At 42.1% G+C, this 72089-nt stretch overlaps 4 protein-coding genes and 1 long non-coding RNA gene across 6 annotated transcripts in view; 1 reads left to right on the top strand and 4 right to left on the bottom strand.

Annotated features, from left to right (window-relative positions):
* LOC4352230 (iron-sulfur assembly protein IscA-like 1, mitochondrial) overlaps window positions 1-1905 on the bottom strand; it is a 2953-nt gene extending 1048 nt beyond the window's left edge. Inside the window, exons 1-2 of the mRNA NM_001423509.1 lie at window positions 1729-1905; window positions 1024-1269 (exon numbers count right to left, since the gene is read on the bottom strand). Of these exons, the coding sequence (NP_001410438.1) occupies window positions 1024-1213 (190 nt within the window). The 5' untranslated portion in view covers window positions 1214-1269; window positions 1729-1905. The remainder of the gene's footprint in view (window positions 1-1023; window positions 1270-1728) is intronic.
* A 6486-nt stretch (window positions 1906-8391) lies between these two features.
* LOC136354837 (uncharacterized) lies at window positions 8392-9975 on the bottom strand. Its single transcript, XR_010738681.1, has 2 exons — window positions 9545-9975; window positions 8392-8644 (listed from the first exon to the last, which is right to left on the bottom strand). It is a non-coding gene; the product is annotated as an uncharacterized lncRNA (long non-coding RNA).
* A 3435-nt stretch (window positions 9976-13410) lies between these two features.
* LOC4352231 (lysine histidine transporter-like 8) lies at window positions 13411-17560 on the bottom strand. Its single transcript, XM_015763396.3, has 5 exons — window positions 16877-17560; window positions 15392-15525; window positions 14408-14835; window positions 14174-14305; window positions 13411-14070 (listed from the first exon to the last, which is right to left on the bottom strand). Exons 1-5 carry the CDS (start codon window positions 17218-17220, stop codon window positions 13582-13584), a joined length of 1527 nt encoding a protein of 508 aa, XP_015618882.1. The 5' UTR covers window positions 17221-17560; the 3' UTR covers window positions 13411-13581.
* Window positions 17561-36354: 18794 nt separating this feature from the next.
* Window positions 36355-39303, top strand: LOC4352232 (prefoldin subunit 2). 2 transcript variants are annotated; one of them, XM_015762629.3, is made up of 2 exons: window positions 36355-36676; window positions 38629-39303. In XM_015762629.3, exon 2 carries the CDS (start codon window positions 38673-38675, stop codon window positions 39114-39116), a length of 444 nt encoding a protein of 147 aa, XP_015618115.1. In that variant the 5' UTR covers window positions 36355-36676; window positions 38629-38672; the 3' UTR covers window positions 39117-39303. The 2 variants fall into 2 exon arrangements, with proteins under 2 accessions (XP_015618115.1, XP_015618117.1); XM_015762631.3 differs by having other exon boundaries at window positions 36355-36504.
* A 2010-nt stretch (window positions 39304-41313) lies between these two features.
* LOC4352233 (disease resistance protein RGA5-like) lies at window positions 41314-50064 on the bottom strand. Its single transcript, XM_066306212.1, has 4 exons — window positions 49177-50064; window positions 42621-44625; window positions 41886-42485; window positions 41314-41740 (listed from the first exon to the last, which is right to left on the bottom strand). Exons 1-3 carry the CDS (start codon window positions 49980-49982, stop codon window positions 42450-42452), a joined length of 2847 nt encoding a protein of 948 aa, XP_066162309.1. The 5' UTR covers window positions 49983-50064; the 3' UTR covers window positions 41314-41740; window positions 41886-42449.
* Window positions 50065-72089: the final 22025 nt, after the last annotated feature.

Here is a 72089-nt window from a genome sequence, read left to right on the forward strand (position 1 = left end):
TAAACATGCATACATATTCCTTCAGTGCCCAGTCACAAAAGAGAGACACCCTAAAACATGTGCAGGTAAACCATTGTTAATTTGGCTCAAAGGTACCTTTTGGAATATAAAGTTCATATATGGAATCAACCAACATCCTAAAAGGCTAACTTATATGTGCTAATGCTAGAGAGCTGAAAAGACAAGGATGTGAACAAACAAAGCCAAATCGCTCAATCCAGTTGAGAACTAATTTCATTTTCTAGACGCTTAAGTTCCACCTGATATTATTAGGGAAGCATGACCTTTGTAGACACAACAAATGTCCACTGGTATTATGAACTCAAGCTAATAACTCTTTTGTGGATAGTGACAAACAAATTTGACGGTTTTAACACATTTTTTTTACTCGAAAACGCAAGAGGCTTGCGCTTCATTTCATCAAGAAGCAGAAATATGTACAACAGAGGTGATCCATAAAGAAGGAACCCTCTAGAGGAAAAAAAAAGCATCACAAAAAGCGATGTGCAACAAAAAGACCTCCTAGGAGCAGCTAACCATCCAAAGGAAGCGATCACACAATAACTCATTGAGAGCCCTGGCTCCAGACATACACCAAAGAACACTCTCTCTTGCTACTGCTTGCAAGACAACTGTGATGCTGGGCATGGCATTAAAAGGAATTTGAAAGGAATATGATCAGATATGACAATTTTGCATCAAGCTCAAATATCAGGAAGCATCCAAGGAATTTAAGAAAGGGTAACAATGGAATTTACATCTGTCTTGACCACAGTTTAACAAGAGACAAATAGCTTATTCGCATACTCAAGCTAATACCTCTTTTATGGTTTTGACCTATCTTGTCACAAGGCTCTAAAAGGAATTTGCAATGGACATTATCAGGGAGCACCCAAATAGGAATTTCAGGAAGAGTGACAATGGAATCTAAATTTTTCCTCGCAACAGTAGAACAAGAGACCCAGAGCTTATTCGCATATCAAGATGATAAACAAGATCTAAAACGTCGGGGAAACCGAATACCAGCATAATTCATTGTGTACGACAACCCATTGCAACCACGGGCCTTGACGCCAAGACGGAGATAAGCACGCTGCCGTACGCCAAGCAGCTGGCGCACCCTCGACGCCGCTGCATCGGTCAGCGTAAGGGCCTGCTTTCGGACAGACGGCCCTGCCTTCTCTGCCATCGCCTTGAACACCGAAGAAGCCATGGCTTTTCTACAGGCACCGCCTCCTTTGTGATCCGAATCCAATTTGCTTAATTAAGCTGCAAAATCATAATGGATGGAGAAAGCAATCAACGCCAACGAGTATACATATATATACAACTCCAGTTTACATGTACTAGCTGAAAAAGGTAATTTCAGAAAGACATAAGATGAAATTGTTTGACATCTGTGAGGATTTCTCTTGGCGTTTACTACGCATCTAGTAACCAACCAAAGGACCAAATAATCCTCACCTGAATCACCTGAAATGATTAGTCTGATAAACAGGGGCATCGATTAGATTATTCTTTTGACCAAGAACAAGAACGTCTGATTTGCTGTCAAAGAAACGACCCGGTTGCCTATTCTTCCCCAACGAGAGGAATTGCACGAAAGATGGCTAACTTCTAGGTCGGTGATGCGGGTATGCGCGCCACACACACCTCGCCGCCTTCCCCCCCCCCCCGGCCCTCCCCCCCCCCCCCCCCCCCCAAAAAAAAAAAAGTTTATCAGCTAACCTTGTCGCCGCGCCGGCGCCAGCCTCCTCCGACGCCTCTCCGCCGCCCCCACAGGGAATCCGGCGGCCTTTTCGCCGGGGATGGAGCGTCGCGCCGCGCCGCCGCCGGACGAGAGGTGGTGGCGCCGCCTCGGTGGATGGAGAGAAGGATGCGATGGCGGATTTGGAATTGGCCTCTATTCCGCTCTCCGAGTTTTTTTTTTCTTTTTTGGCTGTTTTTTGGTTGTTTTTTTTGACACGATTTCTCTCTTCCAAGTTGGTAGGAGATGTATAGGTAGGTAGGTCACTCTCCTCCTGAGTCCGGGCGGTGCTGGGACTGGATGCAATCAGAGCCGTCGGATCCGATCCGATCGACCCATATACTAAAGGCTCTGTTCATTTCCCATCCTTCCAACTTACTCTCATTTTCCACGCGCACATATTTTTCAAATTGGTGTAATTTTTTTTAAATTTTTTTTATAAAAAGGTTATTTTCAAAAAATCATATTAATATATATTTTTAAGTATTTTACTTAATTAATCATACGCTAATGAGTCTCTACTATCAAACACAGCCTAATACTTCTTAGTTTGTCGAGAATTGAATCTTTTTTACCTTTTGGTCATTTTTAAAAACTTATTTTACAAATGACATTGACACCAATGATCTATTTGAAATTAAAAAAAATATATACAATAGGTTTTTAATGACATCGTTATTAGCATCGAGGACATATTTATACATATTTTTTTATTACAAATATATCTTTTTTGAAATTTTTATAAGAGTAAATTGTACCCATAGTACAACAACTTGGTAGGTGGGTGTGATATAGTGCAAGAACTTAAGAATTGAACGTTCGAGTACAATAGCTTGACAAGTGGGTGCGTTCTGGTATAAGAACTTGATAATTCGATATTTTGGTGCATCAATTTGGCTAAGCATATGCTAGATGAATTTTTTCACGATGTCAATATGCCATTACATAGTAATCCTACGAATATTACCTTAAATATTGAATTTAATCTTTAAGAATTATATTGCACATATAGTTTACATCCAATTATCTTTAAGATTTTTTTGTTTTCTTTATCTTCTCAAATATTAACCGAAATATAATAATTTTTACATCCAGTTTAATTGACTTTCAGCTATGGATTATTACGATAAAAATATAAATATGCTTATACAAATCCACGCTAGTATATTGTCAAAATAATTACTTAAAAATGAATCTATATAAAAAAATTGCTTCAAATAATTAAGTTGTCGTATAACTTCTTAGTTTACTGTATCAAAATCGTACCTATTTGCATTTATACAATCATTTATAAAGTTCTTATACTAAATTACACCTACCTACCAAGTTGTTGCACTAGAACGTTTATTTCTCAAATTGTTGTACCAAATTGCACCTACCTACCAAATTGATGCACCGTGGATGCAATTTACTCTTTTTATAAATAGGTACATAACGTTGATCCCTTTCACATCAGTGACTTAGCTTCCACGGGAGTGCGAGGGAGACAACGCCAATATCATTGGCGACGTCATGTTGTGTGAAATTCTGGCCAATTATGATTTGGCATGTGTGACCCATGAAAGTTGTGTACGCATGTTTAATATCACAATGCTAGTTTAGCAATGGTGGAACTAACTTATAAGGGGTTATACCTCCAGCCATATCACTTCTTGTTCCGGGTTCAACCTTTTACCCGAAGCGATGATGAAAGTGTAAGTGGGATGATATGTGTATATGGGCTTGCTTGTCGGATGGGTTGGACTGCATGGTTCTAGAGGACGGGCCGTTACATATTGGAACAAGGCGCTGTGAAAAGGATCCATCGTTGGAATAAATTTTTCTAGGGGTATATTTGTAAAATAAGTTTTCAAAAAGTTGAAAAATCCAGGGGCAAGAAAGCTCAGATTTTTCTCCTTTTAAAATCACTCATGCTGCACAGATAATAGGAAAATAAAATAATAATAGTGAAAAAAATTGCTTATGTTTTCACTGTAAAGTATAGACAGTTGCTTCCCAATATATGGCTATATATATCTGGTTGGATATAGAGGCTGGGTTAAAAAAAGCCTTCTCTAAAAAAAAATAGACAGTTGCTTCCTCTGTTCCTAAATACTGCTACTCAACACCCTGCACTATTATTTCCGAACTATGACTACTACTATTTTAGCGAAGTTTGGTGTATGTTAAATATAACCATTTGATTTTCGTTTATTCAAATTTGTTGACTTGAAAATTATTGGTGATAAAAATTGAGTGGTACCGGTCAATGGTGTCCATGTAAATGGAATGGTAAATAGCCAACAAGGTAAATAATTTTTTTTTCTGCGGGATCAATTTGGTCCTTGATAATTCAGTTTTTCCAAACAAGTACTTAAAATCTAGGCAAATTTTGCTATAGGACATCGCAATTGTGTGTATTTAGCTCAGGGACACCGTGAAAGTGAACTTTTGGGGGGAAGAGATCCCATAAACGTGGATATTTGCTGATGGACACCGCGCCGTCTCCTCTCCACTTGACGTGCTGACGTGGCAGACGAGAGGCTTTTTTTTGACACGGTCGGACGTAAATACCCCTGCGCCTTATCTCCAAGAACACCCTCCTCATTTCTCTGCTCGAAGGTGTTTGATCCAATCTTAGAGACCTCTGGTGAGCTTCGTCGCATTTTATCCATGGGAACGTGAACTACTTCCTCTACCTGATCTAGCCATGTCCTTGCATCCTAATTAACCGCAGATCAAGCATATGAAGATGCGCTCGTCGGCGTTCTCGGTGTCCAGGGCGCCGCCGTGCGTCGCTTCGCCATTCCCGTCGACTCAAGCCATCGTTGACCGAGCCACTACGCCAAAAGCATCGCCGGCATCCTAGAAGGAGGTCTGCCGGAGGAATCGATCCGAGGCACTGCCGTTAAGGAGATCGAACCTTTCTTCCTCAAGTCCGGCCGCCGGCTCTTTCCTTCGATTCCTCGCTCCCGGGTGAGCTTTGGCGCAATTCCTCACACATGTAGCATCCTCATATGGTCTTTGAATCGTTTCCTTCCTCCCTTTGACAGCCCGAAGGCCAGAAGGAGCCGACGCTGTCGACCTGCCGTTCTCTGCCGCTGCTGGAGCATTTCAAAGGTCGCCATCACCGCCCATCCATCGCCGAACCTCAGACGACCTTCAGTGAATCTCCAGGAGCCTTGTAGCCACGCACGCATGTACTCACTCACATGGAAACGAGCCGGAGCTCGGCATGCCGAGAGTCACTGCCGCTCGCGTCGCCGCCGACAACTATTCCGGCCACCATATTGCACAAAACCACCACCTATAGATTCGCAAGGATGCCCTCTCCACTTTCTCTTTTAGCCGCATCGTCAGAACCGCCACCGATCGCCGCCGGCGTCGGCGACAACGTCGCCGAGTGCCATCGGCTCTGCCGCTGCTCTGTCTACCGAGTGCATGTGAGGAGATAAGGCACAGGGGTACTTACGTCCGACCGCGTCAAAAAAATAGCCTCCCGTTTGCCACGTCAGCACGTCAAGTGGAGAGGAGACGGCGCAGTGTCCATCAGCAAATATCCACGATTATGGGATGTCTTCCCCCAAAAGTTCACTTTCGCGGTGTCCCTGAGCTAAATACACACAATTGCGGTGTTCTGTAGCAAAATTTGTCTAAAATCTATTATTTGGTTCAACTTTGTTGGAGATATGGGAACGATGATCCATTGAATGCTCGGGGCACCATAGGACCCACCGTGTACAAAGTAGAAGATGAAGTGAAGTAACAAGTGTCGTCTTGAGCTGTTGAAGACGACTAGGGGACAACCGTTGCCTGGGACAAGCATCTATTACCTTGGGGGCCTGAGAACCACTACAGGTGGATCAAGGCCCCGATGACTATGCCAGGAGGACTCTTCAAGAGAATCTACCATATTAAGGAGATTTGACCTGGTCTTATGCGCTACCTTACCATGTCATTCTGCATTAATTGCGTAGTGATACGCATCTTATGGACATATCACGGGTGGTGTGGGGGTAACGAGACTGTGCATTTCTCCTCTTGCTTGCCCATGTTGCCTCGAAAAGAGGTCGTGTGACGCGGCACATGCTCAACATCTACCCCACGGGCCCCCCTTTCACTAGCATCGGAGGCTGACGGGCGGGTCCATTGACATTTGGGACAAAGACGTCGGTTGCCCCGCTCCATATATTGGCCGGTAGGTGAGTTCATCACATCTGGTCAGCCTGCTTGGATGGACAACTACAAGACCAAGCTAGCATACCAACCCCTTTGGGTTGGGCCCCACTTTTGTATGCATACATAGGCACCTGGACCCCCTTGATGTATAAAAGGAGGATCCATGCCACAGAGAGGGGAGTTGGAATTGGACAGACTGAAATAGGCTATAAGTTAGATTCATATATCAAACTCAGTGAAGAAGGTTCATTATCTCCTTGTTACAATAGGGTTCATCCTCTTCCACTTAGAACATATCATCATCCTCCACTGTAACATTGACACTATCTCATAGAGTAAGAACACAGGAGTAGGGTGTTACATTCCCGAGCGGCCTGAACCTGTATAAACCATGTGTACTCACTCCCATACGTGCCCAGTGCACGAGCTCGGAATGTGCACCCTGGTCAAACTCTAAAAGGGGTATCATGCCTTCCCACTAAAGAAGATCCTCGCTCCGACAAATGTAGTCATTGGACCCATAGAAAAGGCCACGTGGGTGTGACATATCATACTCATATATAATTATAGCAACAAAATGACCATTCTACCCTTACACACACACACACCATATTAAAGAAAAATAAAGAAAAACAAAACAGAAATAACGGGACAGCTCAAAATTGTTTCTATCATGAGTTATAGGTTCTTATTTTTGTTTTTTCTTTCTTTTTTAATACTATATATATAATAATAGAATGGTTATTTGATCATTACACTTACATACGAGGATGGCATGGCACACTCACATGGCCTTTTCCATGGATCGAAGAACTACTTTGAGCCAAATGCTAGTGACTAAACTAACCCTAGAGTGAAGCTTTAGGGCTCGGCTAGAAAACATATGAAGTATGAACAGGGTTCACAAAGCCATTACTAGCGGTTTTCGAAAAGAAAAACATTGAAAAACTTTTGGAAATGGATAAAATTCAGATAAATGTTATTAAAAAATTAGTTTACTTTTTTAATTTGATTGTGTTGATGCGAAAAACACACACTGGCCTGGGAGATCTGCTTAGCTCTAGTGCAGGTCCAAAAGTTAATGAGATGCGGCCGTGCTAGTTAGTTTGAACCTGCAACTGACAAGATATGTAAACAGTAGATCAAATAGCCGATCGGCTGACAAGCCGATGGAGTGATTCCAGCCGATGCTGATACCAGTCGATAGCGATAGGGTTTTGAGCAATCGGCTATATGTCTAATGTAGATAATGATATAAAGACAATCGGCTGATGATAATATAATATAATATAATAACAATATAAATCCAATAGAAACCAATTGGCTAACAATGAGATGGTAAAACAAGCACTGATCCGATGGTTAAAGTATACATCAGCTGGAGGTCCGATGTCATAAGATCAAATCGATTTAGATAAACAGTGAAACATTTGTTATCATCGGCTGAATCCAACTTATATGTGCAATCCTTATAAGCCGATGTAACGTCCAGATACCTCATCGGCTGAAACCCCGATGAAACCCTTATTATAACCAAAGACATGCTAGACTTTATGATTCTAAGCACGACTTAATAGATCAAACTCAACTGATATAGCACTAAGTATGCAAAGAAGCATAAAGTCTAAACAATCAAGCCTTTGACTAATTTTCATGGTGGTGGATACCTTAGCTAATCTAATCTAGCAAGATAATTTAGCCGACACCAGCATAAACCCTAAAACAAATCTCAGCTGATACAAGTAAATTAAGATTCTAAACTAGATTAACTAAGATATATGATAAATAGGTAGGTAAATATATCAACCAAACCAGAGAAATCCAAGAGGTCGAATGTACTGATGCAGCATTGAACGACGCCAATATAGCCAATACAATTGCCTGCGCCGACGGAACGTAGGGCTTACCCCTTCGCCGGAGATCGAAAGCCGATGCAGCCCCGCGTTAGGTGCCAAGTTCCGCCGGATGATAAAAAGTAGAAAAGATAAAAAGGTGGCGATGTGCCGAATTGTGTTGATCGTGGAAAGCTCTTACAATGACCCCGGGTGTACATATTTATATCCATGGGTAGATACTAGATCTTGTAAGACAAGAAAAAAACTTTCCTAAAAGATAAAAGGAAAACATAAAGTACTTATGGGACACTAAACACACTTTCCTAAAGATAAAAGGAAACTAACAAATACTACCTAATTAATAGATAAACTGCCATGCCGCATTCTCCTTGAACTCGGTCACATCTGGATTAGTTTCCTTTAATAGATTAATTTCCTTAACCGAATATAGAAGGAATCTGACTATTGGCGACATGATTATTCTCTTAGGGGCTTACCAAATTTCATTGTTAACAGATTGGTTTACCTTTTCTATTTTTTTTGAATTTGACTAGTAGTTTACTAGTTTTTCAACTGGAGCCAGCTCAAAATTTTTAAAAATTAAAAATATAAAAGAGTGGTTGTCATCTAGTGTGAGTGCATGACAAGATATATCATTAGATAATAATATTACTTTGACATTATATCGGCTAAAATTTCATCATTCAAGAATAGGAACATACATTTAGTGTTAACGGAGTCGCCAACCACCTTGATTAGAAAACTCTAAACCAAGATGGGTTTCAGATATTAAATTGGTTAGCAGAGCCAATTGAGGGATCAAAACCATTCTCTAGGCCGATTTAGATCAATAAGGAGATAACCACCCGTCTCATGGATGAATCGGAAGTTTTACAGGACAAACCTACAAAGGATATCACATTCTCACAGTGAAGATGGATGATTTACGATGCAAATTGATAAAGATAGATGATAAAGGGTAAAGTAGAAAACATGGCTAAAAAGTAAAGGTAAAAGAACGATTTAATTATATAGGGGTTGGTCTAGAATTGAATCTGCCATCGTCCTTATAAATGAGTTTTTCTTGCCTCCATAGACCTTCTCCATGCCTATTAGACTTAGGATATAAGAAACCTTGGAACCAAGCAAGGAACCACGAGAATAACCTTAATTGGACTCGGACTCGAGGCTGTCGGTCCAACCAGCCCCGCAATGGCGGTTTGACCGCAGTTCACCATTTGGTCCAACCGACCATACAGTGGTGGTCTGACCGGTCCCCATGTGAAAACTCCGGTTTATTCCAAATCTGGCCAAACTTACTATGACTTTGTCCTTGTGTCAAATTTGGTTGTCACATGCCTCAACGTTTATTTTGCTCTGTACTAGCTAGTGATGACACGCACAAGTCAGCAACAAACCAAGCACAGCGGAAAATGTTCAAATTTTTATATCTGTGTAAGTAGCCAATTTCCGAGGGTCTTAAAAGGGTAAACGCCTATTAATTGCAGAAATATTTTCTGTACCAATTCTTTTCAAAAGAAAAATGTATTTAAGGGGTGCATTTAGGGCTCTAACTTTTACAGATCCAAATATGGCTCAACAAAAGATCCACGAATGCATATACTCAATCCTTATATAGCAAAACATTTGATTAAATATATAGCGGATCCTTTTACATAGGAAAGGGAATTACTAGTTTTTAGGTGACTTAAAATTGCTAGGAATTCCCTAAAAAAATTGCTAGGAATTTCAGTCACCTTCAACCTAACACTGGGATTGAGGAGGGAGGAGGGGAGGAACTCACCGGTGGTGGCAACAGCGATGACGAGGTCCTCTTCTCTGGCAATGGTGCTGTGGTAGTGGTGAGGTTAGAGTTCAGGTTGGGGGTGGGAGTCTGGGTGGGTTGGGGGGGGGGGGTGGGGGGGGGGGTTGTTATTCCCCGGGGCTTAGACGGAGGGTGATAGTTGGCAGCGGGGGCGTGGGTTCCGGTGGGAGGGGGGAGGGTATGGAGATGGTGATTGATGGCGGTGCGAGCTGGTGAAGACACCAGCACAGGGGAATGGTGCAGCCGCCGGATTTGGGAGGAGGAAAGAGAGGGAGGGGGGCAGCAGGAGGCGGTTAGTTGGTCGGAACGTGCTGGCACTATTGATGGCCTTCAGCCAACTGTTCAGATCAAGGCGGCGGCGGCGGCTCAGTCGGGCTAGGGGAGGATGGCGCCCGTGAGCGCCCATTAGTGCGGTCGTGCTTGGGATGGGAAAACGAGAGGAGAAGATAAGATTAACTGTTCATGAACAAATCTCAAGACAATCCTGGATGTACAAAAAATTGACCTTTTTTTTCAGGAAGTGGGAATTAGACTGTCCCTATAGGAAAACATTTTGTTAAATATTAGTTCCAAAAATTTTGAGACCAGGAGTGGATAAAAACTAAAAAGTGACCATGCTACTCTTTTTTTTTTCTGTTTTCCATAGTTGGCTGGTATATACAAGTAGCTATGAGAAAAGTCTTTGATTTTTTTTTCTGTATCACGGAGCAGCCCCCCCCCCCCCCCCCCCCCCCCCAAAAAAAAAAAACCTCTACTACACCACACCATTTTTAAAAATCTGATCAGGGTATTTAACTCCTTGAGATGAGAATCTGAGAGCTAGAGTCCTACTTTTACCAAAACACACCCAGGCTGCTCCAAAATGTTATCAACTCAAATAAGTTATGCCAACCAATATTGTAGAGAATTATTAATAAAAAATATAAAAAAATGTGTTCATCACACTTTCAAAGTAGGTGTATATAGAATATCAGTTCAAAGCTAAAAATGTGAAATACATTAATTGTTGGCATAAACATATGGCAAATGATGCATGAAGTACATACAAGCATTTCCTCTTGGTGCTACCAGATGCCATGTAATTTAAACCACATGTAGTATATCATTTTCATCCTATGTTGGACGTTAGGACATTCCAATGATCAAGTAATTAAGGTAATTCTTGTTCAGAATTTTTCTATGCATGTATGCATCTTAATAAACACAATTTCATCAAACAAATGAAACATGGTTTTACACATTTGGGAACGATTTAACAAAAAGCTAAGCTATTTTTGACAAGAAATTAAAGGTAAGAGAGGATAAGGATGGAAGGACCAAGTGATCAGCAAGGAAGTGATGAGTACTGCACACAAAAAGCCACAGAGATTGCTAATAAAGATCATATGGAAGAGATCATAACATACATGAATCAAATTATGAAGACGTGGCAGAAGGAACCATTAGCACTAAAACATCAATCAACACCCCCCCTCCAATCATTGTTTTCAAAGAACCGGTTTATGTTAAAAACCATATATCATGTTTGAAACAACATTACCAGTTTTTAGTGAAATCAGCCAAAAAAAAGCTGAATTAGATTCCTCGATCCCACACTAAGTTCATTGTCCACGTGAGGTCCCCTTCATACCCCCTATATCTCCATTCATCCCCCTCTAGCCCTCCCTCCTCTTCTCTGGATGACGTACCACCTGCTCATTCTCCCTTCACCCGACCATGCCACTAGTTCTGTATTTTTGCCACCTTCCTCCCTTCCATTCAACCCGACCATAGGAAATGCCACATCCAGCCAGCATGAGATCTGAGGTGGCCAGATCTAGCTGTTATGAGCTTGGGAGTAGCCAGATCCGTTATCCCCCCAAGCTCAGGCAGCCCAAATTGGAAGGAAGGTAAGCTCTCATATTGTAGCATCACGTGACATGGTCTCCGAGGCCCTTTGGCAGCAACGGAAGCTCTAAGGTTAACCTATTGCGTGTGATGCCGATGGCTCTAAGGCCCACGTGTAATGTCCCTTATCCCTAGACCTTTAGATCCAACGGTGGGGAGGCAGGGGCCACTGGATGGATGCCCAACTTGGTGGACGACACCTTGCATGTTGGGTCTTCGATTAAGAGGTAGAGATAGGACATGCATGGTGGCTGAGGAGTGCCCTCTTCAGCATCCAAAGGGCGGAGATGTCTATACTAGGTACATCATGCTCATAATTGTCAAGTTGATTGGTTTTTTTTCTTGAAAGCTTATATCATGATTTGTTTTTTTTTCTAAATACAAATTAGCCTTTCTAGTCAATACAATGTACATGTTGCATTTGGGCATATGGTGTTGTAGTTAAGATAATGTTAAATTAAATAAGTGTTTATGTTGAACTCAAATAAGTTAGGGAACATGATGATAAGAGGGACATGCATATATGGAAACATTAGTTGAATACCCAAGAATAACACACTTGATTGCACATGAAGTCCGAGAACAATCCTTCGGAATATTTTTATTTTATTTCAGTTCAGCATTTTTCAAACACTAGAGCACACTAAACCAGAAAGTTGCATATGTATATGTAGTAAACTGAAGTGAGCGCTATGATTGCACTGGTAATTAATTTCTTTGGAAGAAGCTTTAGTAGTTAGTGCTGATCAAGGAGCTCCATTATTTCTTAGAGTTTTAACAAGTTCTACCAATTTGAAATCCCGACTATTCTGACCATAAGCAAAGAAGGAAAATGAGATTCCCCTAAAAAAAAGAAGGCAAAGTCTATCAAAGTTCGGCATGGCTCTCAGTCACATCAGCGAGGGTCCTTAGGTTACACCTGAGCAAGTTCTCGACAAAATAGCGTATGTCATCTTTGGAGTTCCCCTGTGGAATGTCCACCACAAATGACTCAATCACTAGTGTTCCTGGCTGGCCGTCAATGACCTTAGAGTGAACAGTTAGGGTGGATGTGTAGTTCTGGTATAATAACAAAAAAAAAATTCAACTGTTAGTATTTGTGCTCCTGTCCAATAGATAAGTAGGCACACGAGAATAAAAAGAAAGTAAAATTCCGTATGTCACCAACTCAGATGCTCTTAACCTCAGCCTTACCATACAAAGATAGGCTTTAAATGTCACAATACTCATATTTGTCAATGGCATGCAAAATTATACTCCCTTCGTCCTAGAATATAAGAAGTTTTAGAGTTGGACATGGTTATTAAAAAAATAGGTAGAAGTAAATGGTGGAGGGCTGTGACTGGATAAGTAGTGGAGGTATGTGGGAAAAGTAAATGGTAGAGAGTTGTGATTGGTTGAGAAGAGAATGTTGGTGGAGAAGTTGTTATATTTTGGAACAAATCCTGAGAGCTTAAAGTTGCTATATTTTGGAACAAAACATTGGTGCTGCCTCATGCTATCCGAAGCTATTTTATCATAGTCATCTTGATAATTTATTTTCGTGACGTTACCGTATCTTTTTTGTCTGGTTAAAAAAAACTAAAAATGGTAAAATTGATATTATTACCCCTATTTTGGATGCAATAATTTCATTTGATCGCAACATTGACTCTGATTAAATAAGTTCCTGCTAGATAGTGCCCATTGTCTTTTGAGAAAACATTTCAAAAAAAAAACACTCCAATGAAATTATTATGTTCCTAACTGGTTCTTAGTAGCTAAGCAGAGCATAAAAGAGTTAATAATCAGCCCAAAACCATTTGAATTGTCCTAGAGCCTTAGTAGTGATAACTTGATTCTTGCTAGGAATCGTGCAAAGAATCTTGGATCATTTATAATTGTTTCGGTGAAATTCCATTGTTGTTTTTCTTGTGTTCAAAATAGAAAATACATAATTCTGTTCTTGCCAAGGCATGTAAGATAAACCATATATATCATCATCATATATCATTCATATAACCATATGACAAGCACACCCACAATGCGGAGGCCAGCTGGGATATGCTTTTCCATTGTCTGAAAATATCACAAACACACCAGAATTTGTACTGATTTTGCAAGTTTGATACTGGAAATTGCTGGTCAATCTAGCTTGGGGGCTTGAAGAACTTGAACTTCATCCCACTGCTGATGATGCTCCAGACACCACCCACACAGAGAGCCAGGCTGAATGCAGTGCCAAGCAGCCCAAGCCCCCAGTTCAGGTACCATCCTGAGCTGAACCTCTCAGGCTTCTTGATGCAGATCCACATGAAGCACGGGTAGGCGAAGGTGACCGGCAATGTCAGCCCCCCAAGCAGGCCGGCGAGGCTGGAGAGGAACGGCAGCGCGACGCTGATGAACAGCGAGAGGAAGCCGTAGAACACCCTGAAGCCTGATCTCACCCAGACCGAGCAAGGCCGGTTGGTCCGGCCCGTGTAGGCAGCCTCAAAGCTGTCGAAAACCGGCATGGAGTATATCTGGAAGCTGCTCAGGCAGTTGAACACGACAAGGAGGAACGTCGCAGCAAGGAGGCCCCGGGGGATGTCGTGGCTGTGGAAGGCGTAGAGCGCCGTCAGCATCCCTCCCTGTGGCACCTGCAGGCATTGGAAAACAACAGGGAGAATGTTCCAAGGACTGTTAGGACTTAAGAGTGTTAAGTGCAGCAACAATTGGGTCTAATGATCAAGTAGTACTTGCCATGTTTCCATAGGCCCAGTAACCTCCGATCGCGACAGGGAAGAGGCACATTGCAATCAGGGCATATGCGACTTTGGCCCCGCGCCACATCGGGACATGTGCTGGATGTTTGAAAGTCGACGGCATTGTCGCCTGAAAAAAATTACAGATTCCAGCTCATTCAAACACTGAACCACCAAATGGTAACTGTAGAGTACAAAAAGTCTCTTGTGAATTGGTTTCTTGAGGACAAACCTGTATTTCAAGTGCAAGATTGTGCCCCCTGAATGCAAATGCTATTATTCCAAGAGCATTCAAGGTGGAGAACAAAGATGAACCAAGAGAAGTGTATGCTTGTGGTTCATAAGAGACTGTTGGAGGCTGCGGTTGGCTGACCGAGAGAACCCAGGACATGGTACAGTATGTTATTGCGGTGGTGCCACCGATGAGTGAAACGCCGGCTATCGAGTTGAGATTCGGAAGCTGGGAAAGGACTATGGCCAAGGATGTGAACACCAAGTACCATTCGATCGTCGAAATCGGACTCGGTGAACAGATTGGGCCGCAAACTATTTGGTAAAAGAGCTTCATGGTCTCCCCTCCAACAAGGATCAACGCAGTTGCACTGCCTGCCGACAGATAAATAGTTGGGAAAAGAGATAGCCACATTCCCAGTTTTTCTCCTGAACGAATGAAAAAAAAAACAAGAGCAATCAGACATTCTTGCTGATTTTGCATTTCACCAGTCAAATGGATCAGATCGGCAGAGAGAATCTTAGCAACATTGCATGTTCTGAGTTTGGTGTAACCAGAGGCAATAATTACTTGAGCTGTCAAATGCAACAGTTTGATTAAAATGATGACATAGTAATTAATGGTGGTAGCAAAAAAGATTCCACATTTTGCATTACTGTAACATGAGGGTGATCTATTATCCATCAATGGAGACAGTTCAAGCTATCCAGATGTGACCCAATCATGAGGGTGTTAGTACATTTGACTAGCCACTGTCCCACCAAAAAACACAAAAATCTCCTATTGGAAGAGCACATTATACTGTTAGGAGATTCTCTCTATCTTTCTGACACAGATCTTGTTAAGGCCATGATTATATACATTGCATTACTCATAACTCAGTGCTACTATTAGCAGAAATCATGTCAGAGATATCCAGCTTGGAATAGAAAGCTAATTGTAATGGACATGCAAAATAGTTAAAGACTAGAGAACATGTCTCACCAAATGCAGCTTGTGCAAGCTCCACATATCTGTTGTACCTCCTTCCTGGTACAGCTTCATGGAGCTTGACAAGAATCCAGAGTGTGTACAGTTGCCAGAAATAAGCAACAGTAAGTGATATTATTCCCCAGCTCCTACAGTGCAAAGAACCATTTGTTAGGATGTGTTTTCAAACTGTACAACAGTTCAGCTGAAAACAATGCACTTCAGAGTATCAATACTACTAGTTGATACTGTGTCCAGTTGCAAGGCACAAATTGGCACCGAAAAAATTCAGTTTGAAATGATTGTATTGAATCATAGTACAGTTTTTTCTTTCAGTGCTGAGCATGCTTTTTCACAGGAGGCCGTTGCACGTGCTAACAAAAGAACTCAATCAACTCATATATAAACTGAAGATTCAGGAATAAATCCTTGAAACTGAAAAAAAAAAAAGATGTTTCAGATCTGTATTTTCACCCCTCAGTTTCAGTTATTTTCTCTACATTTGCTAAAAAGTGTTGTAATTTTTTTTTGTTAAATATATTTATCATCAAAACATTTCGTTCCTAACCATGTAAGAAATCCCAAGCTGGAACAATCTGAAAAACAAATAAACAATACAATTTCACCACCGCTTTAAAACTTTTGGGACTGAATATCCATCTAAAGAATCTGATTTTTTTTTAAAAAAGGAAGAAGAATCCTGGACAACAAAGTCCAAAGTGTAGCAAAAGGGGTAGCTCCACACCCAGAGCATGATTAAAGCAACAATGTCTTGTTCTTGGATGAGGCTTTCAGTAGATTTTTTTTTTGAATGGACACGGAGAATATGCACTGCAGTGATGGAGAATATGTGAAATCTTCAGTGATTTCCAAACCCAATCCAGTTACATCTTCCAATCAAGAAAACAAAATGCATATTACAGTCTCAAATCACTGAAGCAACAAAGAATCACAAGCTCAAACTGATGCAGTAAAATCAAAATATATCCCACGCCCAATCCAATTACCTCCTACCAAGAACACAGAATGCAAAATTACAGCTTCAGATTTCGAGAGCAAGATGAACCCAGAAGTAAAAGAATTACATTCGAGCAGTAAACCCAAAAGTAAAAGAATTACATTTTTCAGAGAAACCGCATCGCATCTGAAGAACACAGAATGCACACTTCAGTCTCAAGTCACCAAATCAAGAAGAACCATAATCTCAGATCAAAGAAGTAAAAGTAGAACTAAAGAAAACACTTCCAGAGAAACTGCATAACATCTGAAGTAACACAGGATGCACATTACATCCTCAGATCACCAAATCAACAAAAACCATAACCTCAGACCAAATCAGTAAAAGCAGAAGTGAAAAAGAAAAAAAAACTAGACAGTCAGAAAACCTGCATTAATTCACATCTGAAACTGAAAGAAAGAAAGAAAGAAAGGGAAATGGCAAGGGCGAGGAGCAGAGAGGAGGAAGAAACTGAAGAAGCAAGCAGAGGGAAAGTGCCTGACCATCCGAGGGCGGGGAAGGCGAGGGGGAGGAGGAGGGCCTGGAAGCCGAGGCCGGCGTTGAGGGTGTGGAAGGCGGCGTAGCGGGCGTTGCCGCTGCGGGACTCGGTGATGGGCAGCCACGCGTCCTGCGGGTTCAGCCGCGTCAGGTGTCCCACCTCCTCCAGGTAACCCCGCAGCCCCTCCACCACCCGCCTCGCCGGCGTCGCCGCGCCCCTCCCCGCCGCCGGCGGCGGCGTCGCCGTCCCATCCGGCGTCGACATCCCCCTCGGCGTCGGCGGTATCGACACCACCTCCGGCTCGCTCACCACCACCCCCGCACCCGCACCCTCCACCGCCATCGCCATCGGCACACTGTCTCTCTGGTCTGGGCTTTCTTGGGGGGTGGTTCTTGGAGGGAAAAGGTGGCGGGAGGGAGAAGTCGCTGTCGTGTCGGAGAGGAGAGAGAAGAAGGCGAGTGTAGTACGGTGGAGTGAGTGACGACAATGGCGTAGTCGAACAGCTGTAGGGAGAGGTGGCGGCAATGGCGGTGGTGGTGGTCCTGGGCACTGTTTGCACTTGCTTGCTGGCTTCAGCTAGGCTAGCGCTAGGCTAGGTAGGTTCGCCGGACGGCACGGCAGGCGGGGCGGCGCGGCAAGGGTGTGGGGGTGAATGTGCGGCGACGCGACGGGATGGGACGTGGTGTGTGAGAGAGAGTGGGAAAGGGGTTTGGGGTTTCGGGAGGGGGTGTCAGAGCGGGCGCACGTGTGTCGGGTGATGAGTGGCACTGTTGACTTTTTCGCGCTCTTCTCGCTCGGGCGTACGGACAGGTGGGAACACGTCGTCTACTACTAGTACTACGGAGTACGGTGATGTATTTATCCAAAGGAGAGCGCGTTTTATCCAAGCTCGCTTCAAAACATATGTAGTCAACTTAATAGCCAATTCATACAATACTTATTTATAAATATATACTACACAATCAATATTTGGTCTCACTTATTATACACAAATGCTTTGTGCTGCAGCTGGCTATAAATCTATATAGCCCGCTGCTCTTATCTCTTCTCTTTTATCTTTTTAAAATATGTTTACAACTGCCTACATGCTCCCATAGACACATGCAGTGCAGGGCAGTAGAGCTGGCCAAATGGGCCGGGCCAAACGGGCCGCCCGGGGCACGGCCGTTCCTGTAGCAGGCACGGCCCGGCACGGCCTGCTACAGTAACGGGCCGTGCCGGCACGGCCCGTGTAGCCGTGCCGTGCTTGGGCCGCTGGCCGAGCCCGCGGGCCGGCACGGCACGGCACGGCTCCTGTAGCAGGCCGGCACGGCACGGCCCGCGGCACGGCACGGACCGGGCGGCCCGTTACTGTAGCGAAAATACCATTTTTTCTTTTTTTTTAACATTAGCAAATCATTACTTTTTTAAAAAACTTTTATTTCCATTTTTTAAATACCATTTTTTCATTTTTTAACATTAGTAAATCATTACTTTTTTTAAACATTTTATTTCCATTTTTAATTTTTTTTTCCTTATACATTTCCTTTCCTTTTTTTTAAAAAAAAAAAACACTGTGCACAGTGCACTGCTGGCGGCCTGCCTTCACGGGCCGCCGTGCCCCCGAACGGCCCGTGGGCCGCGGGCGTGCCGTGCCGGCACGGGCACGGCCCCATCCACGGGCCGTGCTTGGGCCGGCGGCTCGGCACGTGGGCCGGCACGGCACGGCCCGTTTCATCAGCCGTGCCTAACGGGCCGTGCCGAAACGGGCCGTGCCGGAACCGTGCCCGTGCCGGGCCGGGCCGTGCCGCCCGTTTGGCCACCTCTACAGGGCAGCCTCGGTGGGTGCAAGGAATTTTCCATACTGCTGCTGTAGCTGTACACGCCCGTTTCTGCACGGTGGGGGCAATGCTTCCAATGCAAAGACCGTGAAACACTGGTTTGGGGAGTTGGGATCAGACGGGTGGTATTTTTTTTCCCACGGGGGCGTGGTGAAATTTTCGTTCCGTGGAACGTTTGAGCGGGGGCCTCGGAATTGGGCGGGTGCGGAGATAGAGGAGGGAATTCAGGGTGTGTTCGGCTGCACATTACAGCCGCTGAAACGCAACCACATAGCTGCTTGCAGTAACACAAATTACCATGCAAAATGCTTTGGTAGTGGCAATTGTCGTAGTATAGGTTTGTTGGTTGTGATTATATTAAGTTGTGATGTGGCAAATCTTGTAAATAATTTCACTACTTTTCTTAACACATTAGTAGCGATAAGTAACACAACAGCCTTATTCAGTAACCATTTATAAATGACTTGAGACTAGTTGACAAGTATAGCTAACATGTCCATTTCATGTAGAATACTAAATTGAATATTTTCACTAGAAATTCTAAATCTAAGGCTACAAAAGTCATAATAAACACTGGTATCCATATTTTGATCACATACGTACCACCTGGATGCCCCATATTGCTTGGGTAACATATCTCTTATAACTAGTAGTATTGGTATCTACTCGACACTTTCCAATTCCATACATTAACTTTTTAAGAGCAAAACAAACTGAAGACCTTACTCAGCATTGACTTTGATAAGAAATCCAACTTTTATTTATATATATTGTTTTTTTTGAAAGGAACCAGCACAAGAATGTGCTTATTCATCGAATATAGCAGGAGAAAAATACAACCCCTAGGGATAAAGAAAAAGCAAAAAACAAGGAAAGCTGTATGCTATACAAATTGTGGGATGATCTCTCCAAGACGCTTGGTGCCTGCCAAGGCCCACATGCCGACAATTTATATATATTGTTGGAAGTATTTTTCTTGCTTGCACCCTAAAAATACAAGAGATCAGGATATAATAATTCAAGTTTCCTCTGTATATGTTGTTCGATATGTATTTCATTCTTGCACCCAAAAATATGAGAGATCAATAGATAATCCTGTGGCAAATCCTAGTACCAGTGCAAATCCAACGATGCATAATGTGTTTTTCATCATCGCACATAAATCTTAAATAAAATATTAAACAACGTTAGTTCAAATTAAAATAATGAAAAGTATTTTTTGAGACAAAATGCTAGTAACTAAAACCACATTACCGTCTAAAACTAAATTCTATAGTTCATTCTATCATCTTAATTATAACTAACATTATCTAAATTCTAAAAGTTTTAAAGGTAAAAGACAACACGATACATGGGCAAAAGGACTTGTACATGGGTTTGAGGTGGAAAAATGAGTACTTTTTTGTGATTTTGCAAAAGGGGTGTATGGAGTAAAATCGGTTGATATTAGTGAATGGTAGTAGTGAGGGTAAAATATTACAAGCTCTAGTGGCATATAAAAAAATTAGATTTTAGAAAGGTGTCACACTTGCAAATAATAAAAACTAGTATGTGTTACTTATTTGATCCGGCCAATCGGCAGCGAATGAATACAATAGTGACAAGGAGGTTGTAGCGGGCAACGCATAACAACGGAGACGAGTTGATCGATCGACCAACAGAAAAAATGGAGGGACTAAGCTAGCACACTGGAAACAATGAACTATAAGAGAGTGATGAATTTCAATCCTTTTTAGTATAGGAAAGGAAAAGAAAGGAAGATAGATTGGATTGGACCTTAGAGTCATGAAAATTTTGGTAAATCTCATTTTTGAAAAAAAAATTGAATAGAAAGAAGTTGGGTAAGCTACTAAAATGAAAGGATTTCGAACCAAAATCCTTGCTAATTTGACAAGGATTGTATTCCTTAATTATTTCTCTATTTTTTATTGCTTAATTGAAAATTTTCCAAAAAAAGTTATTAGCGTGGGGGCTTTGGCCCCCAGTCAATTTTACACGGAGTGGGAATTAGACCCCTAAAAGCTAGTTTTGAACTATAAACTAACAATATTATAATCAATGTATAGCAATAGACCATCATGCATAATAGACTTTCAAACACAGATCGGTTTTGCATCCCTTTTAAGTGTAGCTTGATAAATGAGTTGGTTCAACGTTGGAAGGTATATGAAGAAAGGATATCCCTGACATCACAAATTGCACCATGTTGTTGCTCTTATCTCACATGTTTACAAGTTAAAATGTGGAGCAGAGGGTATACAACCCAAACAAGTTTGGCACTCTGAACGATTTAACTCAAGTGAGCATTGTGCGAGGCCATACATTAGTTACGTTAGGTACGTTATGACCTTGGCAAATAAAGTATCACTAGTTGAGACTTCTAGTGGTAGTGTCCTCAATAAGATGTCCATGTGTTTATCTGTATATGTTGTATGATATGTATTTTTTTGCCTAAGAAGGTCAAACCTCATAAATCTATAATCCTATGGCAAATTCTACCAACAGCAGAAATTTAGGAATGTAGATTGCAGTTGTCATTGCTACAAGCAGTTGCCACATGAATCTAAAACAAGAATTTGGATAATGTTAGTTATAATTAAAATCATGAAAACTACAAATCACATGAAGAGGGAGACATACATTAAAAAACACTTGAAAAATGTGATAAACTCTTTCTAGATTTTTGTGAGAATAAGTTCACTATTTTGTCTTATCATGAAATATTTCCATATTATTTCAAAATTTTAGAGTTGAGGATGTAAAGATGATGCTTATAACTGTTTTGGGGCACAAGAAGGACATGGTTACATGTGTTGATAATCGGAAATTATCAACACATGTAACCGCTATATCTACTGCATATAACATAAGTTGGTCCATCTAATGGCCTAATTGATCAATTAATCTAGATTTCTTCATCTCATGTATTTTTAATCTGTTTTATGTATTCTTAGTCTTGTGTAGCTGTATTTTTATATTATGTATTTATGTCGTTTATTGATTATTGTATTATTGTTCCTTGCATTGCTAACTTGGTGTTATATTGATTGCATACAAACATAACATTCGATAAATTTAATCCATTTCCGAACCGATTCCACACCATTTCTGACATCTGAAACAATCCGCTCCGCATCCGTACACTATCCGCACCCGCTCCGAATCTGCTTAAAAAATATGGTCTAGGATATGGTATGACCACTATCCATCCGATTCCGCTCCGTTTTCACCCCTATGTGTAGTCATGTGAAAATAGCTCACTTCAAAATGTAAAATGTAAAGCACAATTATATTGATCAGTAGCTGGACTCATATATAAAGTAAACCAAACCATAAATCCTCTCTTCTACTCTCTCACAATCGCTGAACCCCAAGAAGGTCGCCACGAGCTAGGACGCCAGCTGCTGCTCTTGGCCCTATTTAGATTCCAACTTTTTTTTTCATCCGTCACATCGAACTTTCCTACACACACAAACTTCCAACTTTTTCGTCACATCGTTCCAATTTCTTCAAACTTCCAATTTTGGCGTGTAACTAAACACAACCCTTCTCTGCTAGCTCATATCCGCTACCCGACGCCTCGCAGCATGCCGTCCTCGAAAAGGGTGCTGGAATAGGGAGTGGAATTGATTTGGATCAGTACGTCAGGTGGTGGAATACGGAGTGGAATAGGGCCTCTTGAATTACAGGATTGAGAAAACAAAGGATTTTGACATGAATACAACTAGTATAAAATAGAGAATTACAAAACACAAATATAACAGTTTTATTGGACCGCAGGAAAAGCGGTTGTTGGAGGAATGTCATGAGGGCCTTTGGTTAACCTGCCGAAACTACCTAATCCATCAAAGCATCGGCTAAGTCCTTTGGGCGAAGCCGTAGGGCGAAGACCATGGGGTTCGCTACCAACCATTGGACGAAGCCTGACGATAAAGATCAATAGGTTCGCCGCCAAGCTTGGCGACCGACCGAAGGCTCACTAAGGGCGAAGGACATCAAGCGAAGCATAAAGCCGTCATCTGGAGTAGAGGAGGCCTTCGGCTAAGGACCTAAGAAGGCCTGGCGGCCCATGGAGGCCCTTCGTCACCTAATGGGCTGGCCCAAGAAGATCACCTTAGGGCCCATGAATGTATAAGACGTTTTATACCCATTGTAATGTCCCTATCATAAGAGGAACCATGTAAATTCCCCTGTACTAACCAAACTCTATAGGGTATGAGCCTGTATTAGGACTATAAATAGCCCCCTAGGGCCATATAATGGGGGGATCCCAAAAAATTTTACCAATTAATATATTGCTTTATTATTCCAAACACCTAACGGGTTTCCACGTCCTTTAATGTGACGCAGTTGTCATTCGACAATAGCAGTAGTTAGAGGAGAGATAATGTCTCAAAGGAAAGTTCCATGAGGTTCTACCTCATAGTACATTCCATAGGAATTTTATCGACTCCTTTTATTCGGACGAGTCTACGGTTCGGGCGCCCGATCGGTTTGGAGAAAAATCAGGCGCTGACGTCAGCCCGATTTACGTGCAAAACTACTTTAAATTGAATTTTCTCTTAAATTACTTATCCAAATCATGATCCGATTGCACTATTAAATTCGTTGCAATTAAATCTTCAAAACAAGACCATACATGGATATATTCCGACGAATTTTTTTTAGCTTGTTATTGAATTATTTTTAAATGTTGCACGATGTTCCACTAGGAATATCGGAATTGTTTCACTAAGTAGATCGAAAATATTTAACTCGTTTAAATCGGGTGTTGTTTCACCTTATATAAAAACAATGTTTCAGCAAATAGCGAAAAAATATTTTAGTTCACTGCAACATTTGATCCATACATAGTGAAATATTATAAGGGCAGTCCCAACCTATAACACTAGACATGGTTTCTATAAACTCCACATCATTAAGAAACTAGTACTAGACACTACTCTTCCAATGCAAACACCACTATTCCATACTTCAATTTAATGCTACTTATCTCACATGATGTCTTGGATGTTGTGTAGAAACCATGTCTCATGCAAGACATGGTTTCCTTCTCTTTCTTCATTTATTCACTTGCCACATCATTTTTTGTCCTAGGTGGCAACTTATTTAATGCTATGGACATCATCCTAGTCATTGGGTTGGGAATGCCCTAAGTACATTAGGTGAAATATTTTTCGGTAGAACAAAAAATAAAACGAATTTCCTTAATAGGGGGTTCCAAAAATGTGGATTTTTTTTTGTTGCAATGGAGTATTTCAGTTCACTGCAACAGTAGATCTATACACAGTAAAATATTGTGACTACACTAGGTGAAACATTTTTGTGGAACAAAAAATAAAACAAATTCCCATAATAGATGGTTTCTAAAATATACAGGTGATTTGTTGCAAAAGAATATTTTAATTCACTGCAACATTAGATCTATACATGTGAAATATTATAAGTACACTAGATGAAATATCTTTTGTGGAACAAGGGGAGGGACAAGTGGGTGGATCCAGCGGGGTGCGTGCATGGGGATGGGGAGCGACCGATTTTCCCACCTCCCCCTGTCGACCGATACAGAGCATTCTTGCTTTTATTGAAAGGATCATCTAGGAAAAAAATCCCATAGAAATAAAATTCTCCAAAATTTATGTAAGGCCTGGTTTAGTTCCCAACTTTTTCTTCAAACTTCTAACTTTTCTATCACATCAAAACTTTCCTATACACACAAACTTTCAACTTTTTCATCACATCGTTTCAATTTCAATCAAACTTTTAATTTTGACGTGAACTAAATACACCCTAACTTTCGTTTGAATCAACCAGGGATTAATTAAGTAAAAAGCTCGTGGTCGCGAGGCACACGTAACATTCAAGACATACACATTTATGACGTAGTGTCCTAAATTTTGATTGAATTCATTGCCAGATATGTACCTAGTAGTTTCTAAATTTTAATGGTCAAAGTATCTTTTTAGCAATATTCAATCGACAAATATGAAATTTAGACCTTGTTTAGTTCCTAATTTTTTTTCCAAAAAACGTCACATCGAATCTTTGGACACATACATGGAGCATTAAATCTCTACTATTATAAAAATTGAAGATGTTTCCGCGGTCCGTCATCCATGTTTGAGTCGGTTATAAAAATTGAAGATGTTTCCGCTGTTCGTCATCCGTGTTTGAGTCGGTTTTAATTTTATGTTTTGGTTTTAATCTATATCTCTTCTCTATCTCTACTATTACAAAAATTAAAGATGTTTTTGCCGGTATTTTAGTATGTCATTCGTGTATGAGTCAATTTTTAAGTTTGTTTACTTTTGGAAATACATATTAATATTTGAGTCGGTTTTTAAGATCGTTCACTTTTGGTAATACAGAAGGAATCATATAAGGAATCTGTTTAAAAAAACTTGCATGCTAACTTGAGACGATCGGACTCCTAACTACAGCTCATGATTTTCTAAAAAAATATATATCCAAGCGAACTCCCACAGTGAATTTTATCTTAGCTAAACCATATGACAATAATAAGATTAAAATAGACTTCACCCATTTCAATGCACGGGGATTTTTTTTCTAGTATAGATAAAATGAAAAACTAATTGCACAGTTTGTATGGAAATCGCGAGACAAATCTTTTGAGCCTAATTAGTCCATGATTAGTCATAAGTGCTACAATAACCCACATGTGCTAATGATGGATTAATTAGGCTTAATAAATTCATCTCGCGGTTTCTAGGCGAGTTATGAAATTAGTTTTTCTATTCATGTCTGAAAACCCCTTTCGATATCCGGTCAAACGTCCAATGCGACACCTAAAAATTTTCTTTTCGCGAATTAAACAAGGCCTTACTGCATGGAAAGGAAAGGAGAGTCTTGGGACACTACATGATCTATGAACCGAATTGGTCCCACCATGGATCTGATTGGTTGGGTGGGATTCACCTCATCTGAAAACCTCATATTATCAGTGAGAAGGAAATTCTTTACTCGTACAACAGAGGTTAGTACATATCGTCAGAATGTCTAATTGCTTGCCTGGCGAATTGAGGTTAGCTTAGATGGTAAGGTCCCTTATGGTTGATCCTACCGACCTACTTCCTCCGTCCTAAAAAAACAATCTAGGACCCCTTCTAGTATAGTGAATTCAAATTCGTTGTATTAGGAGATATCACATCCCTATCTAGGTTGAGTTTTTTTAGAACGGAGGGAGTATGTTCAATTTTTAGACTTAGCACATGTGCTCATATTTATAATTAATTATTCTTTCAGTGATAGGCTAGACCGGTCTAGTATTCTGAAATGCTCATAGGAGCACATGCTTATGTACTATTATGTGTTTCAAAAAAAAGAAAGCATCTGGAAATTCAAAACAAATGCTTGTTGAGTAAATGGTTATTTAAGTTAATAAATGAGGAAGGAGTTTGGCAAGACTTGTTGAAGAGAAAATATCTTTATAATAAGTCTATAACCCAAGTTGATAGGAAACATGGTGATTTCATTTTTGGTCCGGTCTAATGAAAGTTAAGGAGACTTTCTTGAATATGGGTTCTTGGATTCTGAATAATGGGGAACAAATAAGATTTTGGGAAGATAAATGGTTAGTTAATTTGCCTTTTAAAGATAAGTATCCTTCCTTGTATACCATTGTCCGAAGGAAATGTTCTTCAATTGCTAGTGTTATGAATTCTGTTCCTCTTAATGTGTATTTTAGAAGAGCATTAGTGGGTCAGAATCTTGTTTCTTGGCATGATTTGTGTGCTTCTATTGTTCATATCCAATTGAATCACTCATCTGGTTGTTTTAAATGGAACTTTAATCAGAATGGTATGTTCACGGTAAGGTCAATGTATCTTGCTTTAATTAATAATGGCTATATTGAGAAAAATAAGATAATTTGGAAGCTCAAGATGCTGCTTAAGATTGAGATCTTTATGTGGTATTTGCTTAAAGGTGTCGTGTTAACTAAAGATAATTTGGCAAGACGGAATTGGAATGGTTGTTTGAGATGTTGTTTCTGCATGAAAATTAAATCTATCCAACATCTTTTTATTGATTGTCATTATGCAAAGTTTTTATGGAGAGCAGTTCAATTCTCTTTTGGTTACCTTCCTAGTAGCATAACCCACATTTTTGATGGTTGGCTTTTGGGGTGGACAAGAAAAGGAGCAAGTTTGTACTTGTAGGAGCTTATGCAATATGTTGGACTCTGTGGTTGAGCAGGAATGATTTGGTTTTTGATAAATCACCATACATCTCTTATATGCAGGTAATTTTTAGGGCAACATATTGGTTTCGATACTGGGCGCAACTACAAAAGTTTGAAGACGACAAAGAGTTTATAAAAGTTGCATGTTGCAAACTTGAGATGACAATTATACAACTTTTTGTCAATTATGGATGGAGATTTACAAATAGACTTCAATAATGTGTTCTCCTTATTTTAGTTTCGTTACTTATTTTGTTCATTGGGCGTTTTCAATGATTTGTTGAACTACACTCTTATTTGAGTGCTATTTCCTCTGTTTCACAATGTAAGTCATTCTAACATTTCCCACATTCTTATTGATGTTAATGAATCTAGATAGATATATATGTCTAGATTCATTAACATCAATATGAGTGTGGGAAATGTTAATGAATCTAGATAGATATATATGTCTAGATTCATTAACATCAATATGAGTGTGGGAAATGTTAAAATGACTTACATTGTATCTATCTAGATTCATTATCATCAATATGAGTGTGGGGAATGCTAAAATGACTTACATTGTATCTATCTAGATTCATTAACATTAATATGAATGTGGGAAATGTTAGAATGACTTACATTGTGAAACGGAGGGAGTACTATGTAATTATTGGCTGTAGCTCTCTTGAGTAAAGGCCGGGATGTTATATTCAATTATTAAAAAAAGGAAAGCAATCTGTCTATAAGATTATTAAGCATAAAATGCTCACAGAACTAACACAAAACAACTACAGCCTTGAACGATCACTTGCCAGACTTTCATGATAAAGTACGCAATCAAGCATGCCCTTTATGGGATGAGGCCAGGTGGATGACGGTAACCATGGGCCCAATGGATAAGAGCTGGTTTGGGCCTAATCCTCCAATGATTGAAAGCCCAACTGGGCCCAAAATGGGCCCGTATACTCTTGCTCATGGACAAAGACCGAATTTTTTTCGGATTTAGATTTTTATTTTTAAATATTTACAGAAATAATCTATCGACCAAAAAAATTGCAGAAATAGCCCCTGCCGCCCACCTCTGGGGCGGCAAGCTGACGTGGCAAACGGGGGAGGAACGGGCGGTGACGGAGGGAGGGTTTTTTGCAAGAAAACCCTTGCCGCCCTCTGGTGGGGCGGCAAGAGGCCCGAATGCAAAAAAGCCAGTCGGGGCCGGCTATTTTGCAGGCGGCCCCTTGCCGCCCTCTGGCCGGGCGGCAGGCCTCGCTGCCTATAAAAGGCCTGCTGCCCAGCCCCCAGCCCTCATTCTTCTCTCCTCAATTCCAGTGAAAAAAAAAAGAAGAGAGGGGAGGAGAAGAGAAGAAGGGGCGAAGCCCTGCCGGATTCAGACGCCGATTTCAGGTAATATTCATAGATCCTATATGTGACTATTGAGTTAAATAGTGTGTATTCTTTAAAAATTTGTTTGAATAAATGCATTATATTTTTAGGGTTTTAGTTGTACTAATCTAGAAGTGCGTATTGTAGATATCGATAACTACGTAGATCTGCTAGTTTGGAATTAATACATTACCGTTGCATTGGCTTACACAAGAAGATATTACGTTGTAGATGTTTATTGCATGAAAGAGTAATATGATCTAGTTATTTCGTTGACAGATATGTCGAACAAACAAATATTCCAAGTTTACCATGGACCAGGAAACGTCCGTTACGGGCCAACTGGGGTAGATCTGTCAGATTTTATTGTATCAGAAAGGGGAATTGAGAGACCGGCTGAGAGGAGTGTACCTTCTATAAAAGGATGGTTAATGAGGGGCTTGAGAGTTGATCCACAGACAAGTGACATAACAATCAATGTTATAGTAAGTCGGGCAACTGAGAGTTTTTATTGGGAACTAATGCCAGTTCAAAACTCTCGAGTGTGGAGATGGTATTTGGAAAATACATTGCAACGTGGGTGGCCTCTAGCTTTGGTTCCGTTTGTTCACCCGAAGGATCCAGGTGTGCAGACGAACATGGATGATGGCGAGGGACCAAGTGCTGAAGTAAACGAGACTTCTGTGGAGGAGGTCAACGCACGAGAGGATGGGGGTGTAGTAGCTCCAGTGGGCATTCAACCAGGTGGAGTGGCTGACGAGGGGGAGACTGTCGGTGCCATTGTGGATGAAATGGAGAGGGAGGATTCTGACAACGAGCGTGTAGAGGAAGGTGATTCGTCAGATGATGAGACGGATATTAATCCAGCAGAATGGGCTAGTGAGGATTTTTCTGGGCTGATCGTCTCTGAAGAGGATAGTGTGAGATGGGAGTACAAAGAAAATGAGGTTATTCAGGGAGCGATTTATAGTAGAGCAGAAGATATGAAGGAGGCGGTAAAACATTTTGCAGTGTCACTTCATAGAGAGTTTTGGGTTGCCAAGTCGAACCGGCCGCAATATGAAGTTCGGTGTGTTAAGGAAAAAGATGGTTGTCCCTGGAGAGTGCACGCGTATAAGGGGAAATGGAAGGATTATTGGACAGTGTCAGTTGTTACCAAGCATACATGTTTTCTACCTGGTGTTCAGAAATACCACAGGAACATTACATGTGCATTTGTTGCATCTGAGATGTATGTGCATGTCATCGATAATCTCACATATGAACCAAGGTCAATAATCTGACACATTGAAGAGACATACAAGTATACTATTAGCTATGCCAAGGCCTGGAGGGCCAAACAGAAAATAATAGAGATGAGATTTGGAACTTACGAAGCCTCGTATGACAATTTGCCACGCCTGCTTGGTGTTATCGAGGAAAGAAACCCTGGGAGCTCTTACGAAGTGAAGAAATTCCCCTCAATTGAACATCCTGGCAAGAGTGTGCTGCAAAGGGCGTTCTTAGCTCTACATGCATGCAAGATGGCATTCGTGAACTGTCGTCCTGTTCTCTGCATTGATGGGACATTCTTGACAGGAAAGTATCGGGGCCAGATACTAACAGCAATAGGGGTAGATGGGAACAACCAGGTATTGCCCTTAGCATTTGCTTTTGTTGAGAGTGAGAATACCGACAGCTGGTACTGGTTCCTGAAATTGGTTAAAACAAAAGTTGTTGGTATGAGGCCAAATGTATGCCTGATACATGATAGGCACGCTGGCATTCTGCGAGCGATAGGAGAGTTGCAGTTTGGGAGTATGGAACGAGGATACCCCGGTGTTTGGGAAGATGTACAGAGTAGGTGGTGCATGCGTCATATGGGAGCTAATTTCTTCAAGCAATTCAAGAACAAGGAGCTCATGAACATGTTCAAGAGGCTGTGCAATCAGAACCAGGAGAAAAAATTCAATGAGTTTTGGAAGAGATTAGATGAGTTGACAGCCAAATGCAGTGATCAGCGTGCAGCGGCTCCATCGACCGCCGTTGCTGACCCTCCTCAAGCTCTTGGACCTCTCCCAACGGATAGTCCAACATTGGTTAGAAGAACTAGATTAGAGATTCGGAAATTTTCTCAGTGGATTCTGCATGAACCAAAAGAGAAATGGGCCAAGGCGTATGACACAGGTGGTGCTAGATATGGAATAATGACAACAAATTTGGCAGAAGTTTACAACTGGGTGATGCGCGGTGTCCGTGGACTGCCACTAGTTGGCATAGTGGAGTTCATTTTACATGGGACATGCAGGTATTTTAGGGATCGGTTCCAGGCAGTTCTTCCCTCTATGCCGAACAACAGCATTTTGTTTGGAGCTTTCATGCAGAAAAAGCTAGAGGAGTTGCGTAAAAAGGCCATGAAACATCGAGCTCTAGTGCAAGGTACCCAACAGCACAGGTTTGAGATACTATGTCAAGATAAGGCAGGCAGGGGTATCTACCGCAAGAGAGTGAAGCAGGAGTGTGTTCTCAAAGACGACGGCACATGTCATTGCTCTTGTGCAAAGCCGAAGCTGCTCCACAGGCCATGCACCCATGTCATTGCTGCCGCAGTGGAGTGTGGCATACCACATACAGTATATGTGTCACAGTACTTCAATAAGCAAGCAATATATCATACATGGAGCGGCGAGATTTATGGGTTCGGCATAGCTGGGGAGTTCACAGAGACTAACGATGAAGTACTCAATATTCCTGACCCATCGAAGCTCCGAGGCAAGGCTGGAAGGAGGAGGACTCGTCGCATCCGCAACGATATGGACGAGTCGGAGGCTGGCAGGGTGAAGCGTTGCAGCAAATGCGATGAACATGGGCACACCTACAAGCATTGTCCTAAAGACAAGGAGAAACCAAGTGCGGCAGAGGCAGGACTATCAGGATCAGCAGCAGATGGAGCTCGCCCTACGGGTGAAGGCACTACCTCCACTCGACCACGTCCTAGGCGTCGTCGTGCCACGTCTGGCTACGTGGTGTAGTTCTTATGTTCTATGTCGGCATGTGGATTTGCTTGTAATTCGTTTCGAACTTATCGATGTGTTTATGTTTCGTCGTGTAATGTCAGACTTCGGCATGTAACGTCGGACTAAGGCGCCTAACGTCTTTATGTATGCTGATGTATGTCGGACTTCGACACGTAATGTTATGTTATATTATTGAACTCTACATATATGTTAAATTGCACGTCATCGTTATGTACCATTAGTAACATTTGCTATATTTAAATAGCCTGTACTCTTGTTGTACATAATTAATCTCATGATTTTATTACTATTTCATAATTTTGCAAGTTATCTTTTGTTTTACAGTACTATTTTTTGAATTGTTCTAACTCGAAACACTATATTTTTCAGAGATGGCACGTCAGGATACACCTCAGTTGTTGGACCCAGCGATAGATTACCGACACCGGTCTCACCTTACTGCAGTGCAGGGGGCTCAGCTTGGGACGTTCCGGGCACGGACGTGCGGTGAGCTACTCACGGTTCACGACTCCTTTGTCGAGAGGTACGAACAGTGTTTTACTATAAGTTAGTTGCACTGTAATATTTTTTATAATGACATATTAATTTGTTATTGCAGGCTACGTGAGGCCGGCCTCCTACCGATGTGTCGGCTGGTGGAGGCTGCGGCCGGCGACGCGGACCCGGCCAGATGATGGACTGTGGACAGGTCCCTCGTAGCAGCTTTGGTCGATCGATGGAGGCCAGAGACGCACACTTTTCACTTGCCGTGCGGTGAGGTAGCCCCTACCCTACAGGACGTATCGTACTTGTTGGGGCTACCGCTCGCGGGAGACGCAGTTGGGCCAGTGACCACGGCTGTGGACTGGCAGGACGATCTGACGGCACGTTTCGCACTAGTACAGCGCGCACCGCACCTCCCGCTCGAGCCGTTGGCACACCACCGCAACACCGGACCTACGAAGAGGTGGCTGCTTCAGTTCACCATGAGTGTTTTTGTACCGAAATGACAATCGTATTACATATTTAGTCCGCAGTTAAGGTGCCTAACATTTTATCGACTGCTTGCAGGTTGAGCAGCTACAGGCGGAGGCCGACGAGTACTCGTACAGCCGATGTTTGGAGGCGTACTTGCTCTGGCTTTTTGGCTGGGTGATGTTCTGTGGCGGTCACGGGCACGCGGTCGACAAGGGACTCGTGCACTACGCCAGGAGCATCGCCGACGCCGCGGTAGGCGAGGTGCCTCAGTGGAGCTGGGGTTCCGCGTTGTTGGCGGCTCTGTACCGTGCACTTTGTGAGTCTTGCACGAAGACGGATCCCAGCGCGACCTTTGGTGGGTGCCCTCTCTTTCTTTCTATCTGGGCAACTGAGAGGATTGCGATCGGCCGCCCTGAGGTGGACCAGCACGCGTACGAGGAGTCACTGTACGAGGAGCGACCAGAGGTCGACTACCCTACGATGGGTACTCTGTGGTGCCGTCGTCAGGTACGTTGCATCGATCTTATCGTATTGTTAAGTTAATTGCTAAGTTCATTGTACATCACATCGATCGTCTCGTATTGCAGCGCCGATGGGCTCACGTCCAGGTTAGGCGGTCGTATCCTGAGTTTGTTATGGAGTTCGACCGCCTTCTGACGACTGACGTCGTGTGGGAGCCCTACAGTGCCGCGGCTACCCAGGCTCGTGCGCCGTTGGGTCTGTCCACACTCTGCACCAGGGACCAGGCGTACTGGATGACTACGGTTCCGATGGTCTTCGACATCTGCGTTGAGCCTCACGCCCCTTTCCGCGTGATGCGGTTGTTCGGCTTCCGTCAGCCCTTTCCAGTACCGTTTCCGACCACCGTCCCAGCTGCTGTTCACCGGTAAGATCTTGCTCTACGCTTTCCGTTGTTGCATTAAAATCTGCCTGTTCACAATAATTTGTAACATCTGTCGTTTCACACTAATATTACACATTAATTCGCAGGTACTCGCGCAAGGGTCAGCACTCAGCTGGCGACTGGCCCGCCAAGTTGGCGACTTTTGTTGAGGACTGGTTGCTCGCAACCGAGGAGGTCGTGGACCACGAGGGAGAGCCACACACTGAGGAGTCGTACCAGGCCTACCTACGCTGGTACCAGCCACGCACCCGTACTAGGGTCACCTTCGCTCCCTTGGAGCAGCAGCCCCACGTTGCGAGCACTAGAGACCTCTACGCCAGGCACCGCGACCAGGACTTCGCTCGTGTTGTGAGTACCCTGCATCGCACCATTCCTTTATGTTTTCATGTCTTTCTCTTCGTCAAATTTTACGAATATTTACGAACAAATTAACCATGCAGGTCGACGACATCAACCGGGTCGTCGTTGACGGTTCAACGACGATCCAACGTTTAGACGCGGGGATTCCGGTACCCGTAGAGGAGCACCTGACGACGTACACGCGGATGGTGGAGTCGATGCGCTCGATTCTCCGAGTGCTCACCTGTCGTGCAGACGACGTTGCTCGGGCAGACGCAGCTGTACAGCGGCCACCCGTACCGACTGGTCCCCGTCCAGCTGCGCACGTTCCTAGGCCGACTCCCCCTCCGCACGGCGGTAACTATTTTTATTACTACTTCTATACATGCCTCGCACATATAAGTGAGCCGTTTTACTTGCTTATTGCTTCAGGGTTTCGTGCACCGTTCAGCACCCCGCCTTCCTCGGCTAGGCCTTCTGTTGTGCCCCCCACAGGTACTTAAAAAAACAACATTACTTCCATAATCAATTTACATACATTTTATGTCTTAGCTTACAAGGGTCCCGTTGTCGATGTGTAGGTTTCGCCCACTTCGCTATGACGCAGGCCACCCACTTCTCCCAGGCTGCAGGGTCAGCGTCACAGGCAGCCGGCACGTCGAGTCAGGGTCCACCACTGGACCATGCTGGGACCTCGTCGGACCCCTTCCTGTCTTCCACCGTGCTCTTCGACATCACTGACTTCGACTTCGCTTCAGGCTCGACAGAGGACGTCATCGGCCCCTCACAGCTGGGAGGCGCACCGCCGGTGCAGACGCAGGACCAGGCGCAGGCCACTCCTCCGCGGGACACTCGTGCTACCCGTGCTGTGCCACCGGATCGTTTCACCTTCTCCCAGGACCACGTGCGAGCACAGGCCCGGAGGACCAAGCGTGGTCGCGGCGCGGGGCAGGGCCAGTAGAGCAGTCTTCTTTTTGTTTACTTGCTTCACTTTCCAGTACTGTATGCTTGTGTAATGACTACGTTGTTGTTATATGTGCACGATACCTTTTGGCGCATGCACAATACCTTTCGGCGCATGCATGACTACTTTCTGCCGCACCGATGCAGCCTCCTTTATTTGCGTGTGATACGAGTATTTGCCCGCCATTTGGCGCATACGACCAATGTAACTTTCGGCACTGATCATGCATGTATCTTTCGGCGCCAATCAGGCATACCCACCATACCCCACCACGTTCACATGTCAGGGGTATCACTCGATTTTTTGCGCCTATATAAGTCGCCTTAATGAGTGAGCCCTCACAATCTTTCAGAACTCAGTCACATTCAGTACTCTCTTCCCCACTTGCTTCATTACAAATCCGACCGGCTTTCGTCAATGGCTAGACGCCGGGGTGTTGAGGATCCAAACTGGCGTAGCGATCCTTGTGTATACCTACTACCACCTTGGTGCCAGCGTCCTCTCTGCCTATGCGGTGATCGATGCCAACTAATGACTTCGAGGAATCCTGATATTCGAGGAAGGCGCTTTTTTAGGTGCCCTAACTATGATCGTGAGGTATTTTATTATCTGCATATGCTTATTCATTCCGTATGGGCAATCGCTTTATTCTTCGTAACACTACTCTATTCGGCAGACCCGCACTACGGCTTGCGCATACATCGAGTGGGTCGATACAGAAAATCCCGTTCTCGACCTAACCACTTGTTTACAAGAAGGTCGCTGGTATTTCGCATCCGAAAGTACTGAGCAATACTTACAGAGAAAAGCGGCTTATGAACGACAATGTCGTGAACAACAGAGCGACTGGCGGGTGCTAATTACGGCACTCCCTCCATGGGAAGCCCGTCCAAGATGCAGGTGTGGTGATCGTTGTCAGGTTCTTCGTTCCATAAATCTTACAACATTGGGTCGAAGGTTCTTTGTTTGTCCAAATATTCTTGACGACGATTTCATGGTAAGAATATTTTGATTACATGATTCCTTATTTTCTCACAACATTTACTAACTTTGCTTGCTTTACATCTATTCTTTCCTCCCAGGAACCACCAAGGAGATGTCAATACAGAGAATGGATAGACACCAGAAGGGTTCTAACTCCACCTAGCCGTGTTGTGCAGCTTGAACTACCAGAGCAATACAGGGTTACTAAAGCGCGGTTTGAGAGAGGAGAGGGATCCTCACGTAGGGGTTAGCTATTATCGGACAACTTAGCATATTGAAATTTCTACTGTCATGCTTCCTTGTCCCATTATTACATCGTCGTTGTGTTCAACTATTGCACTACCTCCCTCCTAGTTCGAATCTAATATCATCTATGTAACCGCAATGTAAATAGTTGTATCATGTTCAAATTGTACTACTATTTCTTCATGTTACATAATTCTCCTTGTTTAAGTCCATATAATGTTTCTACGACCTAGACTGCGATAGGCCTATATAAATTATCCGAGTACTAATACGTCGAATAAGGTACAAAATAATACCTCACTTAACATATGAAATTGCGCAACAACCAACTTCAATACATTTTTATAACAATATTAACAAGTTTTACCAATAAATACTTCTTTATTTATTATTAACATAACATAGAAAAGTCTTTTGGCCGTACTTTTTTCATCTGGGTCCTTTGCCGCCCTCGGGACCCAGATGAAAAGTACGGCCGCAAGCTCTGAATGGGCGGCCAAAATTGCAATTAGCCCCTTGCCGCCCTCTCGCAATTTTGGCCGACGGCGGCAGACGGCGCGGTCGACCCACCGTCTGCCACGTCAGCTTGCTGCCCACCATTTGGGCGGCAGGGGCTATTTCTGCAATTTTTTTGGTCGATAGATTATTTCTGTAAATATTAAAAAAAAAAATCTAAAAACGAAAATGGTTCGACAAAGACCCCCCGATTCATGGCGGAGGGGCAGTGACCGCTGCCGACCACCGCCCGCGCCGCCGCGCAGCTGCCGACCACCGTCCACCGGAGTTCGCCCGCCGCGGCGGCAGCCGGAAGAGGCGTATCCGCTGAGACAGCAAGGGTGAGTTTCTTTCTTTCTTTCAGAGAGATAGATAGAGAGAGAGAGAGGGGAAATAATCTTAGCGTCCAAGATCATTGTGCGTCGAAAATCTTCCCCGTCTCGTCTCCGCTCCCTGCGGCCTGCGCCGATCTCCCATCTCGCGGAGCAGGTCGCGTCCTCTTCCTGCGTCCTGGTGAGCATCCACATCATCTTTTTCTGATTCATCTCACACACCCTCGAATTTGCTTGCTTGCTTGTGTTAACCCTAGCTTCTCTTCTGTAGATCTGGAAGAAGCTCTTAATTTCAGAGCCTTAACCTTAATACAGTTAACACTTTGTTTGTTCCCCCCACAAAAGTCCCAAGTTGGATCAGCCCATGGCGATCTGTATATTCTTTTGATCCTCTTCGTCTGATTGTCGATGGTAGCATGCGTTACATGTATACTAGCCAAGAGCCTGTGCGTTGCAACGGAAAAAGAATTGAGTTTCTAACTTATTAAATCGATTGAGCACATATTTAGTCTAATAAGTAGTAGTTTTATTATTTTCCTTAGTGAACAAGTAGGTGATTTTGAAATTTTGGGAGAGCCAGCACTGAAACGGAAAAAAATCATTGGAGAGTAGGGGCTAATAAATGGGACCCATTTGTTAGGTCGGTTGTGGTGGTGCAAAGTATAGATTGTGAGACCCAAATATTAGTGGTAAGGGTGGTGTGGCAGAACGACCACCACCACTACTAAAATTTTAAGTAGTATACAGATATATATCGCATTTTTCCTTGTAATATTCATGCATTCCAAATGAGGTCTTTAGGTGGATGCGTTTGGTACCTTAGTGTGGTCACCACCGTGATTCCCTTCTAAGCTGGTGTGTTCCTTCTAGCTGGTGCCTGGTCCAAGCTCGCATTATCTATCTTGTATTTATAGCAATTAGTTGCTTACAGTTTATCTCCGTTGTGAAGTCAAATTTACCTTGGGCTAAGTTCAGGCAGCAAAATCTCAAATTAGGATGCAGCATGCTATACTGATATTGATTGGTTATTGCACTTGCACATCTGAGTAATTGTCCTTAAGATGGCATGCTCATTGCTTAACAAACTTGAGTGGGCTGTTCCCTTTGTTGGACAGCGTGTCCAAGAATCCCAGTATCCCATTTAGAATGAGCAAATGTATTTCCACATGATCATTTTACACGTCTTTGCTAGTTTGAAATTTATAGTTATTCCAACCCACCTTGCGTGGTAGATGTGTTAGATGTGCATTATTTGACCAGCCATATTGCATCCCTAACACCACATTTTCGGAAATATAAATATTCCTGAAACAGTTAGCAAACTGTAATAGATGGAGCTTTTTTTAGCTGATGGAGTCATTGGCAATATAACTTCAATTATGCGCTATGTGGGCACCTTCCTTGTGTAGGCTTTGATCTATCCGATCTGCCAGAGTAATGGTACAAGGACAGTGTGCTACCAGAATAGGGGCAAGCTGTCCTAAAAGGCAGACTAACTTTTAAATGGGCCTTGTGGGGATCACAAGATGGTTAAGAGGGGATCAGGGGAGTTGTGATCTACCGAAATAATTCCCTTTCTAGATAAGGGATTTGGGTCAACAGTTTTATGTCAGTGATGGGATGGATGGTACAGAAATAATGGGACTATAGGGTTTAGTTAATGAGTTGTACCCTGGCAGATGGAAATGCAGAAAAGCCTTGAATACTGAGGGTTATTATGTTATTATGAAATGTCTCAGTTCCTTTGCTTCGTGCCTTTGCATGGTACATGGAGTCATCTATATTCATCTGTAACTCCAAATGGAATTCCACTACCAAAGTTCCCTATATATTGCCTTACTTTTATGCTTGGTACTTCCTCCAGTAAAAAAGTGACATATGCACTAATTTTGTTCTTAAAAGTACTTCATAGAATTACGCTTTTGTAACCTTTCTTCATATATGATAACTGCATATTGTGGTCTAGCCATCAAAGTAGCTTCTTATATTTAAGGTAAAAGAGCTCTTTATTACTAGAGGGAGTAATTACTATATCCATCAGTAGCCATCTTTTAAAATATGCCCATGAATTTGTTTACACAGAACTTCATGATACCTACCTTTGTTAGTAAGCTAACTGCTCTTTCTCTGCAGGCCTCTTTTGTAATCTATTTATGTTTTAGTGGATTCCAAGCAAAATGGCTGGTCAACCAAGTGGTGCTGACAAAGAAGTCATCAACGAGCAAATGGTTGCAAACATGTATGCCAACATGCGCTCTGAAATGAATCAACTCTACTCCAAGATCACAGAGCTGGAAATGGAAGTCAGTGAGCACTCCCTCGTGATCGGTGCAATCGAGCCACTTGACCCCTCGAGGCGCTGCTACAGAATGATTGGGGGAGTGCTGGTTGAACGGACTATCAAGGAGGTCTTGCCTGCAGTGCAACGCAACAAGGAGGGCCTCGAGGAAGTTGTTGCTCGCATGAACGAGGCACTGGAGAAGAAGAAGAAGGAAATCACGGAGTTTGAGCTCAAGTACAAGATCAGAATCCGGAAAGCAGATAGTGACACCCAGGAAGAAGGCAGCATGAAGGAAGGATCTGCGCAGGGTGTTCTTGTAGGCCCTGCCTCTGGGCAGTAGAAGTGATAAAATTACATTGTTCCTTATAAACTGAAATTTCTCCCTTTTGAGTCCAGTTTTATAGGGACACGCATGATCCAATGTTCTGCTGTTATTTTTGGCAAATCTGGTTGAATTTCCATGTTACGTGCTATGTACCATACATCTTTGACACTAGACTTTATCCAATGGTATTGTTATCTGACCAGTTCCCCAGTCTTTTAGCACTGTAGTTCTGCAGTTTTGTTCTGTAGTTTATGTATGTTAGCTAGTCTGTGGATACAATTATATTGTGCGCAACATGCAATTTTGACCTCGGTTGGGTCTTATGGATTGGTCACATTTTCTTATACGATTGATCTCACATTAAATCCAAACACAGATGGTTTTGAACATTGAATCCAAGAAATGCCTATCAGGCGCCCATTTGAGGATATCATGTTCTACTGTGGTGGTCAAGGTGGATGTACTAAGTAATATCCACTTTAGTTTTGATAATATCAGTAACAATGGGATAATTTGTTTCTCACTGGTAATGCGCATTATTTTCTCTATTGTTGAAGCTTGTTCTAAAGTAAATTGAAGTAATTCTGGTTTTGGTTCTTGAGCTCTATTTTAACCATGAACTCGAATATCATTTGCTTCTCCTTGAACTTACTAAATCATCTCACTGTTGACACCCATTTCCTCTCTTTCTTCAGGTCTTGTGCGCTGATTGTTTTGAGAATGGTTGGGATTTGAGAAGTTACATTTCTTTGAGTCTAGTAATACAGCCCTTAACCAGTTATCCTGGTGACATAATTTATGCACATGTATTGTTTTCCCAAAAAATCTTTGTAGTGTAACGTAGTAATTCACAAAGCAGAGTACAAAATATGCTTGCACGAGAGTTCAGTTTAAAGAAGGTAGCAAAACAAATGTCTACAAAACTAACCAGCCCATTCGGTGGCAGTGAGCTATATCTACCATTGTGATATTTGTGGCGATTATGCCAACTCTACTTTTCTCAAAAGAACAAAATTTTCACAAGCACATCATCATCTGAAGAAGCAGAAAAAAAAAAGAGAGAAGAAACCCATTTGAGCACCCCCTTCCCTGGTGTGCTACTAAATGCAAAGATTCGCAATCAGTCCATTCAACATGGGACCTCACAAGGTTAATGAACAAAAACTTCACACTCAAAACAAACACCCAATTACAAACTTCCCACTGCCAGACAAAACTCATCCTGGTCTATAAAAGAGAAACAATAAAGATTAATCGAGGAGTTGTGTGAGCATTAGAGCAGTGCCCACAAATTAAATCTTTATGTGCATCTATATTTGGTCTAGAACCATCTTTAGAAACTCAAAAGAGTCCCATGAGAACGCGAGGTATTCGGGTGGGAATGAGAGGTATTTAGGAAACAAGTGAGAAGCACTTGATGCTTTACTGGTCGACTGGAGTTTTTTGAATGACATGCACGCATTGTAGACTGATGGGTATAGTGAACACAATATTTGCATGCGGATGTGGTTGTTGGAGCTTATTGTCTGAAAAATAGAGAGTACAAGTACGCTTATACGAGAGTTCTTACTCTTAAAAATTATTATAGAAACAATTTTTACAAAAAGTAGCAGCTCATTATGTGGCAATGAGCTGTATTTCCCATTTCAAATTTTTGTGAATATAACACACAAGATAACAACATGTTTTCTGAGCATAAGAAGGGAAGGAAAGCCGGAAAGGTAACAGGAAGAAGAGTGAGGTAATTAAGAGAAGGGAACAGAATGATCGGAGGCCAGTGCTGCTCATGATCTCCCGAGTTCGATCCGCAGGATCGCTTGGCCTTCCAGTGTAAATTTGACACATCCATCACCTACACTACATCCAAAGCCAAGAGACATGTCTCTCCAACACAACCACACACCAACTCAACGCCTTCGGTTAGTCACAAGCAACACAAGCTCAAATCAAACTTAACCGAAGGCTTCAAATCATCGCGTTGTTAGACAAAAGGTTTCTTTTTCCTTAACCTTGTCATCTCACAAAGGCTTCCATCCTAGGTTGGAGACAAAACATAGCCCTAGCATGAGCGTCCTCATAGCTAGAAACAAGATAATGACATGAACCTTCATGTAAAATTCATTGATCACCTAGATGAGACTAACCAGTAACCAAATGTGTACTGAGTTGTACAAACAAACCACAGTGAGAAACAAGCTCATAGAACTTTTAACGGAAGAATATTTGTTTGAATAATCTTAATTACTACAATCTCTGTTGGGTCCAGAATCAGTGAAACAACAGCATGCGCCTCAGCACTAAATTATTTCAGCAAGCACACCAGATTCGTCCAAAGAAAGAAGAACGAAACTACATTACTGCAACATATATATCCAGCAACAACATCAGCAGAGCTATGACTCCCAGCTGTAGAAACATCCAGTAGTTATTTAGACCTTGCTGTCGGCTTCGCCTGGATCACTGGGTAAGAACTAATCCCAGGCAGCGCCGGTGCTCATCTTCATTAATTTGTTTCATCTTGTTGGCGATACCGTAGAGGAAATGAAGATGAGTATACTGTCCTGCTGTGCTTGTGCTGTCTGCTTCTCTTCAATTTACTGATTTTTGGGTCACTCCGTCACTGTCCATGTCTTCATTTTCTAGATAAAATAGAACAGAGAAGTGGAAAAGGAAATGTGTATAAAAGTGCGCATCAGAATAAGTTAGAAATTGTTCATTTCGATGATCAAGCATAAGCGATAAAGTGAACAATATTAATGCCGGCCATTCTGATGGAGAACTTACCAATTCGAAATGTTTATTTGGAAACTGATAGTTGGATGGTTGGGGAGTGTATCAACGGCAGATTTAATGGTTATTGCAACACATCTGACGATGCAATCACTCGTTTCTTCCATCAGATCATAGTTCAAACATTTCAATTCAAAGTCATCGAAGAAATTGGACGTGTGCTTGAAGCAATTGCAATTAATTTCGACCTCAACCTTGCATAGAGCAGAGAGGTGTTGGATGCCTAAGTCAGAAGCACCATTCAGGCATTCCAATTCGTGCAGACGAAAATCAAGCTTGAGGTGCTCAACCTTTGGCATTGATCCTTCTTCAAACTCCAGTGCAGTCCCACAGGCACCGATAGCCAAGGAGAAATATTTCAAACTTATGAATCTGTTGTTTCCATGGATGATGATCCTTCCATTGGTGCCTCCGAGAGTTTCTAGTTTGAGAAAAACCAAGCTGGGTATTGCTCCAAGGATCTCAATATCTTCTGGTGCCATACATAAGATTCCTAGATGACGGTCCCGCTGTGCTTGCGCTGTCTGCTTCTCTTCAATTTTCTGATTTTGGGGTCACTCAGTCAGAACATGCCTTTACTTTCTTGTTGATACGCTAGAACAGAAGTCAAAAAAAGCAAGGCACATAAAAGTGTGCATCAGAATAACATCGAAATTGTTTATTTGGATGGTCAAGCATATGCGATACAGTGAACAATATTAATGCCTGCAATTCTGAGGGAGAACTTACTGTTTCAAAATGTTCACATTCCTCGACATGATATGTTTTGAAACTGATAGTGGGATGGTTGGGGAGTGTCTCAACAGCAGTTTTAATGGTTCTTGCTACACATCTGACGATGCAATCACTCTTTTGTTCCATCAGATCATAGTTCAAACCATTCAATTCAATGACATAAGAGGGTTTGCATATAATTTTGACCTCAACCTTGCCGAGAGCAGAGAGGTGTTGGATGCCTGAGTCAGAAGAACCATTCAGGCATTCCAATTCATGCAGATGAAACTGAAGCTTGAGGTGCTCAACCTTTGGCATTGATCCTGCTTCAAACTCCAATGCAGTCCCACAAGCATGAATAACCAAGGAGAAATATTTCAAACTTATGAATCTGTTGTTTCCATGGATGATGATCCTTCCATTGGTGCCTCCGTAAGTTTGTAGCTCGAGAAAAAGCAAGCTGGGTATTGCTCCAAGTATCTCAATATCATCTGGTGCTATACACAGGATACCTAGAACTAGTACTCCAATATTTCCAAGCACACCCATCCAATTTGGCACCTTGGTGAGTACTAGTTTGATTACAAGCTTACGAAGGCTACAAGGAGAAGCAATGTGCCATGAATCCAACGTAAGACAATAATTTTCATAAGATTGGTCCATGATGCACAAATCATAAAGGTTGCATAAAGATTGCAATAATGTTCCCACACAACTATGGTAATCATCAAGTGACAATGGTGACTGCAGTGTTAATTTTAATGTCCTTAGCTTGGTTAGCTTACTGACTTCCTGGAGGGCCGTCACTTGTTCAGACTGAGACACTACAAATTCTTTTAGCTCTTCCAGGCTCTTCAATTGTCCAATAGTCGTTTCATCTGAAAATCTCGTGTCCTGATTGATAAATAGACGAGCTAGTCGTTGAAGGTTTGTGATAGTTGATGGCAATATCTCCACATTGGTTTGTCTTATGTCCAGCGTTTCTAAATATTTCAGTTCTCCAATTTTTTCTGGGAGATAATCCACTCCATATGAGGAGATACACATGTACTTCAGATGAAACAATTTTTCAATATTTGCAAAAAGGTCACCCATTCTGTCCCTATATACTAGGTCCAACACACGAAGAAACTTGAAATCAAATACAGAAGTTTGCATGCGATTTCCAAATATAGTAAGTGATCGTACTTGAGACAGATCTAGGCTTGTCGGTATGTTGACATCTTCTTCATTGCTGTTGATGACTGACAGCCTCCGAACCTTATACTCTGTAGTGCATCCAGGCACTGTAGATCCTAATGAGGTGACAAAGTTCTCTTCAGTAGCCTTGCATTTGATGTAGTCAAGAATGATGTCATGAACTCGACATGCCTTTGCCTGACCATACTTTACATCAACAGGTTCAATCAGGCTTCTATTGATGAGCTCATTAAAATACAACTCACCAGTTCTATATGCACTTCGCCCTTGTTCATCCTGAATGAATCCTTCAGCAATCCATTTACTAACCAAACGTCGTTTGTCAATATTATAATCTTCTGGAAATACACTTAGGTACATGAAGCAAGTTTTTAGATGGTGAGGGAGATTGAAGAAACTCAGCGATAATATATTTGACATTGTCTCTGCATAAGGATCCCTTGCAAGTCCATAACCAATATCATTAAGTACCCTATGCCATTCATCAATAGCATGCTGATATGATAACAAGCTAGATATAGTAATGATTGCCAATGGTAGGCCACCACATTTTCCTAGTATCTTATCCAGAACATCTTCCAGATGAGGATAATGTGATTTTTCATAACCAAATGCTCTTTTCAAAAATAACCATTTGGAGTCATCGAAACTAAGAGGCTTCATCTCATAAATATAACCATCTTGAGAAGAGCAGCATGATGCGACTGCAACGCTTCGTGTTGTCGTGATTACTCTGCTGCCACAGTTACTGTTTAATAATGCAAGCTCGATAGTTTTCCATGCTTTTGCATCCCATAAATCATCAATCACAACAAGGTATCTGTCACAATATATTTACATATATTTAGTAATTCGTTCTTGAAATCCACGCAGTTGATAATAATTGAAAATGTTGGCAGAATTAATTACAGTTAGCTAAGACGAAAATACTAACAAATCAAATCATTATGATAAGAACAGGAAAATTAAAAATGATGATTTGAGTGCGATGGATTGGACAGAGAGATGGCTCAAGCATAAGATAATTACTAATATTTGGACACAACGAGTGTAAGATTAATAATTTTATATACTCAAATATAATAGTTTGGAGACCTAGATAGTAGCCAGGATTAATATATTTATTTAATACTTCTTGGATGGTAACAATCACCAAATAGTAACTAAGGAAACAGACAAAGCAGCTTCCCACCTTCATTGGTTGTAACGATACACACATGCCATATTATTGCTACAATGAAACAATGTACTTCCTTCCAGCTTGTGGATTGTTGCAATCTGCAAGCTTACTTTTTACAATCTACTAGAAAAGAAAAGGTGCCCGTGCTTTGCAACGGGTAGAGCCAATTTAATTTGTACATATATGTCAGTGCATAAATAATCACATACCATCGTTTTGTTTATTCATGTGCTTATCCAAATCACTTATTACCAAACAAAAGACTATTTGTATGCAAATCTTTTATATACATATTCTTAGCGATTCAGAAGTAAATGATGTAAAATAAAGTACGATAAAAAACCAAAAAGTCGAGTTTAAAATTAAGTTCTAAAATTTAAAGTTTCGCTTACAGGAAAGCATAAGCCAAATAATGAGGCCTTCAAACATGAGCTCGATTTGTTGTCTAGCTTTATCTTAAGTCAGGCAAGAATTGATGACGGACGGATTCAGCAATTTCGATCATTCTTTATTTCATTTGGCATGTTCTTTTTGAAAGTAAAACTGATTCTTATGAATTATTGTAACGTTATCCCTGGTAGTACGTACGAGCATGTGTGGAGACTGACTTGAAATCGTGCTAACATGTCCCAAGAATCGTATCGTGTAATACGAATAGAATCGGATGATCTGAGCAACGATGTACGTGATATCCACATAGACTCTGCGAGTTTCATTCGCTTGGTATTCATATCACATATACTGTCTTTCGCAATTCGCTCGAGAGTCAACAATTGTTACGCGTGACAGGAATCGGATACGGATAATGTACCATAGTTTTGAAAAAAAACATCTTCAATTTTTAAATCACGGGCGAGGACGACGCAATCTCAATCGGACACGCGGCAAGGGAAAATTGTGCGCATGATGGCTTCACGGGCCCAATTGGGCATGCGAAAAATTGCACGTGCGAGGGCATTGCGGGCCCAATCGAGGCGGCGCGCAAAGGCGCGTGTGGAATACAGACTCAAGCGTGGGCCCGATCGCTGCTTGTGGCAAGAGACGCGTGAAAAGGTGCAAGCCCAATTAATTCGCGCACGTCTCTGATAAGAGGGACACTCTGGCATAAGAAAAAAAGGAAAGGATTTAACTGAAACATAAAATTAAAACCGATTCAAACACGGATGATGCACCAAAATTATGGCAGAAACATCTTCAGTTTTTATAATAGTAGAGATAAGCTGAAACAAACAAGACTTAATATAATTTCATTATGGTTTGCAAATAATATATAGTAACATATATAATAGTTAAAGCTAGATTTTACATCATTTCAAATTGCAAAACATCGTTTATTTTCAACTGGAGGGAATATCCTATATATAGGAAAATTGTTAATGTTTACACAATTATGGCTGTGTTCTTCCCCTACCTTTCCCAACTCACCTCCCTCGTCCGCGCACACGCTTTTTAAACTGCTAAACGGTGCATTTTTTTGCAAAAGGTTTCTATACAAAAGTTGCTTTAAAAAAATCATATTAATCTATTTTTCAAAAAAAAATGTGTCGCTCCGTTTTGCGTGCGCGGGAGGTGAGTTCCCAACCTCACCTCCCACATAGCCTAAGATATATACATCTCATTTGTATAAAGAAGTTTTTGTAATTTCATTCCAAGGTTACCGGACTTTTCTATAGGGCATTCCCACGCATGCATATATATTAACAGTCCCATCACTACTGTACCGGCTCATATGTGCCAATTTATTTAAAACCAGCACCTATTGACCATTTTTCACCTTAGGGGGGATTACCCGCGCAAGAAGCAGGTGCTGCCGTGCTGAGCTGCTAGATCAGGCTGTGGACGACGACGTTAACTCGAGAAGTAGCAGAACGCTGGCTAATCTCAATTCTCACGACGATTAATCGTGCGGAGAGAGGGAAGGAGGAGATAAAAAAAGAGAGGATTCTTGCCTGAGTAAAGAGGCCAGTCCTGCAGCTCCTCCTCCACCTGGCCGAGGCCGACCAACTGCTGCTACTGCTGCTGCTGCTGCTGAGGCGCCGATCGATCGAGGCCGGATCGAGGCAGCATACGATCGAGCGCCTATGGCCTATGGGGTCGGGGCTGACTTCCGTCGTTTTTGTTGTGCGGTCTCAGGAGGAGTTGTTGTTGTTGCTGCTGTTGTTTTCTCAAGTTGGAATGGGTCTCAGAGAAAAGTTGCATCTTAGTAGTTGGTTTTACGCGTAAAACCCGGCTTCCAAAAGTGGGAAATTTAACTATTTGCCACTCTTGTGACATGGCAATTAACGATTTGCCACACCGTGTCTATGATATGTGGGCCCTCATGTGTCTATGACATGTGGGCCTTGTGGCAAATCGTTAAGCACCATTTGTAAGAGTGGCAAATAGTTAAAAGCCCCTCCAAAAGTTGCACCTTTATGTGTCTATGAATGAATCCTTCAGCAATCCATTTGCTAACCAAATGCCGTTTCTTAATCTTACGATCTTCTGGAAATACACTCAGGTACATGAAGCAAGTTTTTAGATAGTGAGGGAGATTGAAGAAACTCAGTGATAATATATTTGACATTGTCTCTGCATTAGGATCATTTGCAAGTCCACAACCAATAGTATTAAGTACCCTATGCCATTCATCAATTTCATGCTGATCTAATAACAAGCTAGATATAGTAATGATTGCCAATGGTAGGCCACCATATTTTCGTAATATCTTATCCAAAATATTTTCTGGATGAGGATAATGTGAATTTTCATAATCAAATGTTCTTTTCAAAAATAACCATTTGGATTCATTGAAACTAAGAGGCTTCATCTCATAAATATAACCAACTTGAGAAGAACAACATGATGCAACTGTAACGCTTCGTGTTGTAGTGATTATTCTGCTGCCACAATTATTGTTTAATAATGCAAGCTCGATAATTTTCCATGCTTTCGCATCCCATAAATCATCAATCACAACAAAGTATCTGTCACAAGATTTTTACATAGATTTAGTAATTTGTTCTTGAAGGCCATGAAGTTGATAATAATTGAAAATGTTGGCAATATTAACTGTGGTTAGCGAAGAAAATGCTAACAAATCAGATCATTATGACAAGAACTGGAGAATTGAAATGGAAGAGTTTGAGTGTGATGGATTATATAGAGAGATGGCTCAAGCAAAAGATGATCACCAATATTTGGACAATGTCTGCAAGATTAATAAATTTGTAGACTCAAATATAATAGTTCAGAGACCTAGATGGTAACCAGGATTAATATATTTATTTAATACTTCTTGGATCGCCACAATCACTAAATAGTAACCGAGCAAACAAACAAATTAAAGAAGCTTCCCACCTTCATTGTAACAAGAGTAAATTTCAGAGAATCGCATATTTAGTCACTGAATTATCAGATTGTTACAACATTAGTGACATATTTCAGTTTGTTGCAATGATAATGGAGAAAATTGTCACAAAACCGCAAGTTCACGCAGACCCCAATGTTACTTACACATTGGGCCCACATGTCATAGAGGTGGTAGACGGCGAGGAACAAGTTAGCACATGCATTGTAGCGGCATTCTGTGTTGGCAGCTGCTAAGCCCACCACTGTGCCCTAGCTGTACTGTAGAGATATGGTCCGATTGAAACACCCCTCATACTTTGTCATTGCACTTGAGTCAACACTCATCAAGCTTCAAAAGAGCTAAGGGCAACACGAGAGGGTCGTTTTCCCTAACCTAGAATTGGTTTTGATTCGTGCATTGGCTGAGCGGTATTCCAGCCAAATCAGATCACCACAGTGTATGGCTGGACCAAAGTAGTGGGCTGAGGGCTGACGTGGAGTACGTGCTAATGTTTCATGCAAGAGTAAATTTCAGATAACTGCAAGCTATTTTATACAATCTATAAGATGAAACAAACATGACCTAATGTAATTTCACTATGATTTAAGAACGATAGTAACAGATATAGTAGTCAAAGCTAGATCTTAAACCATTTCGAAACCTAAAAAACACCATTAATTTGTTTGCGAATATCCTATAGATAAGAAAATTGTTAATGTTTACCTAATTAAGATATACACATCTCATTTGCATCAAGAAATAGTATTTGTAATTTCATTCCACAGTTACCAAATCTTTTTATTGGGTATTAAGTCGCATGCATTCATATATATTATCATTGATAATATAACTAGGCTTACCTTTTATTCTTGAGATGCTCTCGGAGTATATTAATGAGTTTCTTTTCATCATTACCAACCGGAGTACGAGAAGAGATCCCTACTCCTTCAGCAATATCGTTTAGAATCTTCTTTATATCAGGCCTTTGTGAAACTGACACAAAAGCTGCACAAGAAAATTGGCTTCGAATTGTGTCATAAACTTGGTTTGTAAGAGTAGTCTTACCAAGACCTCCACAACCAACAATAGAGACCACTTTTAGAGACCCTTTCATCTCCATAGCTAGCAGCTCAATGATACGCTTCTTAGGACCATCAATGCCCACAAGTTTATCAACCTCCTCATAGAACGCCGACAGCCTAGGATCAATGCCAAAAGTGCTAGAGTTGTGTGCTAATTGGTCAAAATTATACCTCTTGTGCCTTTCGCTTGCCTCGATCGCACGGATCTTGAGCTCTTCGATCTCATTGGCAATCTCATGGCGCGCCTTCAGTTTCTTCAACTTACGGAAGAATTTCCTGAAGCCCATCTTTTCCCCATCATGGTCAACACGAGACATAAAATCATCGATGCAATCTTCCAGGTCATAGGCCAGCTCGCGTAGCTTGTCCCTCCAATCCCTCATTTCTGGGTTGAGCTGCTGGTCCGAATCCGCGAGCATCTCGAGTGCAGCACTCATGGTGCTCAACTCATCTATCAAGAACTTGATCTGCTTGCGCACGCCTTTGAGCTTGGCATACTCTTCGCCCAGCAGCTTGGTGAGCTTGGACAGGAGGGGCTTCATCACCCCCGTGGTAGCACCCACAATAGCTGTTGTTGCAACCATTTTTGCTCATCTGCTGATGATCTCCCTGGAGTGAGGTGGTGCTGTGGGAGTGGTACAGGTTTCAGATTGTGTATATGGCACAGCCAATGGCGCCTGTTTTTCAAGGAAGAAGAGTGTCTTGCCGCCAGCAGTGGGTTAATTGTTTTCTGACCTCTAGATCCGCGCAAAATAAAGAATTGTTAAATTAAGCTAATTAGCTTTGGTAAAGAATATTGCACACGCATTGGACGCTGCCATGAAAACCTATGTTACTACTCCTACAAGAGGCTCGTGACGACCCAGTAATTAATAATGTGACTCTGCACATCCTGATTAAAATTATTAATTAATTCTATCAAGCTTTGTCGGCAGGCTCTAGTTACCACGCGAAGAAACATGAGCATGTGATGCGCACAGTTTGTATTATAGGGCCTGCTTTGGAGATTACCTATTTCTTTTCACTGGTAAAAATCTTTCCACCTGTAATTTGACGGTCACTAAAACCTACAATCATGTGTTTTATACTTTTATTACCCCTTAAAATAGTACTGTATTTGGGTATAGTAATCAATACTACCGTATGATCCACTGCATCAATGAAAATAGGTGCAGGTGCCGTCACAAGTACCGGCCAGGTTGTAGACGACGACATAGCTAGAGACGTACTGTAGCAGAAACGCTGGCTGGAGCGAAGGAAATCAGGCTAGATTTATAGCCAACTGTAACACGGATTCTAATACGTTGTGTGTATGAGATGTGGGACTATATATTAATGCTTAAAAATAACTATTATATGAATGAGCTATTAGATTGACCAAAGATAATTTAGAGCTAGCAGTTGGTTATAATATTAAGCTTGCTCTAACCGTGCAGAGAAGGGGGAGATAAAAAGAGATTAATCTTGGCTGAGGAGGAGGTGAGAGAGAGGTTACGCAGGCCGCAGCTCCTCCACCTGGCCGACCAACCGCTGATGCGGAGGCGCCGACCGATCGAGGTGGTTGGACGCGAGGTGGAAGTCGGGGATCAAGGCAGCAGCTAGGAACCACCATACTCCCCTCCATACACATGCATTATCAGCATATACAGTACTCCCTCCTTATAAAATCTGACACCCATTTCATTCTTTGGTTTTTTTAAAATTCTAAATCCTATTTATAGTTATTGTGTGCTAAATTAAATTGTTGATCGGAAATAAAAAGTTATTCTAATACTTATTGGTTGTATATTCATTGATTTTGCCACATGGTATTGGTAATTAAGTTAATTGCTTTTTGGTATTGATTGAAAAATAAATAGGTCTTAGATTTTGATAAGGAGGGAGTATATGATTTGTGTATCGATACCAATACACCCTCACAAGCGATTTGAATTAATATCGATTAACATGCAACACCGTTTCTTGTGTCATGCACATGCATCAAGGATAATTTGAGCCTATGATATTGCTTGCATGCATGCATGGATGACAATCTATCTATCTATCTATCTATCTATCTATCTATCTATCATCTATTTATCTATCTATCTATCTTTATATACTAAAAGTCCATTAAACTTCCTACAAACGCTCTCAAGTTGCCACGTGGCGCTCTAATAAATTAGAGAAAATCCTAGAAATTCTAAGAAAAAAGCAAAACATCTACCCTTGATTTTCACTTAAATTAGTGGGTCCAATATTATACACCGTTAGATAAAATTGATCTTAAAACAAACCAAATAATATGGGTCCCACCTCTCCTTTTTCTCCCGCGTGCATAGGTATAGGTCACGTACGTACATGCATGTGGACCTGTTGTTCGTACGCCTCCCTCCATTTTTTTCCTTTTTTTCTTCTTTTTTCCATTTATACAATCTGATATATATTTGTTTAAATAATAATAATTTAGAAAAAAAGAAAATACCATCATATAACTCTTTATAAACACAGGTAACTAAATTAGCTATGCAGACTTTGAAAATAAAATTTACACCATATTATATGTTAATTAGCTCTAAAATCAATAATGTAAGATAATTTACTAAATACTATTATTTTCATATAATGCACTATTTTAAAATAAAGCTTACACAATATTATATTGTGTACCTATCAAATAAACAATTTAAGATCTATATTAACTAATATATACATGTACTTAAACAGATAGACCCATTATTTAAATCATCGGATCTATTTTTTATTACTTTGGATTATTATTCTCAAATAATTCAGTGTTTTAAAATAAAATCTACACCATCACCATAATGTTGTGTACCCATTAAATTAACAATTTAATATATATATATATATATATACATATATATTAACTAAGTTACATTTACACTAAAACCGGTGGACCCATTATTTAAATCATCGGATCTATTGTTAATAATGTCTAAAGTTCTCTTTTTGGCCCACTCCACAATGCACATCTGCACCTTTGCCTTTCGCACATGTGACAGAGTGTCGTGTTTGAGGCATCTTGGGTGATCACGACCGCTGCAGCGCTACCGTTGTTGTTAATAGCATGAAAATAAAATTAAAGATGTGATGTAGCGAGAGAAGAATTAAGTACCGTGGAACACTTAACTCTGTTTAAGCTGAAATCGAGAGTTGATTAAATAATAATTATAATGTATTGTGTTATGTTGTATTTGCATTTTGTATTATTTGTTCGTACAGTTGAAAGAAATCATTATGTTATAATTGTGAGCACAATATTAACGAATATCAACAGAACTCTTACTAGGATAAGAGTGTTACAAGGGAGTTTAAGGCCCTATTTTTTCCCTGATTCCATCTTTTGAATTTTCGTTTGCACGCTCCACGCTTTCCAAGTTACTAAATGGTGCTTTTCTTAAACAACTTTTTAACTTTTCAGAAGTCAATTCATTCGTTTATAATCTCAAATAGCTATCACATAAATCAGATAATTCATCAATTTCAGTTGTCCTATCCCCTAAAGTACATATTTTTTTCATGCGAGTCATGGTGATAAGTAAATTGGTGATCAACGCATAATCAAAGTCGTAAGATAAATCTGTTAGAACAACTATGACCAATTGTAAATAGGTGTCAAAATTAATTGCTATTAATTAAACAACTAATGGCTTGCTAGCAACATATTTAATTTTTCTCTACATGTATATAAACATGGACGAAGCTAAAACGAATATGAACATACATCCCATACATATATATATTACATCTTAATATTCTAATTACATGTGGTAAGTCCACTAAAATTTCTTAAAATGCCCTCAAGATGTCACGTGGTGCTCTAATAAATTAGAGAAAATATTAGAAATTCTAAGAAAAAAAGCAAAGTATCTACTACTTGATTTTCACTTGAATCGATGGGTCCAATATTATAAACCATTAGATTAAATTGATCTTAGAACAAACTAAATACTACGAGGTCCCACCTCTCCACCTTTGGTACGCACCTATGTACGTGGGTACCTACGCTTCCCCACCCTTTTTTTTTATTTTTCCCTTTCTTCTTTTTCTCCATGAATATGCTTCCCTCCCTTTCTTACTATATCATGCACCTTCACGAGACGATTTAATCTATTTACTTAAGAAAAAAATATGATTCAAAAGTCGTAAGTACTTAATCCATCTCCCACTCAAAAGCTTGCGAATGGACTTTTAAGATACCTTAACAAAAAAAATAGAACCCTTAAATTATTACAAAATAACAGTATCCGAACTTTAGTTTGCCCTTAATCTATGTGATAATTTTTTTAACAAACAATAAAAATCTAACCTTTCAATAATATATGTGCCCGCGCATACGCGCGGGCCACCTTCCTAGTTAGAGAGTAAAACTGATAAAGAATGTGTATTACATATAGTTGAGTAAATTTCACAAAACTACATGTATTTTGATTTAAGGTGTTGTATCATAAAACTACAAATTTAGCACCATATTTATCACAAAACTATAGATTTAAAGTTAAGTATCATAAAACTGCATATTTAATATTGAAGTTATCATAGAACTACAACTTTAATATCAAAGTTATCACAAAACTATAGCTTTTAGAGTTCAAATCCCTAGTACCATTATTATGATGGAGCTCTAAACATTCATGTTTTGTGACTAAATTGCAGAGAACTTGTGCTCGGATATGGTTTTGTGTTTGATTCATGTGTAGGTGAGTCTTGATGCCTTGGAAGAGCATTGCTGGAGATGGATCGGGAGTCAACTTGGGATATGATGACGTCCGGACGATCGGGATATCTTGTGGGATACTTAGGCTAGAGATCAATGCACGTGATTGATGAATATTTCATATGGCAAACGACAGAGATATTGTGTGCATATGGGATGAGGAGTTTAAATTTGGAGGGAGTCCAAATTTGGTACAATTGGAATTTGTTAAGTTTGTTTCTTATTTGGGAATGTTTTTCTAGGGGATTAGAACTTCTTGTATAAGGTTGGTTTGTGCCTTTTGTGCTTACCTTGGGTATAAATAGAGAGGGAGGGTGACGCCTTCTGATATCGATTTTTAGATAGTTGAGTTGTGAGAAAAGTTAGGGTTTCGAGTTTAGTCGAGATTTTTGTCAGGAATGTTGTTGTTGTACTTTATAAACACGAATAGAAGTAATGAAGTTTCAATCTACTTTGAGAGATCTTGCATGGGAGTGGTGGTCCAACCGATGGGACACTGGCGGTCAGAACGACGACATCGGCGCAGTCAGACCTACAACACTACGGCGGTCAGACCGGCGGCGACGACTAGCGACTTCGACGCATCGGGTGGTTAGGCCGGAGCAATTATACCGGTCAGATCGAAGGTCTTCGAGCGGTCAAACCGACGCATATACTCCGGTCAGATCGATCTATATCAAATTCGAGAGTAACTTTTAATTCCGATAAAAGTTATGGTTTTTGGGTTCTACAACCATTCACCCCTTCTGGTTGGCTTAATTCTTGTTGTTAGATCCTACACGGGAGAGATCGAGAGAAGGCTATGTGTGGCTATGGGACAGGGAAGAAAGAGATATGGGAGTTGAGAAAGAAATAAGACTGAGTCTGCGAGTGCTATGAATGTGTCACTCTGTAGCTAACTAAACCAGCATTATCACCACCAAAATAAAATAATATTGAATTAATCAAGCCTGGGACTACACAGATATATTGCTAGGAACACTTGCATGTACACGTAGACATGTATATATGTGTGTCCATCCCCTTCACGAAATTAAGCTAATCAAACTAGCTTTCAGAATTAAATCGACACTTATGATATTACTATTAGTTTTTTATTAAACTGGTATTATGGTGGTCATCAATGCCAATTCTTATTTAAGTGTGCGGGTGAGAGAAGAGCAGAAAGTTGTCATATGGATTACATCATGGCGTACCTTGCACCGAAAGGTAGCCTTTGGGTAAAGCAGCTGGTAGGAGGCGAAGCCAGTAAAGCAAGCATCGCTTAATATTGTAATGTTTATTTTCCCATTGCAACACACGGCCAGGTCTTTTTTCTAGTTTTATGATTAAAGTTACAGAAAACTATAGTTATTATGGCTTATGGTATTTAACCATAGGTTTTATGGTCTAACTATTTTATAAAACCACACGTATTCAAATATTGATTAATTGCAACATGTTTGAAACATTTTTTTTTCAAAGTAGTGAAGAGTTAAACTATCAACCTTATCAAGAACTTAATAATTAAAAATTTCATATACACTCTAAGATTTAGAATCTTAAGTAAATTCCTGCTCAACATACATAGATGTGGGGTTTTATGAAACTTTAAAACCATAATATCCGAGGTTATGTATCACCGGTTATAATACCTTCTTCCTTTGTCGCACAAAAAACACACCTAAAGCAAAATGTGACATATTTTAGTACTACTTATTCTAGTAGTATCTGGACAGAGAGTTGTCCAGATTCGTAGTAGTAGAATGAGTTACATCATATCATATATTTATTTTTTTGGTACATGGAGTAGGGTTTTATGTAACTTTAAGATAAAACATAGATGCTCTGTTAAAAAAGGGAATAAACCTTTAATAGGAAGTTAGATTTTTGCATGGGAATTTTTCTAAAAATATTCTATGAAAACTTTCAGTAGAAACTAAAAGATTTTAAATGTTAGATTTTGTTAGAAAAAAATTCAAAAAATTATGTAAAGATTGAAATAGGAAATAACCAACTAAAACTCCGCGGTATCTCAAGCTCCGTAATGGAGCAGCTGCACGCTGAAGGACAGCACAGTGTCCATCGGAGTTGAACAAGATGGCAGCTACACGCCTACACATCTATGTTTCACGATTTTGCAGTTGGAATTAGCACCTCCATCGGAGGAGGCAGTTGGAGGGGCAGATGATCAAGGCCTTGTTCGAGGCAGTCCTGATGGTCCTCTTCGCCGGCGGTATTGATTGGAATTTTGTAGCCTAAGGCACGCAATGCTACACGTGCGGGCGACAACAAGGAGCTGGTACTGGAGGAGGTGACATCGTTGAGCTGGTAACGAGGGTATCGGGTCTGGTACCGATGTCCGATAGGTACAAGATCGGATACTGATGGGTATCAGCCGATATCGATGGGTATCAGATCTGATGCATAGTAAGATACCAGCTATATCGACTAATCTGCGTTCAGCAGCAGGTGAAAGAGAGAAGATTTCTCTTGTTCTCCGCGTGCACGCTTCCCGAACTAATAAACGGTGTGTTTTTTTTAAAAAAAAAAATTCTATAGGTAAGTTGCTTTAAAAAAAAGCATATTAATCCATTTTTAAAATTTAAAATAAATAATACTCAAATAATCATGCGCTAATGATTCACCTCCTTCTTTTTACGCATATTCTCAATCTTCTCTTTTCCTATTCTCTCAAACACTCGGATATTAGAAAAATCTGGCAATTAATTGATAGACCCTCAACTTCACAATGGACCCACCAAACTTTCCACTGTCTAACTATTCGTCAGGGTCTAAAAAAGGAAGCAAAAAACATGGCTGAGGAGGTAGCAAAGATTAATTAATCGAGAAGTTGTGCAAGCATCCACATATACAAATATCAAATTGTTATCTGCATCTATATATAGTTGGTGGAGACGCCAGAATTATCTAAAGAAAATCAGAATGCCTTGAAAAAAAAAGAGAGGTACACGAGGGTGGGAATGAGATGTATTCAGGAAACAGGTGACAAGAACAAGATTCATTGTGGATCAAGTAGGATCGGAAGGTCAACATGACCTGATTGATTGCCAACATATGGTGAGAAGTACACAGCCTCATGCTTACCAGCAGTAGGTGCTTTCAACCGCCTACATGGTGGATCCATTCTGTTCTGTAAAAAATGCTACCGATGGGGATAGGAAACTTCTGAGTGTAGTTTCTACGACTCCCCTCTGCAGTTTTCAATTGTTTTGTCGTGCAATTTGGGTTCATAAGTCTGAACAACATCAATCACAAGTCCGCAAGAAACTCATTGCTTTTGCAACAAATTTGCGTGGATTTTGATTAGCTGTATGATGTTTTCTGAACAGTACAACTCAGTTTTTTTGCAACTCTGTTGTTATTCAAGAATTTCGAGGATATGGATCCACTTGTGATGCGAGTTCAAGCGACCAATGTAGAATATTCTCAAAAATGTTGAGAATATGACAATGTAGAATTCCAAGCGACCAATTAACCAATCTCCTGACTATCGTAACAGAGACAATTGAGCTCCCAAACTAGTCAAATGGTAAAACCATTTGGTGGCAATGACCTAAATTTCCCATTTTTGATTTTTCTGAAGGTCATTCCACAATTTTTTTTTCAAAATAACAGAAATTTCACAAGAGTCATCATCCAAAGAAGCAAAAAGAGCGAGGGTTTCTAATTTCAGAACAGATGTGCATAATTGCAGAAAATTGACATTCAATCAATTCAACATAGGATTTAAGTACTTAATAAGATATATTACAGAACAATAACATCGCATTAACAATACACACGCACCAAACTTTTCACTACGCGGAAGCAAGAAAGATCAAACGACGCGGATGGAACGAAGATTACTCGAGAGGTTTTACATGCATAAGACTGCTCTTAGATTAAATTTCTGAGTGTAGCACATGTAGTTGCAGCAGATGCCAGAATTATCTTGAGTAAGTTAGAGTGCCACTAAAATGAGAGGTATTCGGGTGAGATTGAGAGGCCTTTAGGAAATACTCCCTCATTCCCTAAATGTTTGACACCGTTGACTTTTTTAAACATGTTTGACCGTTCATTTTATTAAAAACCTTTTGTAATATGTGCAAAACTATATGTATACATAAAAGTATATTTAACAATAAATCAAATGATAGAAAAAGAATTAACAATTACTTAAATTTTTTGAATAAGACGAACGGTCAAACATTTTTAAAAAAGCCAACGGCGTCAAACATTTTAGGATGGAGGTAGTAAGTGAGAAGCACTAGGTGCATCCCAAATACAGAGGTTCTCGGATGAGAATCAGAAGCACTAGTAGTCACTCGATATGGCAACAAAGTGTCACTAGAACGGATACCATCATCTCAATCGGACCGTAAGCCCCATCTCAATCGGGCATGGCGTCCGTCACAGGTTAGAAGTCACAGCTGTGAAGAGTTATCTCAATCGGGCAAACGGCCGTCACGGATGAATCTATCTTAATCGTGCCCTAATTAAAGCCCGTCACCGATAGCTTTGACCCAGACGACTAATCAAACTATAGCCCGTCACAGATGACCTATCTCAATCGGGCCACAACTAGCGTTCGTCACAGATGACCCTTATCTGTGACGGGTATTAACTATAGCTCGTCACAGATGACTCTCATCTCAATCAGGCATAAGTTAATGCCCGTCACAGATGAGTATAATAAAAAAAAAATAAATTTCATTTTTTGGCTAGCCATGCCATGCCATCCCGCCTCTCCCATGCCAATCTTTTTTATCCTCACTCATGTGCACCCGAGAAGAACTTTCCGGTGGGTGACTTTTTTATCCCCACTCATGTGCACCCGGGATGAACTTTTCGGTTGGTCACCCATCCCGAAATTGCTCCAGGGCTAACACGCTTAACATCAAAGTTCTTTGGAGATCGGCTTCCGAAAAAATAGTTGTAAATTCTTGGTATGAGTATTCTATTAATCCTATTAAGCCCTAGGCTAGGATGTCACACCCCAACATCCCCCATTCATATACATTCATTCATATACACAACCATCAATATATTTAACACAACCACATTCACATAACATCCATTTTGATCATATATTTCATATCCATTCACATATTTCACATATTATATTAGCAAAACCGAGTTAATTGGATCAAATATTATATTTAGCAAGTATTATTATGAAGAGGAAGCAAATCAGACTTCTAGAAAAAATGAATTTTGAATTGAATTTTATAATACTAAAAAAACTCAAATGAAAAAGCTGTCAAAAATAAAGTTGTAGAACTCATTGAGATCTGTCAAAAATAAAGCCCGTCACAGATGAGAACATTAAATTTAATTTTAGGCCGATTGTTGTGTGTCAAATGCAAAAATCATAAACAACAAAATTGTATAACTCATCGAGATCTAAAACTATTGTATCGGTTCTGTACAAATAAATTCATTTGAAAGATTCAAATTTTGAATTTTCAAAATTTGACAACTTCGAACAAAAATTGGGGTTATTAAATGATTTCAAATCGAAAAGTCACCAAAACCAAAGTTGTAGAACTCATTGAGGTGCAAAATTTTTATTTTGGTCATTTCTCCATCTGACTCTATTTAAATAATTTGAAATTTAAAATTCAAAGTTTGAAAAATTCAAATAGAATTTTAGATCAATGAACGACTTCAACTGAAAAAGTCATCAGCAACAAAGTCATCAGCAACAAAGTTGTATAACTCATCAAGATCTATAACTTTTATTTTGGTCATTTTTCTATATAATATTTTTTGAACCATTTGAATTTGAATTTGAAAATATGACAACTTCAAACAACATTTAAAAATACTAAATGATATGAACTGAAAAAGTCATCAACAATAAAGTTGAATAACTCATCAAGATCTAAAACTTTTATTTTGATCATTTCTTCATACGACAAAGTGATAGTAACATTGTTCACAAAATTGACATATCTCTTATCTGTTTTATAAATTATAACACATATATGTAAAATTTATGAATAATGTTACTAACATTTTGTTGGATGAAGAAATAACAAAAATAAAAGTTTTAGATCTTGATGAGTTATTCAACTTTGTTGTTGATGACTTTTTCAATTGGAATCATTTAGTATTTGAAATTGTTGTTTGAAGTTGTCATATTTTCAAATTCAAATTCAAACTGTTCAAAAAATATTATATAGAAAAATGACCAAACTAAAAGTTGTAAATATTGATAAGTTAGACAACTTTGTTGTTGACATTTTTTCCATTTGAAATCATTTACTACCCGTAAAATTATTTTGACTCATAAAATAAATTATTATACTGCACTTAATTATTTCGCTATAGTTCATGTCACGTCCTGATAAATTCATCCCAAAATAAAAATCATCTTCTAAAAGGAATAATAGAATTAATTAAAATTCGAAAAGAAATTGGCAAACCTTAAAATACGTACAAGAAAAATTCAAATGTGACCCGGAGAATTTTTGTTAAATTCTCCTTGGTCTAAAAGGAGCCCTCAAATTTTAGTGGAATTTTCAGAGCACAAATAATAATTGAAAAGAAATAAACAAAGTTAAAAAGGTTTATAAAAAGAAAAACCCTAAAAGAAGTCCTCTTTTCCCCCCCCTTCCTTCTTGGGCCGGCTCGGCCCAGTCCCTCCCTCTCTCTCTTCCCCCGCGGCCCATCGGTCTCCCCCGCGCGCGCGCGCCGCTGACAGGCGGGCCCGCCCGCCGCCCTCGCTGACGGGTGGGTCCCACCTGTCATCTCCCTCCTCGCGCCGCGCCCGCCGCCCGCCCGTGCCCTAGCGCCGCCGCCGCCGCGGAATCCGCCGCATCCCGCCTTCCCCGCGCGCCTTAATGAGGGGGGAATTATTCCCCGCAATCCCCTCTCCCGATTCCCCCTCTTTCCCCTCTCTCTCTCCCTCGGATTCGCTCGGAATCAATCCCGCAAACCTCGCCGGCGTATTCAATGGAGCCGAGATCTCCGCGCCCGTTTCCTCTCTCTCCGGCCGCCCTCTCTCCCTCCCGTTGCTATATAATTGCTCCCCGAGCTCCGCTCTTCCGTTTCCGCCGCTCGCCGCTCGCTCTCGCTGTCGGAATCGTGCTCGCGCCGTGCTCCTCTCTCCCCGCCGTCGCCGCCGAGCTCCGTTCCGCCGCCGCCGTCGCTCCGGTCCTCCTTCCGACTCGGCGACCCCTCCGTCCGCTTCGCCGTGTTGCCGCCGACCCCGTCCGCCGCTCCGCTTCGCCCGCCGACCGTCGGAGCGCCGTCGCCATCGTCATCCCGAGCCGCGCCGCCGTCTTCTTCCGCTCCGGCCGCCGTTCTCGTCGTCGTCGTTGTCCCGGGGTGAGCCGAGGACCGCCGTTCGCCTTCCCCCTTCCCTCCTCTCTCTCGGGCGCCGCTCCGCCGCGCCGGTGGTCGCCGGCGGTGACCATCGGGGCGCGGGCGCGCCGCTCCCGTCGGCCGCGCCGGCGAGGCCGCCCTCGGGCGCGCCCTCGCGGCTGCCAAGTGGGCCCGGCCGTCAGCCGCCCGCGCCCGCGGGTGCGGCTGACGCGCGGGACCCACGGCACCGACCGCCGCCAGCCGCGTGCGCCCGGTCCACCGTGGACCGAGAGGCTGACGCGTGGGCCCCACTCCCGTGGACCCGGTCCGCGCGCCCGCCCCCTCGGCTGACGCAATAATCCGATTTTTTAATTAAAATTTAAATGAAGAAATTCGTAAATATCCATTTAAAGAGCATATAAACTTCAAAGGGCCATATCTTGGCCATTTGAACTCGGAATTGGACCGTTCAAGTCTCTAATTTTTCCTTAAGATGTAAAGAACCCATTTTTGTGCTTTGTTTATGCTGTTATTTGGAGTTTATTAGAGTAAAAGCCCTTTTCTTTTCCGTTGGTCGTGTAGACGCTGCAGCTTCGGAAGATCCGTTCTTCGTGGAAGTCGAAGCCGGCGTTTGGGAAAGCGAGCAAGGCAAGTCACATCATCCTTGAGCATATTGAATCCCAGTTTATAAAATTATTTTGATTTAAATTAATGCATTACCGCTTTATTTAAATTCCCGCGTTATCACTGTTTTATTTAGCCATGCCTATTTACCTTTGTTAAGACATTATTATTGCTATTGATATTAATACCTTGTTCACCCTAGATTAAACAAAACCCCATCTAGTGGACACTCTATTTATGGTTCCACTAGTATGAATTTAGGTAGATGCTTCGCTGATTCATTAGGCAACATTAGGTGGTTTTATAATTTTAGACTTTGGGAATTCTCATATCATTTGGACACTATGGAATGGTTGGCTTATGTTGGAATTGGACACACACCTCTCTTCCTCTTTCAAAACCCCTAAAACCTGTTTTCGGTGGGGTTTGGGTGCATGCCAGTTGTGGGAAGTAGCACCCCGGCCACTATAAGGACTAAAGCTCGGGCCTCTGTTGCAAAGCACTACCGTACTTCCACATGTCTAATGGGTAAGGCTTAGTTTGTGGCTCAGTCTAGTCATAAACAAAAGTACACGGATTGGAGATGGATGAAGTCGGGCGTCGATGGACATTCTCCAGGGCAAATGAAGGCTACACGAGCTGCGGCCCGGTAGTCGAGATGTCATACGGCAGAGGGTTGGTGCCCAATGCTAGGGGCTCAGTTCTGCCTGCCTGTCCCGGGTATCCCGGCCGTAGGTAGGATTGGGTCGGTACTCTTGTCTAAGGCTAGGATGGGTTGGAAACTATGTCACGTCTTCCGTCCGTATACCGTGGTGGTATGTGGCACGTGGCAACACGTGAGGAAGATGTGTCTTGTGGGTAAAGATGTACACCTCTGATCAGAGTAAATCTATTCGAATAGCCGAGCCCTCGGATATGGGCAAGCCTAGCAATGTACCCAAGTCAGTGTTTTAATTCTTAAAATTTGCTCAACAACTAAAATATGGGATGGTTGGCCTGGGTTGGCTTGGGACGAGCTGGGACCCAGGTCGGGTTGCCAGTTCGGTCCGAATCATCGTAGGCCTTGGGTTAAGGCAGGTTCGTGAGGGTTCACGGCCTTGTTTAATAATACTGTGTAGCTCTAGGATCGTCTTTATAAAATAGCTTTGGGCAACTAAGTGACTTATAAATGCCGCTTTTCTGCAAAACTTAACCCCTATATTATTACTCCTTGTACCCCCTTGCATTAACCATGCATCTGCCGGTGTGACTTGCTGAGTACTGTGGTTGTACTCATTCTTGCTCAATCTTTCCCCTCTTCAGTAAGAGAAGCTTTGGAGAAGATGTCTTAGGTGGAGTCCTGGCTTATACCCCAGTTGAGCGCCTGTGAAGATGGAGCCGTAGGCCCGCTAGTCCGCTGCTGTTTATTTTTGATTGTCAGGCCTTAAGTGCCTTTGTAATAATGTAAATATTATCGATATAATAAAGATGTGTCTTTTATATCATGTTTGTATGGTGTACCCCGGCTTTTCCTGGGACGGGGATTAATACACTAGCGTTCGGGAAAAGGAAATTTTCCCGGTCGCGACAAGCTGGTATCAGAGCCATCTCGACTGTAGGATAAGCCAAGTGGATAAAACCTAAGGACATATTTTATAAATAAAAGTATTTGCGAAAGTTCCTCTTTTTCTCCTTCCCCTAATGCTATTTGCAAAAGGTTTACTCTTTTCTTTCTTCGGATTTCAACTAAGTACTAGATGGTCAGCTTTGCGAAGAAGAAGATGTCGTCAGTTGTTTGCCGACGCTCCAGAAGGCTGCAGGATCCGCTAGCGAAGCAAAGGAAGCAGTGAAGCCAGCTGTGAAGCAGGAGCGAAGATCTTGGAGAACCCGTCGCAGAACCTAAGCCACCCTCTAGTGTTTCGTTTGTCGTGTGTTTCCTTGCTTGTGTGTGTAGCGCGTGGTTTGCATCAGTGGGTTGTGATGTAACCATGCTAGGTTGTTTGCTTAATCAACTTGCAGAATAAGCCTAACATACATCATAACAGCAAAAGACTTAGATCTGTTAAGGTCCTATCCTTAGTTTCTAATCTGTCTCTCCCCTTTGTTTTCCCTCTCTCCCTCTCCAAACCTTTGCAACAGATGGCTGACAATGAGAAAGGCAATAAGGTCAGAAGTCAGGACATTAGTACCTTAAGCTCCCGAGTGAATGAAGCACCAGACACCAGTTGTGTGACACTGGTCCAACACCTGATTAACCAGAACCGATTGCTTATAGAGATACTACAGCAGCATCAGACGCCAATTCTGAACCCGAGTCAAATACGACCTCAAGTGCAGTTGGAGGCAGTCCAAGCACTCACACCACAAGTCAGCATGCCGCCAGCATCCCGAAGGACCCATGGTGACGTGCCACATGTTGACCCAAAAGAAGCAAGTAACATTTGCTTTATGTGTGAGGAGCAAGGGCACTATGCAAGGGAGCGTCCTCAGCAGAAAAGAAAAACACCAATGCGAACCGAAGATGAAGTCCGTAAGATGATCATTACTAGCACAGAATGGCCTCCACCAGGAATGACCAGACGTCAGAGAAGAAATACCTTCCGAGGTGCACCACAGTTGACAGAGCATCTTTTAGCTAATGGAGGTAGAGTGTCTGATAGTGAAGATTCAGATCAAGTCTCCTCAGATGATGAAGATGAAATGGAACGTAAGGCATGCTCTCGTTGTGGAGAAATCGGTCATGTCGCCAGCTCATGTGCCACTATATGCGTTCATTGCGAGGAAGACCATCCACCCGACAGGTGTCCAACGAGCAGGATCACTTGTTTCTTTTGTGAAGGAACTGATCATGTACCAAAAGATTGTCAATTCAGTTTTCTGCTGACGAAGAAGATGGCTAACCAACCCGCCAGTTCCAACGGAGAGAAGCATCAAGGCAACACCAATCCTCGCCAAGATTACAGTTTCAGCCTAACTCCAGTGCCAGGACAGAGGAATCGAAATGAGAAAAGAAAATGCCGAGTCCGGGAAGACATCTGTTGCTTCAATTGTCAAGGAATGGGTCATTTCGCCGACAAGTGCCCAAAACCGAGAAACATAGCTGCCGGCACGTCAGTCCACGCAACTCCCTGCAATCAGAAGCTTGCACCTCAACGAATTGTCATCCATGCATCCCGAAGCAGTCCTATAGCCCGCGTTGCAACAGCTCCAATTCCAATGAATGCACTACCACAAGGTGTCAATGCTCAATTTCAGCCCCAGCCACCAGCTGACAAGACAGAGGCCAGTATCTGCGTTGTACCTTTGGAGGTTCCAATACAGCAGCTGAGAAATCAAGTACAAGATGAAGAACCCGAGTGTAAGAAAGTTATTGTTTGTTACAACTGCAGTGAAGAAGGGCATTACTCCGAAAACTGTCCCCAACCAAGGCAAAATCGACCTCCACATTACCGCCAATTTACACGAAGCAGACATTCCAATCGTATTGTGGTCACTGGAGCAAACGCCGTACCCGTAAGGCCTCGTGATAATCAGAACCTATAGCAGAAACAATGCACCAATGCTCCTCCTGCTGCACCTGACTCGGCAATAAATCATAGCAACCACTCTCTGCATCGACAGCCTCAGCAAAGAATTGTCGTAGATGGAAGAAGTTGTGTCTCTCCCCGACCTACTCCAGGCCGAGCCAAGGGCAATCAACCTCCGGAAGGCGATACCAAGCAGAAGACCGTCATCCGCTTCAACCAGCAATCAGAAGGAATCTTCTCCTGTGAATGATAGCATTATGCAGTCCTATCACATCATCACAGAACCAATCAAGGATGCAGTCACTAGAACAATGCCAGCTATATCTCTCCGGAATCAAAATGAGCAGCCGTGTTTGTGGTTTTCAGTTCGCTACCTATCATTGCGTAATCGAAAGTTTGCAGCAATCATGTAATACATAAATATATTCATGTCTATAAACAGTGAGCTTGCTATGCTTATGGATGATTCATGTTGAGGATACAATGTACCGATGTTAAGCACCGTCTCTTTTTGTTTAAGGCAGTGCCTTGTATTCGTGTAATAAGGGAGAAATGTGTAATGCAGACAAGTTCTAAGAGGATTCTTTTGAAAGATGCGGATATGTGATCATGTGTATAATTGTTTACTGACAAAGGAGACCTAGGGTCTCGTGTCAGAGGAACTATATTCTAACCTCGAGTTAATAACCAACCTGTGGATGGAAAAGAAAAACAATTAAACTGTGTTGGGTTAAAAAGCCAACGAGACAGTAGTTGAGGATAGGAGTTTGGATACGCCTTTTACAGATCAAGATAAGGATTGTTGGATGAAACCCATAAGGGTACCCGCCATGCCTCTACATTGATAAGTTCGGATATACCTGCAAACAGTTAAGAAGATCCAGGAGACATCAATATTCGAGAACATAATAGTCAATGGTTGGTAGTTAGTCGATCAGGTATCAGAAAAGGGTCAAAGGTGATATGGCAGAAGAACAATATGGATGCTCCCCATCTCGAGGAAGCACTAAACCCTAGTGGCATAGATACAGATAGCAAGCAATGTATTTCCCTGAAGGTAGTCAGTGCAGCTTTTTGACAAACCACATCAAGGTTTCACTGAAAGGCAGCAAGCCAAAGGACCTCATCGTCCCCAGAAGCGTCCGCAACCCACATTAAAGAATACCACCTGTTAGAGATAAGCCGAAAGATGATTGATAAAAGAGATTGGCAAAGATGTTCTCCAGCATAAAAGAAGTAGGCCGAAAGGTGATTGATAAACAGAAACATGCTCTGCATCGCTCACGGAAGACCCCTGATTGTAATTGCCCCGCAACAGTCACCTTGTCATTAAGTCAGCAAGATGACCTAGGTAAAAGTGTTTCTATGAAGGCAAAGAGTGAAATCTTCCACTCGGTATCAGATGCTACACGAAGTGAAAAGTGCAAGCACCGGTTACCAGGTAATGCCAAGTCTTGGGAGATGATCCAATGGGAAAGAACACATCAAGGTTAAAGGTGTAAAGGAATACGTTGAATACTAACTGAGGACAACCTGAAGATAATAATGGGAAGTAAACTGAATGTAAAGAAAGTGAATCCGAGCTGCTTGTTCGTGAGAGCCATTCCCAGTTATAGAACCAGTGATATGTTCGAAGATAGTCTATAGAGGTCAGATTAAAATCACCTCTTACAACGAAGCCTCAGATTTGACAGGGTAATGATTAGACAATAACAAATCCAGCAATACAGCCATTGGAGAAGACGTCAAAGTATGTCAAGTGGGATAAATTGGTTCTCTTGGGAAGCATAACTTATAGTTAGAGTGGTTGACCCTTGCATCGAATAGCCGAAGTACCTAGCACCGGAGACCAGGAAAGCTAATATGAGACAGTTGATGGCAAGTTAGAAGTGAATAACAAGCATGATATTCTTATGATGACAAACATAGTATCCTAGTAATGACAAGCTAGTGTTGACGCATGACGTGAAGTGGTAACTTGTCTGAGGTTGACTCCGAAGATAGGAATCATGAGAAGTTCTGGAACGGAAGCATCACTGCACTACCGCAACCTAGTCTGAGTCAGCCAAAAGGTGCACCCTGGTCCAAGTCAGGTGAAGAGAAGATTCCATCCTCAACAGGAGGTCAAGCCAAGCAGTTCCGAGTGGTGAAGTTTTGCTGGAAGTTTGTCAAGACGCAACGGAAGAAGTCAGACAAGAAGAGAAGACCGCCCAACCTATCTTCTTGCTAGCCTCCTCGAATCTCGGGGACGAGATTCTTGTAAGGGGGGTGGATTTGTCACGTCCTGATAAATTCATCCCAAAATAAAAATCATCTTCTAAAAGGAATAATAGAATTAATTAAAATTCGAAAAGAAATTGGCAAACCTTAAAATACGTACAAGAAAAATTCAAATGTGACCCGGAGAATTTTTGTTAAATTCTCCTTGGTCTAAAAGGAGCCCTCAAATTTTAGTGGAATTTTCAGAGCACAAATAATAATTGAAAAGAAATAAACAAAGTTAAAAAGGTTTATAAAAAGAAAAACCCTAAAAGAAGTCCTCTTTTCCCCCCCATTCCTTCTTGGGCCGGCTCGGCCCAGTCCCTCCCTCTCTCTCTTCCCCCGCGGCCCATCGGTCTCCCCCGCGCGCGCGCGCCGCTGACAGGCGGGCCCGCCCGCCGCCCTCGCTGACGGGTGGGTCCCACCTGTCATCTCCCTCCTCGCGCCGCGCCCGCCGCCCGCCCGTGCCCTAGCGCCGCCGCCGCCGCGGAATCCGCCGCATCCCGCCTTCCCCGCGCGCCTTAATGAGGGGGGAATTATTCCCCGCAATCCCCTCTCCCGATTCCCCCTCTTTCCCCTCTCTCTCTCCCTCGGATTCGCTCGGAATCAATCCCGCAAACCTCGCCGGCGTATTCAATGGAGCCGAGATCTCCGCGCCCGTTTCCTCTCTCTCCGGCCGCCCTCTCTCCCTCCCGTTGCTATATAATTGCTCCCCGAGCTCCGCTCTTCCGTTTCCGCCGCTCGCCGCTCGCTCTCGCCGTCGGAATCGTGCTCGCGCCGTGCTCCTCTCTCCCCGCCGTCGCCGCCGAGCTCCGTTCCGCCGCCGCCGTCGCTCCGGTCCTCCTTCCGACTCGGCGACCCCTCCGTCCGCTTCGCCGTGTTGCCGCCGACCCCGTCCGCCGCTCCGCTTCGCCCGCCGACCGTCGGAGCGCCGTCGCCATCGTCATCCCGAGCCGCGCCGCCGTCTTCTTCCGCTCCGGCCGCCGTTCTCATCGTCGTCGTTGTCCCGGGGTGAGCCGAGGACCGCCGTTCGCCTTCCCCCTTCCCTCCTCTCTCTCGGGCGCCGCTCCGCCGCGCCGGTGGTCGCCGGCGGTGACCATCGGGGCGCGGGCGCGCCGCTCCCGTCGGCCGCGCCGGCGAGGCCGCCCTCGGGCGCGCCCTCGCAGCTGCCAAGTGGGCCCGGCCGTCAGCCGCCCGCGCCCGCGGGTGCGGCTGACGCGCGGGACCCACGGCGCCGACCGCCGCCAGCCGCGTGCGCCCGGTCCACCGTGGACCGAGAGGCTGACGCGTGGGCCCCACTCCCGTGGACCCGGTCCGCGCGCCCGCCCCCTCGGCTGACGCAATAATCCGATTTTTTAATTAAAATTTAAATGAAGAAATTCGTAAATATCCATTTAAAGAGCATATAAACTTCAAAGGGCCATATCTTGGCCATTTGAACTCGGAATTGGACCGTTCAAGTCTCTAATTTTTCCTTAAGATGTAAAGAACCCATTTTTGTGCTTTGTTTATGCTGTTATTTGGAGTTTATTAGAGTAAAAGCCCTTTTCTTTTCCGTTGGTCGTGTAGACGCTGCAGCTTCGGAAGATCCGTTCTTCGTGGAAGTCGAAGCCGGCGTTTGGGAAAGCGAGCAAGGCAAGTCACATCATCCTTGAGCATATTGAATCCCAGTTTATAAAATTATTTTGATTTAAATTAATGCATTACCGCTTTATTTAAATTCCCGCGTTATCACTGTTTTATTTAGCCATGCCTATTTACCTTTGTTAAGACATTATTATTGCTATTGATATTAATACCTTGTTCACCCTAGATTAAACAAAACCCCATCTAGTGGACACTCTATTTATGGTTCCACTAGTATGAATTTAGGTAGATGCTTCGCTGATTCATTAGGCAACATTAGGTGGTTTTATAATTTTAGACTTTGGGAATTCTCATATCATTTGGACACTATGGAATGGTTGGCTTATGTTGGAATTGGACACACACCTCTCTTCCTCTTTCAAAACCCCTAAAACCTGTTTTCGGTGGGGTTTGGGTGCATGCCAGTTGTGGAAAGTAGCACCCCGGCCACTATAAGGACTAAAGCTCGGGCCTCTGTTGCAAAGCACTACCGTACTTCCACATGTCTAATGGGTAAGGCTTAGTTTGTGGCTCAGTCTAGTCATAAACAAAAGTACACGGATTGGAGATGGATGAAGTCGGGCGTCGATGGACATTCTCCAGGGCAAATGAAGGCTACACGAGCTGCGGCCCGGTAGTCGAGATGTCATACGGCAGAGGGTTGGTGCCCAATGCTAGGGGCTCAGTTCTGCCTGCCTGTCCCGGGTATCCCGGCCGTAGGTAGGATTGGGTCGGTACTCTTGTCTAAGGCTAGGATGGGTTGGAAACTATGTCACGTCTTCCGTCCGTATACCGTGGTGGTATGTGGCACGTGGCAACACGTGAGGAAGATGTGTCTTGTGGGTAAAGATGTACACCTCTGATCAGAGTAAATCTATTCGAATAGCCGAGCCCTCGGATATGGGCAAGCCTAGCAATGTACCCAAGTCAGTGTTTTAATTCTTAAAATTTGCTCAACAACTAAAATATGGGATGGTTGGCCTGGGTTGGCTTGGGACGAGCTGGGACCCAGGTCGGGTTGCCAGTTCGGTCCGAATCATCGTAGGCCTTGGGTTAAGGCAGGTTCGTGAGGGTTCACGGCCTTGTTTAATAATACTGTGTAGCTCTAGGATCGTCTTTATAAAATAGCTTTGGGCAACTAAGTGACTTATAAATGCCGCTTTTCTGCAAAACTTAACCCCTATATTATTACTCCTTGTACCCCCTTGCATTAACCATGCATCTGCCGGTGTGACTTGCTGAGTACTGTGGTTGTACTCATTCTTGCTCAATCTTTCCCCTCTTCAGTAAGAGAAGCTTTGGAGAAGATGTCTTAGGTGGAGTCCTGGCTTATACCCCAGTTGAGCGCCTGTGAAGATGGAGCCGTAGGCCCGCTAGTCCGCTGCTGTTTATTTTTGATTGTCAGGCCTTAAGTGCCTTTGTAATAATGTAAATATTATCGATATAATAAAGATGTGTCTTTTATATCATGTTTGTATGGTGTACCCCGGCTTTTCCTGGGACGGGGATTAATACACTAGCGTTCGGGAAAAGGAAATTTTCCCGGTCGCGACAGTTCAGCTTATAAATATAAACATTTCATATGAAAAATGGAAAAGTACTCATCGGTGACGGGCTTTAGTTCATGCCCGATAGAGATTAAGTCATCTCAATCGGACATTAGTATATAGCCCGTCACTGATGAGTCATCTGTGACGGGCCTAATTGTTATCTCAAACGTGCCTCAAGTTGGTGCATGCCACAGATGATGGTCATCTGTGACGGGTCCCAACTTGAGGCCCGTTTGAGATATGGAATGTTATCTCAAACGGGCCTAAAGTTGGTGCCCGTCACATATGATGGTCATCTGTGACGGGCCGTAACTTTAGGCCCGTTTGAGATGTGGAATGTTATCTCAATCGGGACTAAACTACGGCCCGTCACTGATAGGTGTTATCCGTGACGGGTTTAAGTTTTATGCCCATCTAATATGTCTGTGCGATCATATCTCAATCGGACACTTTTTGGTCCGATTGAGATGACTTCCTTGTGATGGCCCGCTATTTCTAGGCTTGTTAGAGGCCGTCACAGATAGAAAGATCTGTGTTAGTGTGTTATATTTTATTTTATATTGCTCATTTGAACACCGCTTGCCTGATGTGCATAAAAGGAAAGGTTCACATTCAGTCCAATCAACACGGGACTTCATAATGTAACTGAACAATAATTTCATAATATTCTAAACACACGCACATCAAACTCTCCAATGCCGGACGATTCAACGTGGTCTATAAAAGGGAAATCAGAGAGATTAAAGATTAGATAATAATGGAGATGGAACAGGATTAATCGAGGAGTGGTTGCAAGCATCAGAGTGCCATGTTGGAATGAGATGCAGTCAGGAGTCAGGAGAAAAGCGCGATTGCTAATCGGCGCGCGCCGCGCGCGCATTTCTGGCCCATAAGGCCCAGCGCCGGCGCGCGCGCCTCCCACTCTTTTTTTTTTTTTCATTTTTTACCCATTTTTTTTCGCTTTTTCCTTTTTTTGTGATTATTTTTTTAATCTTTAGCATATTTTGAGTTTGAAAGTTTTAAATTTTGAGTTGAAAATTTTTAAATTTGAACTTGAAAGTTTTTAAATCTTGACTTGAAAGTTTTCAAATCTCGATTTGAAAGTTTTCAAAATTT

This window comes from Oryza sativa, chromosome 12 (genome assembly GCF_034140825.1).
Source record: "Oryza sativa Japonica Group chromosome 12, ASM3414082v1".
Classification (NCBI taxonomy): Eukaryota; Viridiplantae; Streptophyta; class Magnoliopsida; order Poales; family Poaceae; genus Oryza; species Oryza sativa.

Coding starts and splice junctions, on each gene's coding strand:
- LOC4352231 (XM_015763396.3), bottom strand. CDS start 17,220: ATGGCGATGGCGGTGGAGGGTGCGGGTGCGGGGGTGGTGGTGAGCGAG. Junction 15,526..16,876: donor GCCTTCCCCGCCCTCGGATG/GTCAGGCACTTT, acceptor TTTGCACTGTAG/GAGCTGGGGAATAATATCAC. Junction 14,071..14,173: donor ACTGGGCCTATGGAAACATG/GCAAGTACTACT, acceptor CAATGCCTGCAG/GTGCCACAGGGAGGGATGCT.
- LOC4352233 (XM_066306212.1), bottom strand. CDS start 49,982: ATGGTTGCAACAACAGCTATTGTGGGTGCTACCACGGGGGTGATGAAG. Junction 44,626..49,176: donor GAGCATCTCAAGAATAAAAG/GTAAGCCTAGTT, acceptor ATATTGTGACAG/ATACCTTGTTGTGATTGATG. Junction 42,486..42,620: donor AATGTGAACATTTTGAAACA/GTAAGTTCTCCC, acceptor CTTCTGTTCTAG/CGTATCAACAAGAAAGTAAA.
- LOC4352232 (XM_015762629.3), top strand. CDS start 38,673: ATGGCTGGTCAACCAAGTGGTGCTGACAAAGAAGTCATCAACGAGCAA.